Source organism: Mustela erminea, chromosome 3 (assembly GCF_009829155.1).
Source record: "Mustela erminea isolate mMusErm1 chromosome 3, mMusErm1.Pri, whole genome shotgun sequence".
Taxonomy (NCBI): domain Eukaryota; kingdom Metazoa; phylum Chordata; class Mammalia; order Carnivora; family Mustelidae; genus Mustela; species Mustela erminea.
The window spans coordinates 161,964,317-162,034,651 of record NC_045616.1 but is presented as its reverse complement, the minus strand read 5'-3'; the positions used below and the strand labels follow the sequence as shown (position 1 = coordinate 162,034,651).

General features: G+C 55.1%; 1 protein-coding gene and 1 long non-coding RNA gene across 2 annotated transcripts; one reads left to right on the top strand and one right to left on the bottom strand.

The window, feature by feature from the left end:
• Positions 1–29,618: 29,618 nt before the first annotated feature.
• LOC116585683 lies at positions 29,619–31,406 on the bottom strand. The gene is made up of 3 exons (XR_004283772.1): positions 31,309–31,406; positions 30,991–31,038; positions 29,619–30,363 (listed from the first exon to the last, which is right to left on the bottom strand). It is a non-coding gene; the product is annotated as an uncharacterized LOC116585683 (long non-coding RNA).
• Positions 31,407–54,812: 23,406 nt separating this feature from the next.
• Positions 54,813–60,248, top strand: IRX1 (iroquois homeobox 1). The gene is made up of 4 exons (XM_032337820.1): positions 54,813–55,148; positions 58,034–59,075; positions 59,450–59,522; positions 59,833–60,248. The coding sequence occupies exons 1-4, from the start codon at positions 54,873–54,875 to the stop codon at positions 59,888–59,890; spliced, it is 1,449 nt and encodes a 482-aa protein (XP_032193711.1). The 5' UTR covers positions 54,813–54,872; the 3' UTR covers positions 59,891–60,248.
• Positions 60,249–70,335: the final 10,087 nt, after the last annotated feature.

Genomic DNA, 70,335 nt, shown 5'->3' with positions numbered 1-70,335 from the left:
CCTGGCCCGGGAAAGATTCCTGTTTTGGGTTCTGAGTTCCAGCAAACTTTCCCTTCCCAGAAGGAAGTAACAGCTCCAGGGCTGCGTCACCTTTAAGAGATATCAACAGAGTTTCCTTAAATAAAACTCTGGAATATTCCGGGAGCATGAGGACGGCGAGGCCTGGAGGCCGCAGCCATGACTGTTGCTCTGGAAAATGGAGAAGGTGCCTGTGTGTCACAGATTGCTTCACGACCTTGCATGTGCCACCTGAGCGCGTGACTGCCCAGCACGGGACCGGCACCTGCGGTCTTCGGTCTTACCCTGGTGTAGTGCACGGCGGATCGCAGGCCCTCAGAGAGGGACCGTCTATGGACCGAGGGTCACACCCAGCCTCTGACCACGGCAATGCTGTGAGAAATACAAAACCATCAGAAAATAAGTTAATGGTGCTTTAGCATGAATTTCCATTTCCAAAAGCTTCTTTAATGACTTCTACATGGAGCGATTTTATTTACACATAAAAGATTTACTGATTCTCATCCCATCCTGAAAAACATGGGAATGTGAAATATACACATGAAATGCCAACATATTTAATTCGCAGAGAACAGATCACCACGGCGTGTGTGCGGTGCCCGACGTGGCCTGGGAACAGAGGTGCTGGGAACAGTGCAAGCAGGCCACCGCTTCTGGGTGACAGGGACCCAACCGCCCTGCAAGGGGTGGGGGGCACGACCCACATGGACCTACCCCACTGCCTCGGGGAGGGCAGCAGCCCCATCAAGGGGGGAAGCTCCCGTTTCCTGAAAAACTAAAGGATATTCGATAGGAATCCATTATCTGTGTTAGGATTTTCACAAAAGGAAGGTTGGCCCCAACCTTTCAATTAAGCACTGTTGGATATGTGGGCCGACTGGGGGCAGGTTCTAGGAACCCCTCGATCTCACCCACCTCTCCTTCTGAGACGCTGCCCTCCAAGCGCTGGAGGTAGGTTGGGAAATCTCTGGGAATTAAACATACTATGAACACACACACATGAAGATATGGACACTCGTACTCATGCACGTGAGTACACACACAGGTGCAGACCTGTGTACACACACACACATTGGCACACATGTACATGCACATACATGTGTGGACACTCATGCATGTGCACACTCACACAATCAGACACGGCCCACGCATGCACACACTCACATGCATGAACACACATGCATGCGTACACACATATATTCACACAGTCTACACATGTGACACTCACACTTGCACACATGGCCGCATGGATATGCATGCATAATCACATGTGCACACGCATTCACACATAGCCCTCATACACGCACACTCATGGATGCATGTACACACACGACTGCTTACATGTGTGCATATGTATTCACATGCATGTGTACACACTCTCACACATTTCACACGTGTACACACGCACATACTTACACACACTATCACATGTATATGCATGCGTAGTCACACATGCACACACATTCACTCACAGCCCTCATGCACGCACACTCATGGATGCATGTACACACACGACTGCTTACATGTGTGCATATGTATTCACATGCATGTGTACATACTCCCACATATTTCACACGTGTACACACGCACACACTTACATTGTCACATGTATATGCATGCGTAGTCACGCGTGCACACACATTCACTCACAGCCCTCATGCACGCACACTCATGATGCAGGTACATGCAGGACTGTATACGTATGTTCATGTGTACTCACATGCATGTGTACACACTCTCACACATTCCACACGCATGCATGGGCACACACATACACGTGTGCACACTTACACATAGCACACACTCTCGCACACTCACAAACACACACAGGAGGAAGAAGTCTGCCATACATCAGCCTCCTCCATGACACCCCCCAAATGAAAAACCCTCAAAATTTAATCACAAAGTTCAGGGAGGAATTTATTTACTTTCTTGACTTTTAAAAAAGTAACTATTTCAGGGCTCCTGGGGGGCTCAGTGGGTTAAAGCCTCTGCCTTCGGCTCAGGTCATGATCCCAGGGTCCTGGGATCGAGCCCCACGTCAGGGTCTCTGCTCCGCGGGGAGCCTGTTTCCCCCTCTCTCTCTGCCTGCCTCTCTGTCTACTTGTGATCTCTGTCTGTCATGGAGCACGGGGTGTGGTGCAAAAATAATGAATACTGTTATGCTGGAAATAAAAATAAATAAATAAATAAAAGATTAACAAAAAAAAAGGAAAAAAAAAGTAACAATTTCAATCCAAGTTGGGTTCAGCTGTTTCTAATCCTACAAGCACTGATTATTTGGCAGCTCCGTGTGTGAAGCTGGGGACACTTCGGGGGGCCCCCACTCCCCACAGCGAGCTCTCGGTCAGCCCAGGGAACAGTGTCCATGATGGGGCGTGTGTGACTGTGCTGTCCCCCCCGAAGGCCTTGGTAACTCGGTGTAACCCTCATGGTCCCCGAGGCCTATTACAACTATTTGAGGACAGTGGCCATTCCCAAAGGCTGGTGGGGGAAGGGCCACATCCGTCCGTGTGTAAAATCAAAGTCATGAGCCTGGTTCACAACCCAGAGAAATCTCGGGGCGTGCAAGTTCTCACGGGTGCTCTAGAGGCCAACTGCTGCCGTACCAATAAGCAGGGTCACTGTGGCTTCTCTGCTTTGGGAGCTCAGCACCAAGTGTCCCGTGCTTGGACGGACCAAGGAGTCACATAAAGCACCTCCTATCCAGGTACAGGGGATCCAGCCATCCGACCCAGTAACGAGCCCCTGGTGCCTGGAGGTAAGGCGGAGACTCTGGAAGTACATGCCCGCGTGGGGTGCTGGCGTTCTTGGTAGGTGGCCCCAGATCACCCCAGGACCAGGTACCACTTGCAGCAAGAGCCAGGTCCCGCTTACACGTGTGTGTGTGCACGCGTTCGCGTGCAGGTGGACACACAGAACCGACATCCTGCTGAGTCTGCAGGAGCCCTCCTGGAAGACCGTGAGAGGCCCAGAAAGCACGGGTCCTCCAGGTGAAGAGCAGCAGGACACCTCCTATTTACCTGAGACCAGGTGAGGGAGCGTCCTCCAGGTCGGACCAAAGCCAGAAAGGTCGGAGGAACCCAGGCAGCACGGAGGGTGCTAAGCCCTGGCCCGAGCACATGGCCCCACAGCAGGAGAACAAAGACTTGGGGGCACAGAGCCTGCGTGCCCGTTGCCCGAGCGGCTGGTCCCCAAAACACAGACCTGGGCGGGCAGGCCTCCAGAGCGACTGTGGTAGGAACCGGGTCGGGGGAGAAACAGGGATTAACCGGTAGAGGAGGAGGCGGGAAACGGGGTGGGGGGGTGTCTCTCCCGATAGCCCAGCCTCCCGGGGAGAGCCCTGCAGGTCGGTCCCCCCCCCGCCTCCTTCCTCACCCTCCCCGCGGGTCACTCCTGCTCCCATCTCTGCTTCCTCGCCTTCCGCCACCAAAAATAAATTTCAGAGGATTTTAAAGGCCCAAGAACGGACACTTTAAATCCTACTCCAGACATGGGACTCACCGTGCAGAGACGGCAATTGGAAGAGACGGGTGGCTGAGAACAGAGTCTTTCTGAGAGAGAAGAAACACAAAGTAAGTAGAGGGTAAAGGAAGTGATGGCCCAGAGTCCAGCAAGTTCCACAGGCAGGAGGCGCCCCAAAGATCCCCGGGCTTGCCCGAGGCGCCATGTCCCTCTGCCGCACACGTCTGCCGGCCGAGAGGGGAGGCCGGCCCCTGAGCACACCCAGCTCTGCCCCTCAGCTGGGCTCAGCCACAGGCACTGCGCCCCAGGGCGAGGCCACCACAGCCCTGCCTGCTTCTGCCGGCCCCCCACCGCCCGCCATGACCTCCACGGCGGGGCATTAGTGCAGCCGGGTGGGAATCCACCGCGGACGCGGGACGTGAGAGCAGGCTGCGGAGGCCCGGCCAGATGCAGGACACCCAGGGGGTGTTGGGCATCCCTTGCAAGTCTTCTTGTGTGTGCTGTTCCCGGAACGAGACGGTGAAGTCCCCGTGCCTGGTACTGTGCCTGTGACCTCACCTAGAGACCGTGTCTGTGCACATGCAGTTCAGAGCCCGTTGAGGCCATCTTTTTGGGGGAGGCCCCCCTACTCCAGGGCTCAGTTCACTCTAGTCAAAAGGGATACAAGGAAGTCTTAAAAAAGTACTGACTTGGTTGACCTTCTGGCAGATCCGCAGTCCCCCGGACCGTTGGCACCCGTCCGTGTGAGGGTCCGTTTGGACTCCACGGGACTCCTCGTGCGCCCCCAGGCGCGGGCAGTGTCCGCCTACTTTTGTTGCAACAGCCGGCCCTCTGCCCGCCCTGGTCTCCTCCTCTGGCCCCGCTGCCAGGCACTTCCCCTCCCCCACTTGCGTCAAGTGTTTTTTCCTTTTCTTTACTCCTGCCGTGGACCCAAGAACCAGCCCCGCTCCTCTTTCCCTTGAAACAGGGTCATCCCTGCTCCCGTGGACGCCCCCCCCCCAAGCCATGGATCTACTTTCTGCCTGGGCCGAAGGCCCCTGCACACCTTCAGCTCCTCTGCCCCCTCGCTGTGTGGGTGCGCTGCCCCAAGCTCCGCGTTAGCAGAGCACTTGCTGGGCGTCTCCCGCAAGAGCGGGCCCTTGCCTTCGACGCCCACAGAATGAGTCCTGACATCCCCTGTCCCCTCAGACACACCCAGGCGCACTCAGTGCCCCCTGCCCCCTCTGAACGCAGCTCTCCACTCCACGCAAAGACACCCCTACGCCCCATCCCGGCTCTAGCTCATCACCCCTGCCCCTTGTTGGTCTAAATCCCCTTCAGCACACCCACGGCTGCCACCTGGCTGGCTCCTTGGACGGCGCGCAGAGGGGACCATGAGCATCCGCAGGGCGTCCTCTGCGCCTGCCCCACATTCACCCCGTCACCACAGAGTGCGTCCCTCTGCCCGGGGCTACTCCCACTCCCAGCCACGATGACCCTGGCTGCGACCACCCCTCATCACCCACCTGACCCCGTGTCCCAGGCTTGGTCCCTGGCGCCCCTGGAAGCCCCCATTTCATGGTTAATGGTGCACACACTGTGCCTCCTTGAGCCCTACTCCACTCTCCCTGCACAGGCCTTACTGCCGATTGGCCCCACAGCCTGCTAGGAGCTCACCATTGTCTTGACTTAAAACCACCTGGGAAGCGACCTCAGCGAGACAAGCCGTATCCGTCACGACAGGCTGGACGCACCCCGGGACCTGGACACTCATGATCGGTCTCTGCCCTTCCTGGCTCGGGCTGTACACGTGTCCTCAACCTGACCCATACCCCCTCCCTTGGAAACCGTGTTTCCGGCGCCCCCGCCTGCCTCCCTGACCCCCTCCTTCGAGCTGCTCCGGTCCGGAGGGTGACTATCGCCGTTGACATGTAATCCTATCCAAGCACATATTCTGCTCCCAATAGTTCATGGTGGTGCGCGGTTGGCTCTCCCGACTCTGCAGGCTGTGCTGTCTCTCGTCCTCACCACGGGGCCTGGCACGGCACCCGCCGGACAATCTCGGGCCCAGGGAGGTGCCCGGGACCACGGACAGGCTTCCTTCTCCCCGTGTCCTTGTCTCACCAGGATCCTTCATCTCACGCCGCGAGGCTGGGCATTCATTTATACACTCAGGACACCCACGCCTTTTGCTCCAGACACGTCACACGTTCACAATGAAGAAAGAAAAGAACGGGAAAAGGAAAGCATTCTACTAGGACCAGGTTGAGGGTGGACCCCTGCCTAGGAAATGCGTTCTGGGCTGTTTCCATGTTTCTCCGTCTGCTCCCCGCTGGGCGGTCCCTCCAGCCAGGTAGCTCAGCCGCACCTGCTGCGCAGACACAGGGACAGCTGTCTAGGCAGAGCGTCCACAGTGGGTGTGGAGGGCCACAGCCGAGGTTCTAGTGAGCCTGTGCACAGAGGCCCAGGGGAGCCCGGGTGGGGCTGCGGTTTGAGTGTGGGGCCCCGGTAGTGAAGGAGCTCCCACCCACCGGGGACGACCTCCCAGTGCTCAGCGCACGAGTGCTTGGGCATATCTCGGCTGTAAGCCATCAATGTCTTTCCCGGTAGGATTTTTGCCAACACAGGCACAGGTGATGGCTATGCTGAATTTTTCTATAAACCGTATTATTGAATATACACCTCGGGTTTTGTCTCCTTCTTTCCCATTCACGGCAGTAGAGCACAGTGAAAGATCATCAGGTCCTTGGGGAAAGGCCAAGCCAAGTTTGTAAAAATGTGACAGTCTGACTAATGTGAAACACACCAGCTCCCATTTTCGTAAAGCGTGTGCCTGAGGGTGAGCTCTAGAGCCCAGCCCATGTGAGCTGGCTCTGGCCCTTGCTCCCTGTAAGGCCTGGGTCAGGTCCCTACACCTTCCCGACCTCAGCATTCCCAACTGCAGATGGAAGTTACCGCCGCCACACGCTACTCTGGTGATAATTTAACGAAATATGTGCAGTTGCGACGTTCTTAGGATTCTGCCCAGCCCATGCCAAGTCATCAACACCTAATATTTTTAGCCGGAGATTATTAGTACCTAAGGTTTTCAACCAGAAGTTCTATATGCATTGGATTATCAACACATTTGTGTGTAGAAGCAACAGGTGTAGACCAAGTCAATGATTGCATTCTTGGGGAAATAATGCTTCTAATCAAATTTTGTATTTCTAAAAAATTTTATGTGTATGTTGTGCATTATTTCTGGAAGCCTCGTAGTCTGACCCGGAAGCCGCATACTCCGTCCAATCTCTCGAGACAAGGAAGCTGGGACAGAGGGCGGGAGTGACTCTGAGCGCCAGAGTCTGGGTGGGAATCACGGATGATCGTCTTCCCTCGTCAGAGTTCTCTAGAGAGATCAAACTAATAGTTAATACAGCATGAATGGTATTGACGCAGACCGGTAGGTCTATATTATATATAGAAGTTAAAATGTTGGCTATAAGGAGTTGGCCCATATGACTACGGAAATTGAGACCTTCCATGATCTGCAAGCTGGAGACCCAGGAAAGCTGACGGCGCACCAGGGAGAACTGGGAGGCAGAGGGGGTCAGTCCCGGTCTGAGGGCAGGAGAAGACCGCCCACTCCAGCTCGGCAGTCGGGAAGAGAAAACAAAGTCTCCCTACCTCTGCCTCTTTGCTCTAGTCAGACCCTCTGGGAATAGGGTGCCGCACACTCACTAGGGAAAGGTGATCGGCTTTAATCAGGCTACAGATGGAAATGTAGTGGCATCTGAAACACCCCCACAGACACAGCCAGAATCATGCTGAGCCAACTGTCTGGGCACCCCGTGACCCAGTCAAGCTGGCATGTCCCATTAGCGTCACACTGCTGTGACATCTGAGGGCGGTGGATACAAGTTTCCTGGCAACGATTTTATTCTCAATTGTCTTCATACGTGTTACTAAAGCAACCTCTAGGTCATCCTGAATTCTGCATGAGTCAGCAGAAAACACCACTACACACGCGCTCACACGTGCATGCGTGCACACACACACACACACACACACACACACACGGGCTCCCAAAACGCTGTGCAAGATGTTACAGGCTTCCATTCTCTTCCACATCCCAGAACGACCTTGATCGGGCCGGCAGCCACAAACCTATGGGAAGATGTGACTTGTTTCTCTCATTACCCGAGCCCCCTCATGCTGTAACCTTGATCTTATTAAGCAAAACATAAGGAGCTGATCCCACAGTTGACGGGCGAGTCGCTGTCTGTGGAGTGCTTACTCATGTGAGGTAGATTAGTTCCCGCAAAGCATTACTCGTTAATTTACCCCATTGTAAAATGTCATTGACTACATGGGGCCTTTTAATGTCTTGGATTTCCAAGCGAACTATTAGCAGCCCTTGAACCCCGCCTTTCCTGGATCTGGAGAAAACCGACTGTAGCCTCACGCCCAGTGAGCAGCCTCTCGCCGTCTGATGGTATGCGCACCATACATGATTCAAGAATGTCCCTGGACGGGCATCGGCTCCCAGCTTCTGTGACAGGAGAGGAAATGGCACGTCATCACCGTGAACACGAGCTGTCCTCCAAACCTTCGCCCCAGTAAATGTGGGCACCATCTAGACTTACTGACTTTTCCGTATTAGTATCACTGGATAATATCAACACGCTCATCTCTCCACTGTGACTACTTCTAGAGCCATTTGAGATTGGAATGAGAATTTTGGAAGCTAAAATTTTCCTTTCTTTACTTTTTTTTTTTCTTTTTTTAACTGAAAATAACATGTCTTTCATCATGGAATATGATTCAAGAGTTTAGTTTGGGACTCTTCCCTCATGACTCAAACTCTAGAAAATTCTCTGCACCAAATTCACCCATTTGACTGAGACGGATCCTTCAATGGCGAGGTAATTTGGATCTCACAGGGTCAGAGCGCCGCACTGCTGCGTGTGGTTGAGGTTTTGCAGGATGTGGTGCGCATACAAGTTTGCTAAGCACATTCCTTCTCTCTCTTCACTTCTTTAAAGAGTCCCAACTTTCCTTTTCCTAAAACTTTTTCTACACAATGTAACAGTGATCTCTTGTCCAGAATCCCATGACTCTCCTCCATGTAGAGGCAAAGAGAAACCCCGTGGTTCTACCATGCTTCCTGACGCCCCATGACCCCACCATTTCCCACAACCCAGCCTCATCGTGGCTTCCCCATCTTACAAGATGCCCGTAATCTACCCTTCAAAACGTTGCCAGATTACACCCCAGCCACAAAACAGAAGGTGCTGATTCTCATCCTAACACTCACAGTGATCCTGCCATCTGCCACGCAGCAGACTTCTACACAGTGGACCCTCCAGACCTGCCCCCCCAGTCCCCCACCAATCCAGGCTCTGAGTCTTACCCCCACACTGGTCCTAACCTGCTACCTGGAAGGTTACCATGACCTGAGTGGAGAGTTCTACATCGGTTCCCAAGGTTCCCAAGCCCCTACTCCTTCAGGTGTTTGTGTCCCAAATGAACCACACACACACACACACAATCACAGGTATACACACATCACTGTGAGGCAGAGCAGAGTTTGAACAACTCCTCCTTGGTGCAATACAAGTAGAACAGACCTTCCTCTCAGGAGCAGCCAATCATGTTCAGGGCGGCAGGTATGAGCAAACAAATCGACGATGTGGGGCATTCACCACTTAGGACAGCACCTCCAGGTTTCATTAGTGATGGTGACATGCAGATGGGAACTGTGGGAAGAGTGTGGCCTGGTGTTCTGCCCCTTCAAATTCAAGAATGTGGGGTGTCGGCTGCACTGAGGACAGAGACGCCCGTCTTCCCTGTGTGTTTTCATTGACTGTACAATGCGCAGTCATGCAAACAGCTGGTTTTGAGTGACACTGTCAGAATGGTTCTACTAGATGGTTTGAGGCAGTGATTTATAATGAAGGCATGAACCTACAAGCACAGTTGGTGCGGTTGCATTTGAACATCTGGTATTGACGTAAGATAGAGTATACAATAACCGTGTTATAAGAAGCACATATCTCCATAGGATACACTTCACATGGAGATGAAATATGTGCTCTATCATAGCGGAAGTGTGAAATCTGGTTTCCCCAGAACTCGAAACACCTCCCGTGAGCTCGGCCCACTCCCATTATAAAAAGTCAAGAAGGGGCGCCTGGGTGGCTCAGTGGGTTAAGCCGCTGCCTTCGGCTCAGGTCATGATCTCAGGGTCCTGGGATCGAGTCCCGCATCAGGCTCTCTGCTCAGCAGGGAGCCTGCTTCCCTCTCTCTCTATCTGCCTCTCCATCTACTTGTGATTCCTCTCTGTCAAATAAATAAATAAAAAACCTTTAAAAAAAAAAAAAAAGTCAAGAAGCCAGCCAGTGCTCGGCACTGTCGACAAGGAGCTCCCAAGAGCCTGCAGCCGACTCTGAGCAGGGAAAGACCCCCGTCTTAATTGCTGCGGCAGAACTAATCCATGTGGCTAAATTGGTGGTCTGCTCCGTTCACAAAGAGACTTCTGATGACTTAAAGGGTCAGGTGTCTGTTACGTACATCTCCGCTATTCAGAGCAAGGTTCGGCTGCGGTTGTATGATTGGAGGAGCTGACCCAGAAGGAGGGACTTTCTGACTCATCCACACCCAGATCCTTCTGCGTCGACTGCTTACAGTGCAGAACAAAGCATGTCCCTCAATCAATCACCCACATTTTGTGCACTGTATCTTCTCTCTATGATTGCAGCCCAGTCAGGATTTCCCCAGTGGGGGAGCTGTGGTCGAGCAAGGTGGGCAAGGCCCACCTTGTCGTGGGCTACACCGAGATAACGTGCTGCATGGACGTCACTTCCTGGTCTTCATGCCCTCACCAACAGCTCTACAGTCATTAATGTGTTTTCTCCTTGACTGCAGTTGACTTCATATCCAGACGTCAACATTTCTGCGTTTCTCCAGATAAGTAACCACCCTCTGCTGCTGTATCAAGAAAGTTCTTGCTGCAAAAAGTCAGCACCATTTTGTGCCTCTGAAAATGGGGTCCTTTGTAAGGACCCCACGTCCAAGCCGTGTTGAATGGTACTAGGTTACAGTCCCCTGAATGGGGATCTAAATAATGCATGCATGGTTTTTCGTGTCGCAGATACATTTTATGCAGATTAACTCGGGAGATACAGGAGGAACAGGAGTAAAGCCTTGATGCAAAGGAAGGCTACCATACATAAACCACTTGCAATTTGGGTCATAATTGCTTGAACATGAATGGATAAAGATGTGGCTCTTATATACCATGGAATATTACTCAGCCATTGGAAAGGATGAAATCTTGCCATTTTCAAGGCTGTGGATGGAACTGGAGGGCATGATGCTGACTGAAATAGGTCAATCAGAGAACGATAATTATCAAATGGTTTCACCCATATGTGGAATATGAGAAGCAGCACAGAGGACCATGGGAGAAGGGAGGGACCACTGAGTGGGACGTCATCAGAGAGGGAGACAAACCATGAGAGACTCGTGACTCTAGGAAACACACTGGGGGTTGCTGGAGGGGAGGTGGGGGGGAGGGGGAACCTGGGGAAGGGGCGTTACGGAGGGCACGTAATGGCGTGAGCACTGGGTGTTCTATGCAACTAATGCATCGCTGAACACTACGTCAAAAACCAATGACGTACTGTACGTTGGCTAATTGAATTGAAAAAAGAAAAAAATTGCATGAATATGTACTCAATTATTTAATAATTATTAAAGTATGAATATGTCCAGGGTCCAATACGAGAGCCTTCGTGTTTTGGGCATGTTTCACAGGAGTTACCCATCCGGGCTGGTCTCCTGACAATAGCACACAGAGCAATGGTTTGGGCCGCTGTGTTCTTTCCCTGGAGACTGCAAGGCGGAGCACAGAAATACCACACAGACTGACCTCGGACACATCTTCATGTGCACACTATTTTTTTTTTAAAGATTTTATTTATTAATTTGATAGAGAGAAATTACAAGTAAATGGAGAGGCAGGCAGAGAGAGAGAGAGAGGGAAGCAGGCTCCCTGCTGAGCAGAGAACCCGATGCGGGACTTGATCCCAGGACTCTGAGATCATGACCTGAGCCGAAGGCAGCGGCTTAACCCACTGAGCCACCCAGGCGCCCCATGTGCACACTATTAAATAAGGTTCTGGGAGATCACATGTCTTGGTAGCCCTGAGAGCGTCATCTGGCCATAGCAGGACATAGCAATGGTGATGCCTGACCATGTGACTCCCCAAAGAAATTCCAGATTATGTTACATTTGCAATTTTTAAGGAAATAGAAGAGTATTAGTCAATGTGGGATGAATTTCATCCATTGGGCTCATTTTTGTTGGTGCTTTGATACGTAGGTCAATATAGGATTTCTCTAGAAAATGCAATCCACGTGGAGCCCCTCCTTGCCTGCCTGGGTGGAGGAGGCATTACCATAGTTAAAGCCATGTCAGGGGAGACCAGTCCTGGAGTGAGAGCTCCTGGTTTGTAGGGCGGCTTGTCAAGCTGAGTTGCGCGCAGTAGCCTGGCCGAGTCCCAGTGGTCACTCAGAAAACAAAGCTGTGCAGGTCAGAGAAGGAAATAGCTAAGCAGCAGCCTGTCCCCCCCACACCCGCCGGTTACTGCCGTACCCAGACTCCTCTCCCCGCCGGTTACTGCCGTACCCAGACTCCTCTCCCCGCCGGTTACTGCCGTACCCAGACTCCTCTCCCCGCCGACCAAACGGCTTCTTTTCCCTCCTCCTCCTTCAACACACCCTGAGCAGGCCAAGGGCTAGATTTCAAAGCCCCCAGCAGTTGTGGAAGAGAGAGACTCATTGATTGATGATATCGGAAGTGTAGAAAGATCGTTAAGGACCCCTGCTCTGTCAGCCTGAGTTCACAGCTTTGAGAGTTTTAATTAGTGTCTCGGTTTTCAATATTATTTAAGGCAAAAACTAGAAAAAATAAAAGTAAGGTGAAGGAAGAAGGGAAGGAACAAAAGAACACAGCACCTTCTGCAATAGTGAGCTAAAGAATGAGAGGGGCTGGGAGGGCGCCGGGGCAGCTGACTGTGTGGCGCCCTGGGCCTCGGCTTCTGCTGCTGGGCCCCTCGGAGCCGCTTCGGTTCGCCCCTCGCCCGCCTCCTCCTCCTCTGCTGCCCCTCCCCGGCTCCCTATTCTCACCGCCAGTTTCTCTCTCTTTCAAAAAAATAATGAATAAAAGCTTTACAAATAAAATAAAATAAATAAAATGGAAAGAAGGAGCTGGGAAGCCCCAGGAGAAGACGATGGCAGAGGTCAGCAGCCGGGCCCGAGCCCGAGGAGGCGCCGGCCGTCCCGCTGTGCGGGGAGCCCCTTGGTTGGCCGCACTCTTACTTCCACAGGGATCATAACAGAGTCTCTACCGAACTCATGACATCCGGGACATGTGTGGTTTAGCCGTCCCAGCTGCACGCACCCCACCTCCGATTTCTCCAGGTGCTGCCCGTGAGGAATGGTGGCTGCCAGTTTGGACTGGCTGAACACGTAGTGGCACCTCATTTTGCAGGTGATTATTAACATTGGGCTGAACCACAAAAACAGACAAACAAACAAACAAAAAGCACAACTAATTGGCCCTACTTGAGACCTTAAAAAAATGACCATTTTCCATGATTCAAATGAATACAGATTTGGATGCCTTCATTAGTAAAGAAATAAACAGCTTCCTCAAGCATGCATCATTTTCCCTTGTGAAAATTAGCCACTTGTGAGCTGAAGTCGGTGACCCAGAGCCTGAAGCACTTACGACTTTGTGATAAAACCATTTCTCCAAACACAGTCTGCAAAAGCCAACGGGACTGAGGAGACCAGAAGTCAGTGGGTGTCAGAAAAGGCAGGGAGTATAGAAATGAAGTCTGGAATAAACTGGGTGAGAAGTACATTCCTTTTGATTGTTGTCTCTAGCTTTTTAATGTTCTCAGAAAACGGCTGTATCTTTCAGAGTCTCTCAAGGATTTTTAGATAAAAAGAGAGGTTTTATCTTTGCATGTCTATAAGCAGTGAAAAACTCCGGAGACCAAAACCTACAGGCAATTCAAATAAACTAAATCCGATCAAGGTAATATCAATGCCAGAATTAGAAGAAAACCCAGAGAGAATATCAATAACAACATTAGAACAGCAGGTTTCAACTGGAATCAATAGGCAGAATAAACAGAAAAAATTAAGTCACAAAGTGTTAGTAGATAAAAGCTCCCCACTCATTAAAATTCTGTTTGTCTTTGTGTCTTTTTGTCAATGTACCTATATATCTATGCAAGTGTATCAAAGTTCGTAGTGTGAACGAAGGATGAAATAATCTAATTAATTTCCGGTGTCATTCCACATATTTCTTTCAAGTTGGAACTGCAATATTAATAATGGTTTGCAGCTTAATAAAATAGCTTTATGTCCGATTAACTCATATATCGGCTTGTTAGAAAAGCCACTTTCTATCAAATAGCTAAACTTCAAAAGAGTTTTGCTTTGATCAGGGAAAAAAAAAATCAGGTTCTTTCCATTTGTACTGAATAACCTCGCTCAGTTTTACAGAAAGACAGTTGTCTGCGCCTGCCATTCACTCACAGAAAATATTCTAACGGGCAAAAATGTTTTAACAAGTCAGTACCTACTGCGGGAGCTGGTGGTCGAGGGCGAACGTGCCTTGTGCTTCGGCGGCTAAGGGAAGGCGGCTTCCCGGAGGCGAGGCACAGGGCAGGAGCCCCCGGAAGCAGCTGCTGGAACCCTCCCTGAGCACCGGCAGGCAGTGGCCCGAGTGGTGGAATCCCAGGAATGCCACCAACCGAAATTCCAACAAACTACCTTCTTCTTCTTTTTCTTTTTGAAGTCTCAAGTCCTGCTCACTGACAAACGGGCAAACTTTGTGGGCTGGCGAAGGCTTGTGAAACAATTTTACTTTGTTGCCATGACCCAGAAGTTGTTCTCCCGTGGCCTGTGAGAGAGTGCGGTCCGCACGGGTCCCACCGCCGGCTCCAGCCTCCTGCCGCTCTCCGTCCTGGTCACCCCTGCTCCTGGCCGGTGCCCGTGCACCCGGCTTGATGCTAGAGCACTGGATTATTCAGTAAGGGTTCAGCCAATGACCCTAGAAGGTCAATACTAAAGATCTTGGGGTTTCCTAGGGTTGTTCCTCTTAGCATCACAGCCAAAATAGAAGTTAACAACCAACCAAGGCATTTAATTAACACTTTATTTATTCATTTGGTGTCTTTTCCCAAAAGAGACTCTGAACACACGAGCTTTTCTGGTGAACAAATCTAAGTGGTGAGGGGTCCTAGGGAAGGCGGATATGGGGAGAGCCCCCCGGAGCTGGGGCGAGGTGAGGGAGACGGCCCCTGGTTCTTGCCTGCGCGACAGCTCCGTCTAGAACCCTCACATCTGTGCTCACAGGGACATCACAGGGAAGGAGACTGTGCAGGCCTGGCAGCTGCGCATTTATCTGGACAAGGTTCCGTCTTGCCATGGACTTCAGTGGGGACAGAACGGGGCGTGAGGAAGTTATGCCCACAGGCTGGGGTTTGGGCGAGGGGGTGATCTGGGTTAGCCCCTTGGAAAGCAGGCGGCACACCCAGTGTGTGTCCCCAGGCTTGCTTCCTGCTGTGCCCAGCCCCGAGTCCGGCACCCAGGAGGTGACAAATCCATGCTTTCTGGAAGAGTCACCAGGGTAAACAGAGAGGTGTGCGGGATTATCTCTGCAGAGCTTCTAACAATTGGCAGTTAACTCTGTGCACGTGCATGATGTCCCACCTTCTAGAGTGCCGAGGTTGGAGCTAGTGCTACTGTTCTCATGTGGGGCGGGAACCACGGCAGGGATGTGAGGCCGGACTCTCTAGTGGCGCTCAGGACCCTGCCTGCGCTCAAGAACCCCTCCCACTCGGAAGGGGGCTGGAGACCACCTTCAAGGCCCAGGGAGAACAGATTACAACAGGCATGATGGTTTCTAGAGAGGATGTCCTGGGAGACACAGACCCTCAGACAGAGCCATATCTGTGCTTCAGGCACAAACACGCCCGCGCCTTCCTCCCACAGCACATGCTTCGCTCCTCAGCCTCAGGTCGTGCCCCTGCAAATGTCAAGGGGTCCAGACTGAACGAGGTTGGATGGCAAGAAATCATCCCCAACTCCCGAGAGGGAACAGCGGCAACACGCCACGAGTTACATAAGTTCCCAAGAGTCGAAGGAAAAGCCGATCATGAAAATACTTATCTAAAACATGATTCTGGAAAAGGCTGAAGTGTCGGGAAATCCCACGAGGAGTGAGGGGGAGGGGGCCCCGCGGAGCCGGGGCTGGGATGTACTTGTACTCGTGGTCTTGTGATTGCGTCACACAAAGCTGAACCTCAGGGCCCATTGGAGGGTCCTCCCTAGAGGACTGTCGGTGTAGACACCTTCCCACAGCATCTGCGAGGCTCAGAGTCCAGTCCCCGGCCGCCGCGCTGCTGTGAGCACCTGCTTCCAGCTGTGTCTGGCCAGCCGGGTGTGGGAGTCAGGCCGCCTCTGGCTGCTCTTTTCTAAGTTTCAGCTTTGTTCTGAGAACATTATCACAGCCGCTCAGCCAAGGTGCCCCTGTCTCAGAATTTTCTCCCCTTAGTTCCCCCCCGCCGATGTTTCTGGAGAAAAAAACGTAAACTTTAGTTACAGTCCTTGAAAATCATCTCTGAAATAGTTTGTAAGATGATCCCTGAAGGCACAGAAGGAAAGTTGGAAATAAAAACAGAGAAATTCAACTTTCTTATAGGGATGGAAATTTGTGCATTTAATTTTTAAAAATTTCTACATATGGTGACTCAATTTTTTTTTTTTTAAACTCATGGGCTGAATGAGTAGGAAAAGGACCGATGACACCATGAGTCTACACAGAGGTTCTCAGCCCGTGATGACTGGGGTGTCCAGGAAAATGTCAGGGACGTCTTGAATGTCACAGTCAAGGATGCCATGGCCCTCTGTGGGTTGAGTCCAGGGGCACTGCAGAAGGTGGTCTGTACCTGGGACCGCCCCTCACAGATGGGATTGAAAGCCCGACATTTTCATAGTGCTGAGCACAGACTAAAATTCAAGACCTCTTGATCTTGAAGGGAAGGGCTCCAGGACTGTGGTGTCCATGAGACCCCAACCAGCACCACCCACTCCCTCAGCCATGGTCTGTGGCCCGTCCCTCCCTAGTTTGGGTCTCTGATCCTGCCACTGAGCCCCTGCTTGCAGGTTCCTCCACGGCACCGACTCTGATGCACACCCTCCAGGTGTGCCTGGTCAAGAAGGAGCGCCCGGCTCCATCCCTGGACAGAGTGGGCATCTGGCCTTGTCCACAGCCACTCAGTGACCTACCTTTGGAAAGTGCTGTTGGTCCCCCAGTTCCAGCAAAGGGTGTGCGTGAGCAGGGTGGTCAACAGCCGCTTTGGAACTGAACTCTGTGTGAGGATCTTTCTGAGTTGGATGAATCCAAGATCATATCCTCCAACGTCCTCATTTTACAAACGAGGGGACGGAGGGCCAGAGAGATGAGCTGTTTCCAGACCACAAATATGGGGGCCACAGCCCCGGGGAGAATGTGCACATCCAAATCCTTTCTTCCTCAGGAATAGGAACGGATACAATATCCCTTGTGAATCTATCTCACAGCAGACTTCTACCTCACCGGTATAAAACCTTTTGCCTCAGTGTGGATGCCTTAGAGAGACATCTGTTGACTTCCACAGTCCGTAAGACAGAATTCTGATCCATTTCCCCCATGTGACACACACACACACACACACACACACACACACCCCACCTCATAACTTTGGTGGGAAGCAGGGGATTGGTAAACCCTCTTTGAGTCTTTGAAACAGACTTTACAACTTTCCATGAAAATCATTTCCCGTCTTTGGTGCCCGTCCTTCTCCCCAGTGGTGTTCCGTGTGAAGCTACGTATTCCAGAGCCTGAGATCAGCAACAGCCTTGGCAGATCTGTGTTATCTCCAGCCACATTCAAGTGATCTAACCCAGGGTGGCTGAGCTCACTTCCAAAGAAAACGGAACAGGGTCGGGTGCAGCCCGTCTGAGTCACACTCCACATATGACCAAAATTAACCAGAAGATGTGCCATCAAAGGGAAAATGGTGGCTGGCGCCTGGGTGGCTCAGTTGGTTGGGCGTCTGCCTTCATTTCAGGTCATGATCTCCGGGTCCTGGGATCGAGTCCCACGTGGGGGATCCCTGCTCAGTGGGGAGGCTGCTTCTCTCTCTCCCTCTGCCCCTCCCCCTGCTTGTGCATGCTCTCTGTCAAATAAATAAATAAAATCATAAAAGAAAGGAAAACGGCCACATTTTTCTAAACACGGGTTTCCCGGTACTGTAGCAAAGAGGAGATACAGAGCCTGGGTTCCCGAGGCCTCATCTTCTGTGGGACGGTGTGACGACAGAGCTGGGGTCCTGGCAGCGATGGGGCGTCCACAGCCCGGCATGTCAGTGAGGAGAGCAGACCTACTCAGGGAAGGCTCCCCGTGAGTGTGGATCACCTGCCACCGGCTTCCCTGGAGGCTGCTCAGAGGGACTCGAGGACGTCCTGGGCTAACAAAGAACCTGGGTGACGTCTGAGGCCATCACCGTCTTCCTGTTTTAGTGCGTGTGGAGAAAACAGCTGCTCCCAGACCTGGGCACCCTGTGTTGCCTTCTACAAGGGCAGGTGGACCAGCCAGCTTTGCACTGGAAGGGATGGAACCAAAAATGTCGTCACAGGATCTCTGAATTGGATCTCTCTCCGAAAGCCTATTTGCATTTAGGGTGTGTCTTGCAACATACTTTATCCATAATAACATGGTGGGGAACATACTGAGATGTTTAAAAATACGCAATAAACATGCATGTGTGTGTATCTCTTCTAAACCACACACAGTGATTTCACGAAGACTTACTTTATGATGAGGGCTGAGAACGTCCATCAATTTCTCTGATGGGTCAAAGCATTTGGCTATTACTTGTGGGACAGTCCTCTGAGTAATGGGTCACATTTCACTCGGCGGGAGAGGTCAGATTCTGGAGAAGCCCAAGCGCCGTTCAGTGGAACACATGGGCAACAGGACGGGGCATTCCCCGGGAATCCGGCGAACGCATCCCTCTCCCCCATCGCCTCTGAGAGGGTTATGAGGTTAGAGGGTAAGACAACTCACCCACAGCCCCCGCATGTGTTTCAGCACGTGCACGGAAACACCGCGCATTCCGTATGAACAGTCCTAACCACCTACCGCGGCATGAAGATGCTCCTTGGGAGTTCAGGCTCCGCACACCCTGTGCTGCTCCCACGGGCCCTGCCCTGGGCCCCACGCTGCGCTCGCAGGCATCAGCCGTCAAGTCCACGCCCCTCCACCCCATTTTTCCCCAGGCCGTGTCACTTCAGCTGTCATGCTCTCCAACCTGCGTTAAAACCTCTCTGCTAAGCTGCTGTGGAAGCACCTCGGGAGTGCAACCCAGGTTCCAAGGAGAGAGTCCTGAAGAACTCCAGAGGGGCTGCACCCACCACCTTCCCTGGACAAGACGGCAGGTCAGCCGGAGCGCCACACCCCCACGGAGCCCAACCTGCGGGGGGCGGGGCGGGGGCAGGACCCAGACCGACGTCTCCCCGCCTCCTGCTGCTCCACAGTGGGCAAAGCCCCCCATGCGGGGAACTCTCTGCCCTTTGCCCAGAAATCAGGCTGAGGGGCTCGTGGCCATGAACACGTGCCTCTACTTGGCTCACTGGACCCACGTATCACCACGACCATAGCAGGTGTCCCCAGGGGCAGTTGGGCTCTAAGAGAAACCTGCATTTCTTGGAAGGGAGGACCAGCCAAGGACAGGGACACAAAAGGATGTGCACAGAGACAACCATTGCCTCAGCAGTTTGGTCCGTTGTGCGAGCATGGCAGGCAGGTGACCAGTGAGCTGTCCACCCCCAGAGGCTTCTGAGGCCTTTGGGGTCCCTGGAAAGTTCAACCTGATCAGGACTCTGCTGGGTCCACAGCTCTTCCCACCCCGCAAGGAGGCTCATTTACTGTCTGTCTTTGGTCTTCCTCAGATGAAGGGTGAGGCTAGAGATGGAGGTTGCACTCACACAGGTAAGAAAGCGTAACAGCAATGCTTTTCCCCATCTGCCTCTTCCCTCCAAATGCAGTTGCCTGGAAGGCAGGCTCAGGGTCCCTCTGCCCTGCATCCGGGTCTGGTCGAGTGCCTGGCACACAGTGGGGGCTCAGCGAGTGCCCAAGGAGGGCAGGTGGGAGGGGGCATCAGGAAGATGTGGGAGCCTCAAGTCTGCTGATAAGTGCCAATAAATATGCAAATGACGAATCTGGAAATGCGCTTCTACTTTCCGATTCAATTCCAGTAACCCAGGGGGTAAATCTCTATAAATTATAGTGGAGTGTGACTTGTAAATAACATTTTTCTGACATCCCTAAAGCATTGCTGTTTCTTTGGAGTTTATAAATTGTGGATGTAAATGAGTTTATATAACCATTTCGTAGTTAATAAAAATAATACGCAGAGCAGGCCTGGGAATCCGGTGCTTCCGAGTATATCAATGTGCGGGGTGTGGATACGGATGTGCTGGGTTGTAATTTGGTCGAGCCCAGGCCTTGCGAGCTGCGCACGTGAGGTCTGTAGGGACTGGGAGATCTTCTCTCACTGGTTCGTTCAAGGTGGAGACAGAGTCAAAGCTCCCAGGTGCGGGGCACGGTGCTCGGGTAGGAGCACCCAAACCCTCAAGACCCAGCCGGACTCTGAGATGACCACACCCAGGGGAGTTAGACCTGCTCCCACCGGGAAAGGAGATGGGGCATGTGATGGGCCTCGTTCAGGCCCCAGCAGGGAGCAGGCACACCCCCAAGGGCGAGGGGCCGGAGAGGAGACTGGGATGCGACGGGTGGCTCCCTAGCAGTCACGGCGGGGGCACAGGCCAGCCCTAGCAGTCACGGCGGGGGCACAGGCCAGCCCTAGCAGTCACGGCGGGGGCACAGGCCAGCCCTAGCAGTCACGGCCGGGGCACAGGCCAGCCCTAGCAGTCACGGCGAGGGCACAGGCCAGCCCTAGCAGTCACGGCGGGGGCACAGGCCAGCCCTGGAATAACTTTGTACCGTTAGGAGATCAGATGCTCTCGGTGACGGAGGCTCAGCACAGGCGCGGGTTCGATCTAGGGGCGCCGCGCCGTTGGGGACATCGGGGAGGAAAGCCAGCTGGAGTGTCACGGTACCCTCAGATGTAGGAAGGGCTCCGAGAAGAGAGAGGAAGATAAAGCACAGGGCTTTTCCTCTTTGCAGACCTTCCCTGCATGTCTGCTGAAGCAAACGTGAGCTTTTTCGTGCGTGCATGGGGGGGTCTGACGGGACGAGTCACCAAGCAAGCAGCATCGCTGGTGGTGCCGTCCGTGCACCGGGCTTACGTCTCTGTGCGAGGCTCCTTCAGAAAGCTTGGAAGCACATGCTGTTCCAAGCAGCACTCCAGAAAAGGCCTGTGCGGACACTGCCGATCAATGCCTAAGGATGCCCTTGACTCAAGGTCAAAGCTTCGGGTCAGAGCGGTCCCAGCTTGAGTCATCTCATGCCAGAGGCGTTTTTGCCTTAACACCTCATGCTCCTGCATCTAATGCAGAGAAGGGAAAAAAAGGTTTCAGGTAGAAGCAAGCTCTGATCTCTTCCAGGACGCAGGTAGACACGGAATAAGGTCTGGCAGGCACACATCACACGCGCGCACGCACACACTGACACACACACAGGGACCTCTCCCAGGTCACTCCCTCCTATGAGTGTGTTACACACATCGTAGCTGCGCTACTAACAACCAGACCTGGCGGGGTTCTAAGAACGATCCGTTGTGACCAGGTAACGTTTGCCGCAGGAGCACAAACAGCACACGACTCCAGAGCGAAGGAGGAAACCACGATAAAATTCCACATGCTCACTGGAGGTTGTCTTTTTTAAGAAGGTCTTAGCAAGTTAGGAGAGACGTTCTTTATACATCCAAATACCTACTAAGTACCTACGTCGGTGTCTCCAGGTGTCTGTGTGTGTGTGTGTGCGTGCGCGCGTACGTGTAGTTGTGTGATCAGTGTGTCTCCTTATATGTGCATCTCTGACACTATAACCACAGAAAACATCCAATTTGATGCAGAAACACAGCCAGGGGCAAGGGCAGCCCACCATCCCTGCTGCCCCTATAAGCACCACCCCAGAGAACCTACTCCCCTCTAACCCCGGGACTGACCTGTTGACAGCTGTTGATTCTGTGAAGTACCTTACCCTTTTACTCTTAAAAATGTCCTGATGTATGTCACTTATGGAACTATGGGATCATCCTACCTAAGGCATGAAGTAAAATAAATTTATATCAGAAAGAAATACTTCAAGCATATTTATTTCTGATTTCTGGTAGCTTATCAAGAAAAATCAAATACAAAATGATTAGAATTCATAAGAACATTCAGTATTTAAATACGTGGGTAAAGGTATCGTTTTCTTCTCTAGGTCACCTAAATTCACTTAAAGAATTACTTTACAGTTTCTAGAAGAATAAAAACAGAAGATACTCGAGGAAGTTCTGCAGCCTTCAGTACCTAGCAGACACCGGTCTCGAGCCTCGGCCGCAGCGAGCCGTGTGCTGTCACGGCTCTGGATGCCGAGGTTCTCATGGTCCCACTTCCCGGAGGAGACACTGAGGCTCAGACAGGTCGGTTCAGGCTCGACTTCGCTGCCACCCCCATAGAGGCCAACACCGCCTCTGCCCTGCAGGAGGGACCTGAGGCCCAGAGATGTCTCATGGGACGGGGGTGGGGGGTTGGGGGGAGGATGGCAGCCAGGAAGTTCGTCCCCAGGGCCGCCCACCCACCAACCACCCAAACTCGGGAAACCATCTGGGGCTGCCTCACCGGCCGCAGGAGACGGAGCGACTCCACGTGCCCCCTCCCGTCTGGCCATGCGGCACCTGCAAGGCTGTGGGCCCAGGCGTCTGCAGCTCCTCATCCAAGGCTCTGGGGAGAAGCTCACTTCAGCGCTGCCTTGTCACTGGTGGCGTGCTGCGCTGCGGCGGAGGAACGGAGGTCCCCGCTTCCTGGCTGGCTGTCCCCGGGAACCACTACGGGCTCCATTTCAGCAGCGGACTCTCGTTCAGACACAGTCCTTCAGGCTCTGGATTCCCTGACTTCCTGATCTGCAAGCGGCTGCAGAAAGCTCAGACCGTTAGGGGGCTCGAGGCACGAGATCAGGCCGCCCTCTTCCAGCGTCTTTGGTGCCACAGAACATTCCAGTCATGGGAGAGAGATGCGCTGCTTCACAGTCCTGGGAGAAACCTTGGGGCGTGGTGGAAGTCTTGAGCACCGTCTGAGAATTCTGCCTGCTGCACACATGAGGGGGTGATTTCCTAAATAAATAAAGCCTGAGAGTTGTCACTAAATGTTGTCTTAGAAAGGCTGCGTATCAAAAGAGAAAGTGGACTCAATCACGGCAGTTTTGAAGGCGTCCGAGTGGGACAGCATGTCTGCCGTGGACGGTCTATGCTGTTCACTGACGTGGGGAAGGACCCACCGCGTCTAAAAGCCTACACGCTTCCTTGTGCGTGGACATCCCTGGCCCGGGCTCCCTGAAATGGGTGCGGTTTGGAAAGCAGCCTGGAGGCCGTGCTGCGCAATGAGCCAGACGCGAAGAGGGGAGAATGGCTCAGGGTCCTGGAGGCCGCCCCCAGGATTGGCTGCGGGGGGACACCCGGGTCAGCAAGGCCCCAAACCTGCAAGCGTGGTCAGAGGCACCAGGCCTGGGCAGCCCATCTCCAGACGGGTCACAGACATGGAGAAGCAGGCGAAGACACCAGCCCAGGCCGCCTGCCCCCGTTCTCCCTGGAACAGCGTCCTAAGTTCCCACAACATGCCAACAGCACGCCTGTGTCCCCACCCAGCCCTGCTCTGCCCAGCTGGCCGGTCTCCTTCCCGCTGTAAGGAGAGGACCCACGTCCCCGGGGCCTAGAAGGACTGCAGGGGCCCGCTGCTGAGGAGGCTGTCCCCGAGCGGCTCTGGCTAGCCTGACCCACTCCAGACACCGTGGGCTGGCCAGCGTGGCCTCTGCCACATGAGGTCATCGTGGTCCTCCTGGAGTTGAATGCCGAATGGTTAGTATGTAACCATGTATGTGTCTGTGGAAAAGCTTTGACTGTCATTGGGACTTTAAGAAACGATGACCAGCCCTTCTTATCCCCAGCAGGGGGAATACAGACATAAATGTATTTACTTTATATATATTTTCTCCAGATTAATATGTGTGTGTACTATGTGTGTGTGTATACACACACACGCACGCACATCATTTATTAATGTGGAGAAGTCAGAAGCTGCTGTCTTCTGTAGTAGCAAGACGCTGTCATGATGTCATCTTCAGAGCATCCTCATCACTCCCTCTCTGGCCCACGGACCAAACCCCAGCCCCTCCAGGGGCCCGGACGGAGGCTGACAGGTGAGAAGGGCGGCAGCCGGGGGTGAGGCAGGAACCCAGATCTCCCCCTGGACACGAAGGAAGACCCCCCTGGAGGACTGGAACCCTGTCCAGGACCAGCCTCCCTGTAAGAAGGAGAATTTGAGCCGCCGGGAACATGAAAAGAAGACCATTCGGAGTCTGAGCACTTAGAAACCACAGAGTATTTGCTTTCTATGTGAACTGCCTGAAGGAATAATTCGGTTCACCCCAGGCCAGATTGAGGGGACCGTGTTCTCCGGCAGCCTTAGACGACTTGCCTCTGGTTTGCAAACCACACTGTGAAAATTGGCTCTGGCTTCCCTGGGTGCGGAATAACTTTCGATCAAACTTAATTAAAGTACGACCAGTCATATTTATCTTGTGTTTTCTCTCAGGCAGTGTTTTTCTTCTAATTGGGACTTGAGGGTAACCCCAGCCAAGGCGCCTTGGGCTACGGAGACTGGCCGCCCTGGGCAACCTGACAGGCGGCTGGCTCTCCCAGGAGGAGACGCAGGCCCTGCTGCGGGTTCATCCACAGAGGCCCCACAAAATCATTTCCATCCCGGCCGTGGAAATAATTTCCAGTTTGAGGTGGATCTGCAGAAGGACTCTGGTGTTTTCCAACGGCCCCAGGAGCCGTAACTCAAGACAGCGGTGTCTTGGGGAACGCGGTGCAGCAGATGCCCCCGGATCCCGTCGCTGTGATCCTGGCTCCCTGCATCCCCAGGAATCTGTGTGAACCTGTGTGCTCGGGAGCCCCAAACGGGGTGGGGTGGGAAAGGGCAGCCCCCCTGCTCCGGGAAGATGCTGTTCCGCGGCCGGCATTTCTGCCCGATCCCAGTGTGCTTTAGAGGGAAAGAGACTAGCGCTGACAAGTGCGTCATCCTGACGAAGCCTTTCAGGGACTATGCGTGACCTGAGCGCCAGCCATCGGGGCTCCGCGCATCACATGGGGGCTGACGTCCAAACGAGACACTTAAATCATACACTCGGCATCCCCCATTTCCTGCGCTAGGACAAGACGTTCTGTAAAGTCCCCCAAACGCTCACATCTGATGCCGCTTCCTGGGAGCAGCGCCCCTTATGCTCCCGGCAGGCACGGAGCATCGAGGGACAGGGGCTGGCGTGTGGCCCTGCACCCTTCCCATACGCAGTCGCGGTCACCGCAGCGGGCAACTCCTCCCTTGACTTTCCAAGATAAATGACCATCCACCGTGTACACGGGGTTTTCTGTCCACAGCTGTTTTCATTTTATTTTGTGTCTGGGATCTCACCAACGCCATGTAATTTTCACATTTTTCCAAATTGAGCTGTTTGAGTTTTGACTTTGACTCTGTTTGCCACATCACCGGAGTCCAGGCTCCCTTAAAAGGGCAGCGCTTTCAAGTTTTGAAAGACAGGTTTACTTGAAAAGGAGTGCTGCAACTTATTTTCAGGTTTCCAAGCTTTTTGGGTATTCCAGCCAGCTCTTCATCCTTCATACCCGGCATTTTCCATGTGACTTGAGGATAAATGGCCCTAATAAATCCCATTATTCTGAAGAACAATAAAAATAACAGGTTGGTGACACTGGAGCCATGATAAATACCATTTTTTATTTTGCCTTGTCATTATTATCTCTTCCCTCCTGCTCGGCGGCTGATAGCCTGTCTCCCAGCAAAGCCAGCCGGGAATCTGGGCCCTGCCGGAGGAGACAGACAGGCCGGGAGTCTGTCTTCAGGAAGTTGGCAAGTGCAGAGGCAACTGGTCTTTGCAGTCCTGGACAGTCTTCGGAACGTTCCAGCCAGGGGAGTCCCCGAACCGCAGCCACAGAGCTGCTACCAGTCCCTCTGCTCTCCTCGGTGGAATGATCTGGAACCCTGGATGACTGTGTCCCCTTCTCGTGGACTGAATTATTGGAACTCAAGCCCAAACACAAGGAGCTGGTGCGACAGGCTAGAAGGACACATGAAGGCTACAGGGACAAAGGACTAGCTTTAGGCGCTCACACAAGTTCTGGAAAGCCGTCGAGAAGGCAGCTTCTTAAACTTGCGGAGCCAAAATCAGATGTGCCGAACGGCACAAAGTCTCCGTGGAAGTCTTGTTTGTATTTATCTAGGTACCAGGTAAGGTATTTATCTGGAATTAACTTCCTGAAAACAGAACAAAAGGATCCAGCCGAGGAGAAGGTGTTATTAGCAAAAGGCCCCGTGATTGATTCCACTGGACCCCTCTGGCCACAGCCCTGGTGGACAATGGACCGTGGCGGGTGTGAGGTTTGGGGAGAAAACCTGCAAACGAAGATGACAAGCCCCAGACCAGCCTCGGCGAGCCAAAGGAGGGGTGCCACCCCCACTGGGAGCTGCCAGCATCTCACGGCCTGTGGCCCAACGTTCTCCCGGAATTTTCGGTATTAATTGTCTTATTTCATCTGCATTTCCTCCTGTCATTCCTGTTTCCAAAGGAACCTGCTGCTTCCGTGTCTGATCTGAAGGCAGGATGGGTTTAGTCTTTCCTAAAGAAAGTTTTCCCTTTTCATTTAGGCCAGCACATTCTTGTTCCTGTCTAGCAGGCCTGGGAATGCGTGGGCATCCACTGGGTATAATAGCAAAAGTAGCAATGTTCTCGAGCCGTCGTGCGGTAGATGTCCTCCTGCGGTCCTGGCACACGTCCTTCTCACACCAGCCCGACAGCGCAGGACTCTGCATTAAGCCCATTTCACAGGTGAGGCAGATGGCGCAGGGCCAGGATGAGGACCGTGGCGAAGTAAGCTCCCATGGGGGGAAGCCGGGTACAGTCTGGCTCCAGGGGCCACAGGTTCCTGGCTCTGCAGTGTGTCCCCCGTGCCGCGGAGTGGTCCAGTGGGGGCTGGCACATCACTGGGAAAGTGGCCAGGAAACTTCCTGTTGCCTTGAAAACATTTTTTTTTTAAAGATTTTATTTGAGAGAGTGAAGGAGAGAGAGTGTGTGTGTGTGTGTGTGTGTGTGAGAGAGGGAGAGAGAAAACAAAAGCAGAGCAGAGGCACAGGGACAAGCAGGCTCCCCACTGAGCAGGGAGCCCCACGTGGGGCTCGATCCCAGGACCCCAAGTCCTTGACCTGTGCCAAAGGCAGATGCTTCACCGACTGAGCCAGCCAGGCGCCCCCCAGCTTTATGAACATTTAACTAAAATTTGTGCCATTCCTTAATTGGAATGTGTCTATAATAAGGTCTATTTTAGACCTTATGTAATAAGGCCTATAGCGTGTCTTTAATAAGGGTCCGTCAGCACTCAGCGGAAGAGAAAGACAACGGCATAGCCAGCTACGCCTGGGGGGTCATCAATCCGTCCAGCTAGATCCTGGTACAGCGTCGAACCAACTCCTCTCTGTGTACATGTCTGACCAGCCCATTTCCTTGAGTACAGCATTTAAAATTTAAGAAGTCACCTAAACACACCCACAGAGTTCCCAGGGAATTAAAAATCCCGGAACAATTCTTACTTTGGCGTTTAGTCTCTTTGTGGTGATGGGAGAGAGTGGGAGGGCCGGGCTTCCGAACTGGGGAGGCGGACACGGGCACCCCAGGAAGACCTTCATGGAAGCATTAGCTTGGACTCAGGAAAGGAGCAAACCCACACTGGTTAGGACTGTGGAGGGCACAGGGGATCCTGGTTGAGGGGCATCTGTCAGCTTCAGCCTGACGGTGACCAGCATCACAGATACGCATGTCTACATTTGCACACGACCTCAAGAGGGCCTCATGAGTGGCTCACACTAACCTCTATCATCTGGAGATTCTTTTTTTTTTTTTTTTTTAAGATTTTATGTATTTATTTGACAGACAGAGATCACAAGTAGGCAGAGAGGCAGGCAGAGAGAGAGGAGGAAGCAGGCTCCCCACTGAGCAGAGAGCCTGATGCGGGGCTCCATCCCAGGACCCTGGGATCATGATCTGAGCCGAAGGCAGAGGCTTTAACCCACTGAGCCACCCACGCGCCCCTCATCTTGAGATTCTTAATAATTTCTGAACAAAAGGCCCTGCAATGTCATTTTCCAGAGAGTCCTGCCAATGATGTAGCCAGCCCTGTCCAGCCCAGACGTGGTCTATAAAGAATGTTTGCGGTTGTCATTTGGCTAGAAAAGTAGATGCTGTTATTGGGGGAGGGGGATAGAGACTTCGGGTGATTACGTATACAACCCCAGAACGCTTCTGAAGAAAGACTCCCACGTAACACTGTCCACACAAGCTGCGGTCCAGAGGCAAATGCGGCCCGGAGAGCATGTGGCTGGCAGAACACGTGGCCGTCTCACTCACGACACACGTGGCTGACGGGCTGTCCGTCCCGGGGTGAACCTGTGTCCTGACGGCACCCTTGCCTTTGCTGAAGCTAACTACCACCTTCTGAAAGTAAACCATCAAGTTGTAATAAAGAGTCTGCTTTAAAAAAAATCGTAATAAATAAATTAAAAAAAGAAACGTCAAAAGTCATGTTTCTAGTAAATGTGAAAAGGCAGTGAAACCCACAAACCCATGATGTGAGTCTGGGCATGGTGTTAAGGACATTGAATGCTTTGCGTCCCCAAGGCCGGCGATCCTTGCACTGGGACCACAGTGTGACATGTGTGCTGGCCAAAGCGGACGTCCCGAGCGACTCCACGAGGCAGGTCGCCGCAGAGAAGAGAGGAGACGGGGCCTTCTGTACCCTTTCTGGGCAAGGACAAAGGCTCTAGGCGAACTTCCATGACGTGCGATCAAGTGAGGAGAGCCTGGAGCCAAGCGCCCTCAGCCGGCTGGGCGGAACGCGGGATTGAGGTTTAGTAGTGACCCTCCCTATGTCCAGTCCTGTGTTCTCCAAAGGACTCCGGCCAGAGGTGCCTCAGAGGAAAGAGTCTGGTGTGATCCTTACAAGGATAAAAGGCCCATCACCCAACTACCCCAGGCCGTTGGGCGATGGGTGTGAAGGAAGACATGTGATGTGATGAGCACTGGGTCTTCTACGCAATCGATGAATTCTTGAACTCTATATCTGAAACTAAGTATGTTGGCTAATTGAATTTTAATTAAAAAAAATGATAAAAGCCCCAAAGGAAGGGTCATTCTGCAAACAAGGGTGATCAGGGGAGCTGTGACAAGTGTGAATTCTAACAGTTTAGAAGAAGTGGAGCAACATGTCACCAACTTTAATTCTCAACATGGGAGGCTGGAAAGACATAGGCTGTTGGAGGAGCTACCAGGAGACATAAGAATCCGAGGGAGACACTGGGCTGATGGGCTGGCAAACCCCACTTAGACCTTGGTGGAGTTGATGAAGGAGCTCAAAGGTCCCACCCAGGGACAATTCTGCAGCTCCAGGCTTAGCTGCAAAGTCATCGGAGCAGGAGAAACCCCACACGGCAGCAACCCCACAGAGCTCATTCATGCTTGGAAAACGAAACGCCCTCCTAGACCATGCCAAGAAAAATGAAACAGACAAAGACCTTGATGGCTAGCAGCCTCCTATCTCACGGATCCCTGACTGTCCAGACGTACCCACTGCTGTGTTTCTGCTGAGATTTCCCAAGCTGAGTGTGTCCACTGGTAGCACAAGCAATAAGAGAAGAAAAAACACTGGTGTTAGGGGAGCATCCAAAGGCACAATGGGTAACCAGTTTCCGTGTAGTATTACACTAATTTCTCAGAACTGGAAAGAAGGTTATTTTTTATTTCCATTAAAAAAAATAAAGTTATGATTCAGAGGAGATATACACAATCTGCCCAAATTCAGGAAGGTATGCAATGACAAAGGGGAATTTGGGTCTGATCCACCCTGGAACGTCCCAGCAGAATCCTCCCCCACCTCCCCAGCCCTTCCTCTGCTGAGCCACACATCCAGTTCACCACCTTGTTCCCGGCTGAGGTGGCCCTCAGAGCGCCTTACAGCCCGCAGGATGGTGGGCAAATTCCTCAGCCCTGCACGGGCGTCCTGCACCATCCAGAACCTCTGCTCCCACTACACTGGCTTCACGGCTCCCAGGACCAAAGCTGCTGGCCGATCCCCATGCTCCTTCCGCTTCCCAGGTCCTCTGAATCTCTGCACGTGGCTGTCCAACTTGTCCTTTACGGTCGCTGGCATGCCAGACTGCACACCATCCCACCAGAACAGCTCATAAGCCCATGTCCCGACAGACTCCAGATAAGGTGAGACAGCAGAGCCCAGGGGCAGCTCACAGCGCTGGCACCTCTCATGTGGCTCTTGCTGTGTTCTGTGCTCTGAGCTCCTGGGCGCAGTCTACATGCCCAGAAGCAGCTGTGTCTGACTCCGGGCGGGCATCTCCGAAGGCCAGGTGCGATGACGTTCCGGACCTGAGAGAGCCTGCGTTTGGTCACATCCCCGACTCTTCAGTTCCTCCCGCCGGCCGCACACAGTGCCCCCGCCGTGTGAGACCCTGACCGAGCCACAGGCTCTCAGTTCGCTCCTCGTCAACCACCATCTACAGTCAAGAATGACAAGGGACAGTGTGTCTGAGTCTGGGAGGGAACATACCCACACAACGTAACGGGCAGCGGGACTTCTCCTTATGGTCCCGCGGCTTGGGTGCTGGCTGATGGGAAAGCCAGCTCCCTGCACTTCAGAAACGGGCACTTTTCTGCCCCAGTGGCTCCGAGAATGTTTCAGTCTACATCCTATTGCGGTTAAATGAGGATGTTTTTTAGTGAAGCTTTGTTTTCCGGGTTTGAAGCTGAGCTCGCCTCCCCTGGTTCACAATTCAGCGGTGGGAGAAGGAGCTGAGGACGGAACCAAGCGAAGAAGACCGCGTGCCTGGGAGTCGCGTGCATCGCAGCCGCGTAGGACAGAACAGAACAGAAGGCAGGCGTGTCCATCACGCGGCGCGGGATGCCCGGGGAGGCTGACGCGCAGGGAGCGGCAGGAGTGTAGGAGCAGGGGCGGGGCTCCTGGCTGCACCTGCTTGTACAGTTCAAATTAAAACCTGAAACCCAGCAAATCCCACTTCACAATGGCCCTCAGTGCTGCAGCCCGTGAATTAAAGGCCTCCATTGTTTGGAGGGATTATTTCCTTGCCTCTACCCGCTTCAAAGAAACGCGAATCTTCACTCACTTTTCTATTGATCCTTGTTGGTCTGATTAACTTTGTTGTGGATTCCTACTGAAACAAAGACAAACAGATACATTTTAAGCACTTTTATGTACGGCTTTGTCTCAGGTCAGGATTTTTATTGTCCTTCCACTTCCTTGTTCTGAAGATTACTAGGCAGTTGGGGGAAAAGAAGGGAATTACCATAAATTCTATTCACTAAATACCCACACTTTCAGGCAAATTATCTCAATTGTAAAATACTTTGGCACACGGAGTAATTATATGCAATTAGAGCCCCACTGTTCGCTTCCCGTCCCTTGTCGACTTCTAGCAGAGAACCTGCGTCGGGAGGAAGAGACGATCAGGGCGCACTAGACATCAAAGACGTCGCTCAACACTGACCAAACAGAGCCAAACCGGGATCCTGCTCCTGGACACTTCAGATCTCAGAGGAACTGATTTAATCCTCTCCCCTGTCTAACGAACTCTGAGGACTCTGAAGAGCATTTCCTTGAAGACAATGTTCTCAGGCTCTCTGTAAACACAACAAGGCCGTGTCTCCCGGCCTGCTCGGCCCTCTGCTCCATGACTCAGACACCTGGGGCTGAGATCAGCGCGTTTCACTGTGGGCCACACCGCGTGCTTCTTCCCTGCTCACGGTCTCCCCCGTGGGCTGCTGCTGAACCTGCATTTAAACCTTGGACTGGAGTGGCCACCTTGCCGGACCCCCTCCCTCCGACCTCCCACCGCACCTCCCTCCAACAGGTGCTGCACTGGGACCTCCCTCGGGCAGACCCCCGCCCCCAGGCCCGAAGCCAGAGTTCTGGGAAGGCGACATCAGTTTATGGGATGTAAGAGGCTCATTATCTCCTGAGCATTCATTTGCAATCCGCCAACCAGACAAGCAAAGAACCCACACTTCCCCAGAAAGATTTTTTTTTTAAGATTTTATTTAGTTTATGGCAGAGAAAGATCACAAGTAGGCAGAGAGGCAGGCAGAGAGGAAGAAGCAGGCTCCCCGCGGAGCAGAGAGCTTGATGCGGGTCTCAATCCCAGGACCCTGAGATCATGACCTGAGCCGAAGGCAGAGGCCTTAACCCACTGAGCCCCGCAGGCAGCCCCCGAGAAAGATTTTAAGGACTTGTCCACACTTGGCAGGATACAGGGGATGACCAGCTGCCTCCTTTTCCCAGGAAGGAGGGAGCTCTCCAGACTCAAGACATCCCATGGGAAAACATGGAAAGTCCTGAGCAACCAGACAGTCTGTCTCCCTCACGGTTGTCGTGGCTCACTTGTCCGTGACCCAGTACGACAGGGACCCTTGTGGGCCTGTGCATCTCCAACCGTAACTCTCACACCTGAGGGCAGTTCCCCCAAACCCTGCCCACACTGGCTCATCCCACTCTCCTCCAAGAAGGCCACGTGCTGGAAAAGGTCTTGTGTCCTGCGCTCGCACCACGTAGCTCTCCCTACGTCAATTAATAGGATTTTCCTGGTTACCACTTCATCATCAACTCCAAGATCAAATTTCGCCGAACAGGCATTAGCCAGTCCTCCAACTGGCAGTGGGAGAGAAACTGATCCGTTGTCTGGGCCCACATTTCAAAGGAGAAATTTAGTTCCCATAAATAGCTTTTTCTGCAGCATCTAGGCTTCTGATGCGGCAAGAGGAGAGGCCAACGTGGCTGACTCCCACATCAAGGTGGTTCTGCTGTGTCGCAAGAGGGGCTGAGGCACACACGGACACTGCCTCACCTGCACCCCCGTTCCTCCTGTCGCACTGGTCCAGGACGTCAATTTTGGTTCTTAATGCCGTTTCCTCTGGGCCTCTTGGCTGCCGGCCTCTGAGGGGCTCCTGCCTCCTCGGTCCTCCAAGGAGCAACGTGGGGATATCCGGTGCCCTTTCCCATCCCACGGGACTGGCTTCAGGACAAGCTTGAACCCTAATGGAGGGCTGAGAATTTGCACCAGAGACCCGGAGGCGAGACTAGAAGCCCCTGCCTGGTGTTTTTGTAACGACAAATCGGAATAGGAAATCGCCAGGCCTCCAAACGCTGAAATAAAACACCTTTACGCATCTTCTCACTGGAGGCCAAACCCGATGGTTTATTTGTGAGAGATCCTTTATCTTAGGGTTTATCACATTTCTGATGAGAAAATAAAAAAATAAAAAGTAGAACAACCTGGGTTTGAGCCTCCCCCTGATCGTTTGCCTGTAACCTCGCAGCTCAGGAAGAAACCCCTTTCCTCACCCACTCAGCCGGCAGCATTCTGTGTCCCTCCCACTGTGGTCCGGATGAGTTAAATGAGGTAGAACATCTCAAAAAAAAGTAAAGCACTAGTGATAATTGAATGATAATAGCATACAGTAACTTTTCCCATTCATTTATTTTCCCCTTTCTCAGTGCCCAGAGGAAACCATCACCAAAACTGTTGTCAGTGGTACTAAGTAGCAGGTTCCTTGAGAAATGGTACCTTCTGTTGAACATGTCAGGTTAGCATGGGCTGTGTTTTAATTTCAGACAGAGCTCCGAGTATTTCTTGACCTTATCGAGATGCAGGATGGACGGACCTCTGAAGGCAGGTAAGCCTCTGGTGGGAGGTCATGCCCACTGGGCAACATCGGCTCCTTTAGACCGTAGATGCTGACCCTTCTTCCCCTGAAGACCTGAAGCTCTGGAGATACTCCCCCGAAGAAGGGAACGCCGCGGGGCCATACTTGGGGTCACTGACAAGCCAGCTGGAGAAGAGCATGACCAGTTGTTGCTTGGCGTCCGGAAAGAAGCAGGCCCCCATTTGACGCAGATGGTCCTCCCCAGCCAGTCTCCTGGGAGTGAGCCCAGACAACACTGTCCACTGGAACATTCTGTGATGATAGATTATTTTTCTTTTTATAATTTTCTATATTTTCTTAAACATGCCTACATTATTCTTACCGAGAAGGGGGAAAAAATCAATGGCAGTAATTCGTTAAGCCCATCACTGTGTCGTCCAGAAAATGGGCTTTTAGAACATTAAGTGGTGCCCGGGGAGTCTAACAGACAGCTCTGGGCACTGCCTCTTTCAAGACATTAGGCTATCACTTAGGTGCATTCTGGGCTGAGTAAATTAATTGACTATTGGCTCACTGTGTGAATCCCTTCTGGGTAGTCTGAACCTCGCTCACTGTCACAGCTCTACACTGTGTCCCCTGGAAAGTCTGGTTCCAAGAGAGGCTGGTTCCAAGAGTGGCTTCAACCCTGACACCCTTCTATTAAGCATGACCGTGGCTTCACAAACCAAGTACGGGGACCCAGTGGCAGGACGTGATGGACGTTGAGAGTATCTCCCTCTCACCTTGTAGCAGGGCACACCTCTGGAAGCTCTGGAAGGTGGAGTGAGCTGGTCCCTCCTGGCGGGTTCTGTCCTGCCCGCCGGGGCTGTCTGATGCCCCGGGGCTGGGGATGCACCCCGTGGCGTCCCAGAGCACAGCTCATTCCTTCCCCGCGGGCGGGTTGGGCAATGGCTTCAAAATTGATCCAGTGCAAACTTGTGATGACTAACTTAGTGAATCATGTCGAATTTTAAATTTTATTTCATTTTATTTTCTATCGGCTGCTGGGTAATTGAAGGGGAGACGATGCCCAACTGACATCCTGCCCGAGGCACCCGCCCGTCTTGCCACAGCCTCGCCTCCAAGACAGGTGTCAAGAAGGAGTGCCGAAGGGGTACCCTCTACCCTGTCAAAACCTCCAACGTCCTCGGGCTGTCAGCCCGCGGATGCGCCTCCGTCCCCGCAGCCACTCCTTCCCGTAGAAAGTAAACATCCCCCCACATCCATCATCGATGAAAACGAAGTTGGAGAAGAAGCGGTGACCCTCAGATCTCACTCAGAGATTCTCGTTTTGACACAACCATCACCTGATATTTTTAGAAAGTCACCAAAGTCTAAACTGCTAGCAAAATAAAACTTAAACAACCAATCATGTTTTCTCTATTTAAGTGCTTGTGGAGGAGGTTGCCCATTTTCAAAACAAATAAGTGAATGATGAGTCATCGGCTATATCCCACCAACGGATGAGTCCCGTGTTGGTCAGAAGGGGACTCTTGGACCCCTTAAGCCAGGAGGTGTCCCTAGTGTCACACAGCCACACCTGTGTGGGTTTCCACGAGCTCTGCTCGTCCATATCTGGAAACAGACTTCACGTCAGAATTCATAAGACTGTATTACTGCCAAGTTCAACTTGAAGAGGCAAATATCCAGAAAGTCTGTTGTATCCCCCATTTTAAGATTCCACCAGAAAGGGAGCTGGGCTTGATTGCACAGTCTGCACCTTCTGCTGGAGAAAATAGAATGGAAAATAACCCCTATTGAAGGGTTGAAGTTGTCCTGAAGCTTGGGAATTCTGTCAGGGATAGTGGTGAGTGGACGGGTCACCCACACTTCCAGGCTCACAGTGACCCACACAGGAAAGGTTTCTTTCTCGTTCACATCACATGTCCCTCATGGAGAACACGGGACCTCTGCTCACCCTCCTAACCCATGTGTCCAGCCTGAAGAAAGCTTCCTCTCTGCACCCTGAAGCACACACCAGCCCTTGAAGGTGCTCTAGACAGTGACACGTGTTCCTCTGTTCATGTTTCTCAGCTCCAGAAGTGACACAGCCCCATCCAGCCTTAAGTAAAAGGCCCATCCTGTTCCTAGAGGTAGAGTCTGGAAACGTGAGAGCAGACATAAGGGCCAGCGTGGGGAGGAATATGCCCAGCTCCGGCCACGGCTGGAACACACAGCTGCTCAGGACGACTCATTCCTGGCTCGATGCCCCAACTTTCTCTGCATCTGGCATGGCCATGGAACCAAACCTGTCATGGGGCCATGTGGAAAGCTCTGCCAGGGGACTCCAGAACAGGATCACTCTCTCAGATGTAAGTAAATTCCTCTCCCTCGGTCTGTATTTCTCCCTGTTGGAATGTGTTTGGGTAAGAGTGTGATGCTTGGAGCAGCGGCAGCTAGATTGAAGCCGTTTGGCAACCCCAAGCAGCCACAGGGGACAGAGCAGGGCACTAGGAGGAACCTCTGCACGGACGACAGCACGGATCGGCCTCACCAAACCCCAAACTGCACCCCCTCAGGCTTCTTCCGTGGGATGAGAGTGACATTTCGGCTTAAGCCTGAATGAGTCCAGTATGTTGTTGCTGGTCAGTGAAGGGTTACAATCACATTTCTGCCAATCACTAAAGAGCAGATGACTACCGACGTCGCAACAGAGATCTAGTATTCAGTGAAGGGGCCGAGAAGAACTGAGTCCACTGGAATCGGAGGCCCTGTCTGGACGGCAAAGACTTGGACAGCCTGGTACGGGTCGGCACAGGGAGGTGTCAGCGGCACCCCGGGCAGGGCAGAGCGCTCTGCCATTTCACCTTCCACTGGAGAACAGCCCTGACTTGGCCCCCAGTGTCTGTGCCAGGTCCTGGCTGGGGAGAGCTGGCTGAACGGGGCGGCTCTGGTCGCCGCCGTCAGGGCAGAATGTTCTCCTTTCTCCACGGGGACAGGGGTCGGAGAAGGCGCCGTGGGACTGGGGGTCGGTGAAGGCGCCGTGGGACTGGGGGTCGGAGAAGGCGCCGTGGGACTGGGGGTCGGAGAAGGCGCCGTGGGACTGGGGGTCGGAGAAGGCGCCGTGGGACTGGGGGTCGGAGAAGGCGCCGTGGGACTGGGGGTCGGAGAAGGCGCCGTGGGACTGGGGGTCGGTGAAGGCGCCGTGGGACTGGGGGTCGGAGAAGGCGCCGTGGGACTGGGGGTCGGTGAAGGCGCCGTGGGACTGGGGGTCGGAGAAGGTGCAGTGGGACTGGGGGTCGGAGAAGGGTGTCTTTGGGCCACGGGGACAGAGCCTTCCTGACAACAGGACGACGTGAGTGAAGGCAGAGTTGGGAGACGGAGGGCGGTCCCGAGCCCTTCGCGGGGTCCGACGTAGCAAGCACCAGCCGTGCACTCCTAGTTCCATGTGCCAAGCTCCGCAAGGTGTCAATGGACACAACGGACATGTGTCACCGTCTGTCACCCTGTGGGCTCTGGCTCTGATTGGAGTCTAGTGCATCCCACAGCACCCAGCTTGGCCAGGGGCTGTGACTAGCTTGGACACACTTCCACGTTCCCGCGTGAGAGCAGCCCGAGGAGCTCACGGCATCGCTGACCGCGGAAGCGTGAAGAAGAGGTCCCTCCGTGGTGACAGCAAGTACGGGGACGTTAAAGCTCCACTTTCCTCTCTTGTCCCTGGGGGGAGCCTTAACGAGACTACGTGAAAATCTGGTGGTTTCACCCTCTTTACTAGGATCACTTGTGACTCTCACACGTTGGTGTCGGGTCTCAGAGTGTGCTGTCCTGGAGCACCGGTTGGATGTTCTTGACGGGGCCCCGGGCCACAGCTCTTTCCTACGGCCTCTCCTGTACTGTCCTCCTGCCGTCATCCAGAAACCCGGGCTTCATGCCAATCTCTCCTTGCCGCCCCCAGCCCAAGGACGACCCCAAGCTGCGGGCCCCGCGGGTCTCCACAGGCCAGAGCTTCCTGTCCACGCAGGCCATTCATGGTGGGTTTGTGTCAGATTCCCTCCGCCGAGACGCCAAGCACTGGCTGCCAGGCCCTGTCATGGGTTGAACGGTGGTTCCCAAAGGTGTGTCTGCATCTTAATCCACAGAGTCCGTGAACGTGACCTCATCTGGGAAGAAGGTCTTTGCAGTTGCAACCAGACAAGGGATCTTGGTATGAGGAGCAGTCTGCGTCCTCTGGATGGGCCCTAAATCCAGTGACAAGGGTTTTTGCGAAAAATGGAGGTGAAGAGACCCCAACACAGAGCAGGCCGGGAGATCATGAGGAGTGGTTAGAATGATGGACGCACAAGCCCTAGGAAAACCAGGGGCCGCCGGAAGCTGGGAGAGGCAGGACAGGTCCTCCCCCGGGGTGTCTGGAGGGAGCAAGACCCTGGGGTCTCTTGTTGCGAGCTTCTGGAGCTGTGAGAAAATGGGCTTTTGTCATTGCATGCTGCCCCAGTGTGTGGGGTTGTCAGTGTCGAGGGTGCCCCGAGGACAGCCTGGGGGCCCTGCCCAGCAGGTGCCGCGATCTCCGAAGGGGAGACACGTGTGAGGAGGACGGGGCCGGCGGCTCCTTCAGCTGCAGACGCCCTCCCTCCCCAGGCCTCTGGCGGGGGTAGAGCTGGGGCCAAGCCCTCGCTGTCCACTCCAGGGCTGCCCGGGACACTCAGAACTCACAGAACTAGTCCTTTCTCTGACAACCTGTGCTGGGTAACCCCGGGTGACCTCTCCATGCGAGGAACCAGACGTGCTGAATCTTATCTCAGGGCATCGGGCACCCAGAAGTCCTCGACACCAACAAACAGCTTGTTCCCACCTCATGTTCCTGCCCACACAGCCCCTGAACGCTGGATCGCGGCCCGGTCCCACGTCTGGCTCGTGGTCGCCACTTAATAAATTCTTGCGCGTCATACTCTTCCAATCTGTTATGCAACCCTACTTAAGGGAGAACCTGGTGCCCTCGGCATCTTCTGGGTGAAGCTGGGGCCAAGAATCCACAGCAGTAAGTCCCTGAGGTTTTAGGTTTTCAGGACACATAAAGGTGATTAAAAAAAAAAATCACTCTTCACATCATTTTCAGTGTTCTACAAAGCCCTCGTTCGGTTTATAAATGACCAGCTGAGGGCAGGTGTCCACCGGGGTCTCCCACATGGTCAGGACATGGCCCACACGGGCCCTGCCTCCTCAGTTACAGAATCCACAGCCGAGATTCTACGCCGCAGTGTCCCTCACCTTGTTCAGTTGCTAGTCCACAGCAAATGGGAGAGCTCTCAACAGAAGCCACGCCATCTTCCTGCGGGGTTATTATTATTTTTTTTAAAGATTTTATTTATTTATTTGACAAAGATCACAAGTAGACAGAGAGGCAGGCAGAGAGAGAGAGGAGGAAGCAGGGTCCCTGCTGAGCAGAGAGCCTGATGCGGGGCTTGATCCCAGGACCTTGAGATCATGACCTGAGCTGAAGACAGAAGCTTTAACCCACTGAGCCCCCCAGGTGCCCCTCCTGTGGGGTTATTTGATGATGATCCCCATGAGCAAAATATTAGGTAACTACTGAACCTCAGAGGAGAATTCCAGAACACTTCATGAATCCCCAAGTAAGATTCAGGAGAACATAAGCCAACCAAGAAGAAACTTGGATTAAAGCAATAAACACTTCATCATCCTTGGGGTTTTAGTATCAAGGTGTATGTTCCAGGATGTCCTTGAATTATTCGGTGTGTAACTTCCAAGGTCACGGTGGGCTCAGATGACCCGTCTCGTGCGAAGGCTGAAGTCAGGGTCGCGGTGGGCTCAGCCTGGACAGAGGGAGAGCCTGGGAAAAAGATGGCAAGTGTGTGGGTCCGGCCATTTCCACCAGCTGCCTGGCCCGGGCGCTTCTGAAGACCATTCCTTCTCTTCCTAACTCACCACTTTATTGTCTCTGTTCCCCAAGCCTTCGCTGGTCTCCCTAAAGGAGGAACTGCAAGCGGACAGTGGAGTCAAGTCATAAGACAAACACACGGACCATGCCAGGCCCCATAACGACGCTTCTCAAGTCAACCGCATGGATGTAATAGCGTTGTGCTTCAAATCTGACCTTTCAAAGCTGTGGTCTTGGGTTATGAAGACCATTAATTCCACCCCACATTTGCTGGTCACTCAGCAGGTGTAGACAGACATGCAATGGAGGACACCTGTCCTGAAAAAGAAAAAAAAAAAAAAAAGAATGCCCTTTGACTGGCTTTTATGAATTCACCATCCAAACGCGTCCATCACCAACAGACCCCCGAGCCAGTTCCTGAGCGAAGAGCCCGTCTGCTCCTTTGAGGACAGACGGAAGAGCACAAGGAAGGATGGAGCTCTGAAACAGCGAAACAAAGAAACCACGGCGTGGACGTTCAATGCTAATTCGACCATTTATATTTTAGACAGTGACTCCAGCAAACATGTGTGAAGGATTTCAAAGTTGGAATTAGACCTTAAGATCTATTGGCCACTTCTGAAATGAGTAACAGTAAAACAGTAGGTTTTCCAAAACAACATGCTGGTCACCGACATGCTCTAAAATGATCCGTCTGTGGTCTGTCCGTCCACAGGGTCTCTCCATCCCCAGGAGCCCACCGTGGGGCAGACACAGAGCAGGCTGCAGGGACAGGGACTCTGGGCACCTAGATCTTCCTGCCACCTTCTGCTCTCAGGGTCCTGGCGCTGCCCCTGCTCTGTATCCACACAGCAGAGCACCCCGGAGTGGGCACTGACCACCAGGCGGCCACCCCTGCTGGACACAATCCCTCCCAGCCTCCAGTGGGCCAGCACATTCAGCCCATACTCACTTGCTATGTTGGATCCTGGGCACCTCAGTGCTCCCCCCACACCCCAGGGGGCCTGGCCCTGGTGACCAAAGCCACAGCAGGCATCCTGGGGGGCTCAGACTCACACAGGCTGCAAGGGCACTCTGCCTGCCCCGCCTTCTTCCGTGCAAAGGGCAGCTACCCAGCGGTGCCTTCATGCTTCTGCCTGTCCCGCCCCATGACCGGCATGGACCCCAGCAGAGACAAAGAAACCCAGCAGAGGGTGTGGCAGATGCCCCCCTCCCTCCGGGCCTGGGGCTTCCACAGAGGGAGCCTGCTTCCCAACCCTGGGACGCTCCCCTGACAGCTCTTGGGCCGGCTGCATGTCACAGCTGCCAAGGAGACACAGACACGGTCCCCAGCAGAAACCTTAACGGACAGATGTGCACGTGCACCTACCCTGGAGAAAACCTCATGAGGGGAGAGAGGCACAGCCAAGCCCGCTCCCGCAGCACCACACAGACTCATGACTAATTAGAAACCATCAAAATGCCCTTTAATTGAAAGATAATTAAATAAAATAGAGCACATTCATGCTCTGGGATTCTAAGCAACAGTTTTTAGAACACAGCGAGGATCTCTGTGTGCTGACATGAAAACAGAGGCCAAGGGGCATTAAGGAAAATAGAGTTGCAAACAACCTTCCTCGGGGCAGGGGTTCACCTGTGCAAACATCTACAAACTACACACAATCACGTGTGCGCTTGTACATGTATCCATCGTGAGTGCGCCGGCCACACATGTTAATGCAGGGAAGGGGATCGGATAAAGGAACCATGTGAACGGCCTCAGGGTTACCCGTGGGAGTGGAAGGATGCACTACACTCACGTGCGAGGCACACTTGACCAGGGGTATTTTAGTTTTATTTGAAAATTTTAATGAAAAAATTATACATGTTACTGCTACCAATAAAATTAAAAATCCATTAAGATGCATCCTAGTAAGAAAGCACGGCAAAAGAGGAAGACAGAGCCCTCAGCGGCATGCGGGTCGGAAGCTTCCGGAAGGACAGGGCGTCTGGAGAATCACGGCTTCCTGATGGAGGCTGAGGCTGGATCGGAAAAGGGACTGGGAGCCACACAACCTGCCACCTTGCACACAATGTGGGCAGCGGGACCTCCAGGGTCACCAGCAGCCGATGATCATCACTGGGCCAGGGTGTGACGGCAGAAGGTCACTGGCAACAGAACGAAATGCAACCAGACTGAAGGCAGGAGATCTTTCAAGACGCCGTGCCCACAATCCAGTCAGCTGACGATGCGGACGTGAAGTGCCTGTGGGTAGGGTCACCGTTTAATTTCTTGTCCAACCTGGATCCTGGAGAAGATGGAATCTGAGAGCCAAAGAGGCCCTGAGCGTGCCCACATGTGGGGAGGCGGTGTACGGACTCCTCGCTAGCGGAGCCGGGGGGGAAGGAGAGGTGCAGCGGGACCTCTGCAAAGTCACAGGTCACGGGCACCTCCCTGAGGACAGGAACCCAACCACCTTTTCTGTTCCTCATCTACTGTAGCATCGCGGAGCTGCCCTGGTGCCAGGAGCGTCCCGCGTGTTCTGCCCACCATCACGGGGCCTACGGATGTCGAACAAGACAGAAGTGAAGGTGGACCGCTGACGGAGGCAGAGGCCGGTGGCCGGGGTCCGGCTGCTTCATGGAGTCCCAGGGGCACAAAGAGCCACTTGGCGTATCTGTAGCTTCCGGTGGAGAAGGGTCACACGTAGATGGATATCTGGGTCTGTAGCTCACGGCTGAGGTTTGGATTAGATACAGATGTGGGGGGCCCACAGTAAAAAGCCGGGGTGTGAGGGAGGTGTTCCAGGGAGGATGCGCACTGGGGTAAGCCCACGAGAGCAGCGAGGTTAGCCGGTGGGCAAAGAGACGGACACGGAGTGAACTGAGGAGGAGGCCCTTACGCAGGGCGGTGTCAGTGAAGGGGGCGTCAGAGCGAGTCAGACTTGGGGTCTGCAGAGAGCACAGTGAAGTTTGCTGGGTTCAAAAGGTCAAACCGGGTGTAGATCTAGGAGTCCTTTTTATGAAATGTGTTTTTTCAACCAAGTCCCAGTTATCTGCATACTTACTTCAAATTCACAGGTTGGACCCAGCCCCACACCTAATGAATCAAAAGATTTCTAGGCAAGGTCCACACATTTTAAGACACTTTCCAAGAGCTTCAAAGTTTTAGAATTCTAGGATTATATATGGGTTTTCCAGCTGGATTTTAAAACCAGGAATGAAAGATGGGTTTGGGAGTGAAGAGACAGTTCTGGGCTCAGACTGCGGGTTGAAACGTAGAAGCAATGACGAGCACTAATGACGAACCCAGACCAAGGCCAACTCCAATATTTCACGTAGTGCGTTCTCCCCCTTCTAAGGAAATGGCGGGCTGCATTCACACGGCCTTCTCTAGGAGACGAGGCAAGAGACCAGAGCTGCTCAACCCTCTGCAGCTTGAGCAGAACATTTCAGCCATGAAGACGAACAAGTGACGTGCTATGGAGACGGGCCTCCGCAGACCAGGGGAGCAGAGGGCATCTTGGCAGGGGAGAAAACAGATTCGAGGAGGCTGGCACAACCCCATGCATCCTGGAATAAAAGAATGAGGGACACGGATGACACACAGCCTGCAACCCTGCAGGCCGGCTAGCGAAGACGACCTTGGCCTTGAGAGCGGTGAGGCTGGGTCCGAGCGGTGAGGCTGGATTTCCGGAATGCAGGTGACAGGTCACGGTCCCTGGGTGTGGGCAGCCACGAGAAGGAGGAATTCAAACTTTCTTCCCAGAAGAATGGTGATGGGGGAGGAGGAGGAGGAGGAGGAGGGGCCACGCTCAGAGGTGTACGGACTGAAGAAGGTGGGCGGGGAGTGGGGGTGCCGGAGGGCAGGAGATCCACATTTTCTCTCAAAGCCTTGGGACACTTCCACAGTTTGCATTTCAGGTGGGAGACCCCAAGTTCTGAAGAGGTGATTTCTCCTCAAACGGCTGGCTGGATGACAAAGCAGAACAGGTACTTCCAGGGGTGAGGGACGGAGTTACAGAAAGCCGGCGGCATCCTTGCAGCAAGCAGGTGTTATGGCCACGCGATATTCCAACGGAAGGCAGGGTGGGGTGAGACGCAGAGGCTTTCCTCTGCGTGTGCCCCGCGCTCCCCACGCAGGGACAGGCGGATTTACACAGACGCACCACACGGCCAAATCACACGTCTTCTGAGAAGGCCAACCCCTCCTGAGGGAGGGAGCCTCCGGCCGGGCTGTCTGTGGACCTTCTTTTATAACCTGGTTCCACAGTGACATGACGAAGTCAGGCGGGAGCTGCCCAGAACACCGGACCTCGAACTCTCCACGAGCCAGCTGTTGAGGGAGCCGGGGTTGAAGCCTGTTCGCCCCTTTCTCGGAACACATAAAACCGAGTTCACAGGTGGGAGCACAAGAAAGTTTACTCCTAAGAGAGGATGCCGCGGGGCATGGATAGCATCTCCCAGCTCACCCTGAATGTGCTGTGCGGCGGGTGATAATCACCGAAGCAGTTTGCATAGCTCAGGATTCCGGAGTTAGCAAGGAAACCGTCCACCAGAAGCACCATTTCCCCCGCACAGAGATGGCGAACTACTCCCCCTTCACACGTCCGTCAGGAGGTTCCTGATGGGATGCAGGACTGTTTTTCTGCTTTATAATCACTGGGTTTGTCTTTCTTTAAAGATGAAACCACTGACTCAATCTTTGAGCTATGCCCTGCATGAGTCGATGCCAAAGGTAGGCTTGCAAGTAACTTGTTTTCATCTGTATTAATAATAATAACAGCAAGTACCTTTATCCGAAAGCATTCTTTTCCCCAACATTCCCATCATTCCAGATTTCTGCTTAATTGAACACCTAATACATCGCTGAGGATCGGGCACATATTCACACATTCTGTCATAAGATACATGACTGTATACGCCGGACGTGGCTAGAAGACCCATCAGATCTGAGCAGAGAACCATGTGATCGTAGGCCACGTTTCACAACTGGAGGTTTACGCCTCATCAAACCACCGGAAGACAACAGAATCCAAACCCTGACAGTCGCGTGCTTCTGTGATTCTTCAGCGTTAGAGCGAAGGAAAACCCTTTGTTCAGATAAAATCTCATCTGTAAGCACAGACGTCAACGAGGGAAGCAGAGCTTTCTGCCTAGTGAACAAGGAGCCAGGGCCCCGAGTCCCCCCACAGGGCCCCCTCTTACCTGCCCAGGCATCCCCCATGGGGCCCCCGTCACCTGCCCGAGGTGATCCTGAGCAGAGTCCCTGCAGGAGGCTGGACGCTGGCCTCTTCCTTGTGCTCGCACAGAGGGGCTCTCCCGGTGCCCGGAAGGCCCGAGGGGTCCGGCACATGCTGATGGCCCGCAGGCCCTCTCTCTCCCTCCCTCTGGGACCTCGGTGGGCTCCCACAGTCCCCTCCACCTCTGCGATGTCGCCCTGTAGCTCCGACCCAGCTCCCTCTTGCCATTCCACGAACACACCTGACCTGCCCCTGCTCGGAGACCTGTGCCATCCCCTCCTTGCCCAGAGAGCGAAGTCTGCGCTCTCCGCCCCTGGGCACCGCCGACGCTGCTCCTCTGTGTCCTTCCGCCTCCCTGGGACCACCCACCTCCCCGGCGTGCTTCCAGAGCCCTGTCCCGCCAGCGCAGGGACAGACTTTGCTCATCCTCTTGACCTCTCCCAATCTAAGTCACCTTTCAAAGGCCGTTCAAGGGACAGGCCACTGGGCCCTCTCTTTGGTTGGTCCAAAATCTGGGCCCCTCATGTCAGTCCTGGCCCAGTACATGGGTGGGAACTGCAGGGCTTTTTGGACAGAAGGGCCAAGATAAAGAATTTTTAATCAAGCATCATTATGGGTTGAACTGTGTCTGTCCCAAGATCCACACACCGAGGTTCTAGCCCAGTTGCCTCAGAATGGGGCCCCGGGTGGAAACAGGGTTGTCGCAGATGCAGCTACTAAGATGAGTCTTACTGGAGTGTGTGGGCCTTCACCCAATGTACCTGTGTCCGTGTGGAGAAAAGGGAGTTTTGGGACACAGATAAACTCCCGTTGAGAAGGTCCTGTGAAGACGGAGGCAGAGCCTCTGTGGTGATGCGTCCACAAGCCAAGGAAGGGTGGGCATTACCAGAATGTTCTGGAAGGTAGGAGAGAGGCCTAGGGCAAGTTTTCCCTCTATCTCTGTAGGAACCAGCCCTACTAACACCTCCACCTTGGGCTTCTAACCCCCGGGACGGGTGACTATAAGTTTCTGTTGTTTAGGCCAGCTAGTCTGGGTCGCAGTGCTTGCAAACGAGGACGGGGACAGAGTGGCCAGTCCGTTGGCTGAGAAGCCTCAGAGGCAGACCCAGGCGGCAACTGCCATACAGAAGAACAGAAACTGCAAAACGTCAGGAGCCCCAAGGAACTGAACTCAGGCGGGGAGGCTGAGGGGCTGCGGCTGGCGGGCCATCCAGGGAGCACCGTGGTCTGGCTCTGGGAGAGCCGGCAACCCTGGCACTGCACTCGGAGCTGCGGCCCCAGGCAAAGCTGAGGTCCCAGAGGTGAGGGGAGGGAGGGGCCTGCAGGAGAAGGAAGGGGCAGCCCCCCCCCCCCCCCCCGCCCTGCAGCTCAGCCCTCCCCGCACCTGCTGCAGGGTCTAATGGAGAGGAAGCGCACGGGCAACGGCTCAAAGCCGAAATGGGGTCTGCAGGGCCCAGCGTGACGGGATGGGGAGGGAAGGGTGGCCGCGGAGAGACCACATAAGCAGCTGGCACAGCCCTCTTCACTCGCACCGCTGCCTCGGGTGGAAATTAGGTGCTCACGAGCTTCGCCCGCTTCGCGGACCTCAGACACTGACTTTAGATGTTTAGACAACTGTCTGGTTTGTGTTTCCTTCACCCGTACCACGAGAAATCGTCCACTTTTTACACGGCCCCCCACAAATGTTTGCTAAGTAGGGAATGAATGGGGGGAAAAAGGGGAAAAAGAAGGAAGGAAGGAAGGAAGGAGAGAGGGAAGCAGGGGGGGGAGGCAGGAGGGGGGAGGGGGCAGGAGGGAGGCAGGTGGCCTCACATCCAACCTGCCTGGCCTCCTTGGAAGGACAGGCTGGAGCCGGAGAGACGCTGGGAGTGTGGGCGCCGGGGAAAGATCGCGGGAAGACAGAGGCAGGCCAGGCATCCGCCTGCCGAACAGAGAGGCCTTGGACAACACAACCTTGCGGACCCCTGGCCCCTGGACTCCCAGCCTCCAGGACCCTGAGAACATGCATCTCCCTGGTTGAGATGCCCCTGTCGGTGGGACTCTGCGAGGACAGCTGTACGCGACCTAAGTTCACCGACCGTCACTGTCGGTTACCGACCAGCCTGCGTCCCGTTGGGAGCTGTGGTTAGTTGCCAATCACTGAGCTCACTCCCAGGAGACTAGAGGCCAGCCAGGCTGTGTGGGGCTAGAGGGGAGAGGGAGACACAGAACACGGGTGAGTGGCTTGGAGGGTGTGTCTTGGGAGCTTTCACCAGCGTGAAGTCATCAGGAGCCGCTCTGCAACTGGGCGGCTTGAGGACGCCCTACAGGAGCTCCGAGGTCGGAGGAAAACACGTCCTGAACTTGGTCCTAATGTCATGTTCTTTGGGTCAAAGTAGCTTCTGGAAGTGTTCCTGGGAGGGAGCCTGCACGCCCCCCCACTTCCTGGTACACATACAAATATCCACACACTCATACAAATATCCACACACTCAGAGATGGCGCAAGAGTGCGGCCAGAAGGCCCGAGGCCGCTCTACCTAGTCTTCCGGCACGGGGAAGGAGGGAGGTAGCTGGTCTGACCCCAGCCAAGAACCCCGGACACCACGGCTCTGGAGACAGTCTTGGGGACAGGAGTGTGGAAGGGGAATGAAAGCAGACCAGGGACCCTCAGTCGAGTAACCTTTCAAGTCCCCCCAGCCCCCGCCTTAGGCCCATTTCATACCTGGATTTTGTTTTTCCACAAGAATGCTCCTGGAAAACGCTGCTAGACCCAAATATCTTCCAAACCTCAGAGAAACCTTCCCCTGAGCTCCCAAAGTGTCCTGTTGGGCGCGTTTGTTGCACAGATGCCCCTTCACTGGACCGATTTTAACCTACGCTCCAGTGACTCCTGGGGCACACGGTCTGTGAAACCCGGAATGCACAACACTTTCTGCCCAGGACGTTGTGTGAGTGGGTATTTTCCAACTGCTATTTCTAAAAGGTATTTCCAGTAGGTAGATTGAATCTTTTATAATATAAGTGATTGAGGGCTGCTAGGAAGTCATGGGAGGTAGAATCCTATCTGGTCGAAATTTCAAACAGTTCTCCAAGAGTCAAACATAAATATGCCATTTAGTGTTCTCACCTTTTTCCATCCCACACATATCATTCCCTTTGAGGGTTTTACTAGCAAATCGTCTTTGGATTTGCTCAGATCTGAGAAATGTATTCTCATTCCTGAGTTATTATCTCATGTCCTTTCTGGTTGTTACTGTCAGTTGTTACTCAGTAGAATATGTGAAGTAAATTCATAAACAGTTTAAAATATGCATTGATCTGATTCTTTGGAAGAAAGGCTCCTGTAGCCATAACTGAATGGGATTAAGTTTACTTGATAACTCAACCACCATAAGAACTCGGATTGCAAGACAAGAGGCTTGGCTACCATAAACATCCGGGATTCTGAAAAGAAACAAAAAGCTAATCACTCTTATCAACACGTTGTACTTCTCTCAGAAGCTCATTCCTTCTTTAGGTGGAAAGGATACTCACGATATTTAATATTTATGTGGCCATAGTGCATTAATGCCCAAATGTGCATTTAAGTAACTTATTTGATTAATGAAATATTAATGAAAATGACAGTGGAATTGAGTCCGCTGGGTTTAAGGTGTTCCTAGTTTCTATTTTCTCTCACTGACGGGGAAAGGCTTCCCGCCCCCACCCTTACCCAATATGGGCATTTTCTGTTAAAATTCCATCATGCCAGGATAGAAGGCTCTGTCCGTCATGCAGGTTAGCAGAGGAAAAGAAACTGTCTCCTTCTACAGCAACCTAACCACAGAAGACACAGAAATCATGTCAGAATCCCAGCAGGTCACCCTCCTCTGCGGCCCCTGGTTATGAACCTTGCATTAGCTGCCTCCGTCAATCCTTAGCATCACCGGGAGACAAGTCAACTTCAGAGCCTCCCGGAAAGGATGGCATGGCTTGGAGTCATTTGCTCTTGCTTTTGGGAAACAAGAGGAAGTGCAATTCTTCCACAGTTTAGGAATGAAGGGTTAAGGTCAAAGAATGGGCCTTCGTAGCTTCCAATCCCAGAAGATCGATAAGCCCAGAAAATCTTCCTGCCACTACTGTGGATGCCTCAGGGACCCAGAGGAGCAAGGCAGGAGTTTTCCTGAAGGCTGTGCCGCTTCGCTGCAAATACTAATAAAATGAGTCCTCTAGTAGACAGCTGTCATCTTGCACCAGAAAAAAAGAGACTGCCTACCACAAGCGGAATGCAGTAAGTTTAAAAATAGACTTACACGGCAAAAGTTAGAGGATGCTAATTTCCAAAGGGACCTGTGCACAGAACAGAACGGAACCTCTGTGCACCTTCTCTGCACCCATAAATCTCAGAGATTTCCTTGGAGTAGTACCTCAACAGTTAACGGTTCCACACTCAAGGAGTTAAAATACAAACCTTAACACATGACTGCTTTTAAGCTGTAATGTCCTTAGAACAGAAGTTCTTATCAGAGGTCTGCACCGCACTTGGCAAACAAGACGTTGTACCTTTTAAACAAATAATTCATTAAGTAATTAAATTCAAGTGAGATTACTCTAATTAAATACACACTGCTGTTGAATCATAATTTCTATGTGGTCTAGTTAAAGATGAACAATCTCTTATTCCTGACAAAAAAGAAAGCTTTAAAAGAATTCCCCGGTGGCTGGAGGGATAGATTTACAGGCGCTCCATAGGGGTCATTTCAAGAAGGAAAAGACAGCCCGCGCAAGGGCCGGGGCGGGGGCGGGTCTCCTGCCCAGAGATCCGGGCGATCCGGGCTGTGCGCCCTGGGTCCGGTGACAGGACTCTCGCACCGGCAGGAAGCCACAGCGCCCTGCTCCGCGGCCCGGTTTTCCGCGCGCCCGGCCCGCGCACCAGGCCCGGAGCGGGACACGCGCCAGAGGTCCGCGCCGCCGCAGCAAGGACCTCAGGACTTGGGCAAGGACGGAACCTCACTTGGTCCCCCAAGCCGCGCTCGCCTGTCTCCCTCTGAGGCCTGAGGACCCGCAGCCACCGCGGCGCTCACGGGGGCGCCGCCGAAGTCCCCGCCGGCTTTGATCTGCGCCTCTGGGCTGCGGAGAGCCGCCGGCCGGCTGCGTGGCGGCCCCGCATTGCTGTGTCAGACACGCGTTTCCCCGCGTTCCGGGGCGGGCAGCTACATCTGTACTGCGAGGATGTACATCGCCTTGCTCCGGGATGGCGCTGATTCGGGACGGGGAACTACACACACAAGCTAATTAAAAGCTGCATAATGGGGCCCTACAGGAACGCGGTAGAAAAACAAATAAATACGCGTGCAGCTGGCGCGGCCATGGTACCTCTGCCCCCGAGCAACCGTCTGGTGACATCAAATTATAAGCCCTGGAAACCCTCACGCCGTCGCTGATGATCACATTGGAGGCATAATGGAAATGATTTGGTTAATTAAGGGGAGGTTTATAAAATATTTACGTGTGTGCACACGCATGTAATTCACTTCCTCCTACACTCGGGGACGGCGACATCGCGGCACGCCAGCCGGGGAGGCTGCGGTCCATTTTTCTACCCTGCCATGGTGGGAACCCCTGCCGGTTCCGGGCGCAGCGCTCCCAGGGCCGCTCTTCTCCGGCCAGCCGCAGTCCGGGGAACCAAGCCCCACTCCTCCCCGCACCTGCTCTGCTTTGCCCGGTGGCGGGCCCTGCCTGGAGAGCTTCAGACCATCCCGAGTCCCTGGTCCCTCGCTTCAGGACGTTTTGCTCCAGGGATGTTCCTGGGGTCTCTTGGCTTTGCCTCCTGCTGGCCTCACTCTGGTCCCTCCGGGGCAGCCAGGCTCTCTTCTTGGCTTGAACCCAAGGGCAACTGGGTGCAGTCCTGCGCTCCTCCAGGCTTCTAGGCCATCCGCTGGGGACTGTTTGACTCTTGCCTCACTGTCTGTCTCCGAGGAGCACGGTGGCTTCCTGGGTCCTGCTGGAGAAAGGTGCAAAGTCTAATGGGTATTTAACAAGACTCATAAATCAGGAGGCCCGCATCAGGGCGGAGGGCGGGGCCAGGGTCGGGCGGGGCCAGGTCAGGCCACCAAGCCCTAGCACTAAGCTGCTGCCCTGCATGCCTGCCCCACAGTCTGCACAGGAAGGAATGGCCATTTTGAAAAGCAGAGGAAGAGGCCTTGAGGCTGCCACTGCATCCCTGACCCTGGTCTCTGACATCCGTTGAGTCCTTGGCGCCAAAGGCAGGTCCCCATGATGGCTTCGGGAGAGGGGCAGTTTCCCAGCAGCTGCATCCTCTTCTTCTGGGACCCTGGGAGGCGGAGCCTCAAAATCAGTGGAGAATTCTTTTGGACGAAATAAAATTGTAAACGGGGATGCTGTTTGGTTTGTTTACTTTTATTCTCTCATAAATATACAGTGGGTAGGTGGGTAGGGAGCATGGTGGATGCTAACCATCGCCACGGGTGGGGGAGAAAAAAGGGACGTGATCTTTTTCGGACCTGGGGGAACAATTCCCTCCTATTTAGAAAACTAACCCCCCCATCTGTCCCACCAAAGGACAACCAGCAGGTAAACTTTTCATCAGGCCTTGAAACCTGCCTAAAAGTCAAGTTGGTCCAAAATCCTATTTTTGCCAACTCTCCCTTCTCCAGCACACACCGAGTTCTCAGGGCCTTTCTCTCCTCCCCACCAGAGTCCCCTGCCTCCCTCCAAAACCACTCCTGCACTATACTCCGGTGCACGACCGGTCCACGGGTGCACCCAGAGGCCCAGGTCCTAGCTGGGGATGCGGAGGGTCCAGGCTTTCCAATCACAAAGTCTTGACCAACCGCCACTGCCCAGCTCTTCCGGGTTGTGCCAATGACCTGCTCCAACTCCCGGGGTCCCTGCACGGGCTTCCTTGCACTCCCTCCCCAACCTGAGCCCCTATGCAGGCCCCTTGGAGCTCAGATTCGGCTGGCCTCACAGCGACCCCTAGGTCTGGCTTTGTACGGTTGATTCCACTGTCCTGCCTCCGGCTCAGTGGTTGGCCAGTCACAAGGAAAGGGGAGGGGCTCCTCCAGCCCCACCCCTGGTCCTGGCCTCGGGACCAGTTACTGGCGGGCCGGAACCACCCCTGCCAGGTGGGGATAGTGGCTGAGGGTCTGTGAAGGTGGTTTCTCCCTGTTTGTGGATCCAGAGTGGCGGGGCTGTGGGTGGGTAGAACCCCACAGATGGTCCCCAGGCAGTGCCACTGAGCCCCAAAAGGACCCTATATGGCCCCCCTATTCTCCCCTGCCTCTCTGCTGTCAGAGGGATGGCCAGGGCCTGGGAAGGGCTGAGCAAGTGAGCTGGGCTATCTTCTTTGTGGAAAGTTCTGGAATCCCCTTAAGCAGATGTTCAAGTGAGGCCCAAGGTCCAGGCTCAGGCACAGCTGAGGGGCCTTTCCTCCTCAGCCCCACTATTTGATGCTGACAAGGATTAGAGGGGTGGTGGGATGATACTTTCCATGGAGACGCTGAGCCAAGAAGTTTGGGACCCTTCTCTTTTCCTCCTGGTCTCCAATGGGATGGTTTGGAGGCAATCCCTACCCCAACCCCCTGCTGCTTTTTTTTTTTTTTTGTCAGATTGTTTCCTAGTTTTCTTCATGCAATTTTTTGGGTAAAGCTCAAGGAGAATGAAGGAAAGAGATGAGCCAGGGGTACAGTCGGGCTCTGCTGGGATCCAGCCCTGGCCTTGGGCAGAGAATGAGCACAGTCAGCACTAAGGCACCTTTCTAGGGCTTCGCAGAGGAAGTCTACAGGCCTTTTTAGAGTCAGTTCTCCCACTACTGGGGAATCCCCAGACATGGTTTCCAGGAGGGCCCTTCCCACTCACCTCCCTGTCTTCTAGAACCTTCTATCTTTTCATAATGCAGATGGAGGTGAGACAGGCAGGGCACAGCATGTGTCTGTGGGGTTGTTCTGGACAAAATCTGCTGCCCACATCTGGTTCTGCGGGCTCTGGCCCCCCTGGAGTGAGCTGCCATGAGCTGCAGGGGGAGAGGGCGGAGGAGGACCCATCTGTGGGGCTGAATCCCTACAGGGACAAGGGTCTCTGGCCTAACATTCTGCTTGCCCTCCATGTCACGGAAGAGGGTTTATTGAATCTGTATTTACCTGTCACCCTGAAATGTGACACTGAGGTTTGCTGAACCGAACAGTGCTGGGGCTGGCCCCGGGCTCTGTTTGAGATGTAGGAAAGAGGGCTTTGGCACGCAGGGAGGTGGTGGGCTGGGGAGCAGGAGGAAGCTCTGGTTTATTGACTGCCAGGCCTGGGAGTGGCTCGTACTGAGCTCTAGCACCCCAGAATCTGCTTCCAAGCAGGAAAAGTCCCCAGATGTTGCAGGAGGTTTCTAGTCTGAGCAAGGGCTAGTTCGTGGAGGTTGGGTGGAGGGCAGTAGGAGAAGGAGTGAAGGGGCAGCACGGACAGGCAGAAAACCTGACTGAGCGGATAAATAAAAGTCTGATTACAGATCTGTTAATTAGTAATTACCATTATGGGTGTCATTGTTGCTAATTATAGACAGCGGTTCTCTGTCTGTCCTCAGGCCCCCAAACGGGGAAATGAGAGCCTTCCTGATGGTGCAAGAGTCACTGGGCCTCCAGGATCCAGGGGCCTGGAGAGGGAACTAGGGGATGGGGTCCAGGTCAAGGTCCAGCAACACAGCCTGCTGAGGACCTGGCCCCGAGGCCAGCCTCAACTCCGCACACTGGAACTGGCCCACACCAAGGCTGACACTGCAGCGCGTGGGTGAGATTCCTGCCCGGTCCAGTGTGCCAGCCCCTCACAGCAGGGAGTACCGGGGGGGGGGTGCTGGCCGCTTATTCGGAGATGGGGAAAAGTGGCCCCAGGAACCTGGGCCGGTACCCCCGGCACATTCCCTACCCGGTCCGCGGGGATCTGGCCGGCGAGTGGAAAGGCAGAAGCGGCCTGCCCCACCGAAGTCCGGTGCACAGGGAGGCGAGGAGGACCGTGCACCAGTCTGAGCCCTAGCGGGGACCTGGACCTCCTCCTGGAGCTCGGGGTTCAGCGCAGTGTCCGCTCGCTCTCCCCGCCGGCTGAGGATGGAGAAGAGGGACGCCGTGTCCCTGGGCCGGTCGCAGCGTCGCCTCGGGCGGGCGCTCTCCACACAAGTTTCCTCCCTGCGTGTGCACACGTAGCCGACAGACGAGGGGCCCCGAGCCACGCTTCGTTCCTCCCGTCGCCGGGGTGGGGGCGGAGCGTTTCCCTCGCGCGGCGGCGGTGATTTTCCAGCAAAGAAAAGGTCCCCACCCTCACCTCCAAGAATCCGTCACTGTGGACTGCCTCTGCTTTGCCACTGAAGTGGCTTCTCAGCGGCCCTTTCTCGAAGTTTTCCCAATTAGGGAGCGCGCAGAGCTGGGCGGCCACCCGCTTCTCCGAGCGCAGCGAGCCCAGTCACGGCCAGGGGACCCGGGAATACCTCGTGGGGGCCGCGGGGCCGCCACGCCCGCGTCCGGGGGTCACGCCACGCCGGCTTCTGCAGCGCTCCGAGCGCGCGAGGGGCCACTTCGGCCAGAGATGTCTGGGGGTGGCCAAGGCAGCGCCGGCCTCGGAGGAGAGGCCCTTCCCGGCGGGCTGTCACCGCCCCAGCGCCGGCACCGCGGCCCCAACGGCGGAAGAGCAGGCGCCGAGACGCTTTCCTGAACCCGCAGACACTCCTCGGCTCCGAGGCGGCAAAGCCCGGGTCCGACAGCCGCCGCCGGTGCGGACCGCCGTCAGACGGCCGCGGGAGCCCGGCGGCGGGGAGCCCGTGGCCGCGAGGCCCGCACCCGCCGCCCGGCCCGCTCGCGCGCCCACAGCGGGCGGAGGTGGCCCGGCCGGCGCGGAGCACCACGTGCGAGTCGGGAGGGGCGGGAGCGGCCGGCGAGGGCGGGCGGGAGGCAGGGAGGGGGCGGGCGGGCAGCCGGGGGGCGGGGCCAGCGCTCGAGGGGATGCCAATCAAAGCATCAACTTCAAATTGTGTCTGAAAGCCCCGCCGCCGAGCGGAGGGCGGCCGCCGCAGTCGGCGCGGGATCGCGGAGCCGGGCGCAGCCGGGAGCCGGGCGCCAGCGAGCACCGGGCCGAGCAGCAGCCAGCGGCCCCCGCCTCCGGGCCGGCCCGAGCGCGCCCGGCCGGCCGCCCGCTCCCCCCCACACCCCCGCCGCCGCGACCCCCGCCGCGCCGCCGCGACCCCCGCCCCCGCCCCTTTAATCCTCGCCCGGCGCCGCCGCCGCCGATCCGCGGACATGTCCTTCCCGCAGCTGGGCTACCCGCAGTACCTGAGCGCCGCGGGGCCCGGCGCCTACGGAGGCGAGCGCCCGGGAGTGCTGGCCGCGGCCGCCGCCGCCGCCGCCGCCGCCTCGTCGGGCCGCCCGGGGACGGCGGAGCTGGGCGCGGGCGCGGGCGCGGCCGCCGTCACCTCGGTGCTGGGCATGTACGCGGCGGCCGGCCCGTACGCGGGCGCGCCCAACTACAGCGCCTTCCTGCCCTACGCCGCCGACCTCAGCCTCTTCTCGCAGATGGTGAGTGCGCCGGGCCTGCCGCCGGCCCTCGCCTCGGCCGCCTCCCCCGGCGGCCCCGGAGCCCCGGGCGCGGGTGGCCGGGCGGCGCGGCGCGCGGGAGCGGGGGCGGGCGGGGCCGGCCCGGCGGGGGAGCGCGGGAGACCCGGCCCGCGGGTCCCGGGCGGCCGGGGGAGGCGGCGGGATCGCCGGGCGGCGGGCGGGCGACGGCCCCTGCGGCTCGGCCGGGGGTCGGCGGGAGGCCTGGGCCGCGAGCGGGGTCTCGGCGGGAGTCGGGGAGGCCGAAGCAGCAGGCCCGGGGCGCGCGGCTCCAGCCGGAGGTTGGGGCCAAAGTCGCTCGCGCCCCCGGCTCGGCGGTGGCGGTGGCGGCGGGGCGGGCGGGCGGGGTTCCGGCAGCTCGGCCGGGTTCTGCAGGACGCCCAGGACTGGCCGGCGCACCCCGCTCGCGCGACCTCTCCGGCTTTGGGGCCGGGCGGGGGAGACCCCGCTCCCTCCCGTTTTGGTGGACCTCCTCCAGTTGTGTCCGACTTTGCAGAGGGAACCCTGCAAAGCCTGGAAGAGTTGATCAAAATAAACCTAACAATGGCGAGACCAGACGGGCGGGATGGGGTGTCTTAATGGAGTGCGTGCAAATTTGAGATGCGGGGGGGACTGGAAATAATTTTGGCGTGTGGAACGGTGTTTGCTTTGACTTTCGTAAGTTGCCAAAGTTTTCATTTCTTTTGCACCGAATGAAAAGCACTTTTCTTTCCGCGTTACATAATGGAGGATTAAAGAAAACAGTCCCTGGGCTTAAAATAAATGCTGTCCTCCTAGTCTCCCGTCCCAGTGGGTGTCAGATGGGGGAGGGAGCTGCGAATTTAATTCTCCGCGGGGCATTCGCCATTCTGTCGGCCCAAAGGATCCATTTTCCTTGGTCTGACTGCAAGGTCGCGCTTAAACTTCGGGATACTGCTGAATTGCGCGCGGGGCGCTGGGGGCCAGGGAGGCAGCCCCCCTTGCGCTGGGGCCGGAGGGATAACGCAGTTTGCAGGCACCCCCCCTTGTCTCCCCACTCTCTCCAGAAGAGGCAGGAAATAAATACCCGCCAATTGTAAGCGAGAAAAGCGGCTGGTGTGTTTTTCTGTAACTTTTTCTTGTAGTTTTGGAAAGAAAAGGCTATTTCTCTGAAAGCGGCCCCAGCTGCCTTTGAGATCGCTTGCTATCGAAAAAGATCAGCTCCCATTTTGTTCTGGCGGCTGGGGATGCCAGGGAAGCGATGAGAGATTTACAAGGTATCCTTTCAAAAAGAATTCGGGGTAGAGAAGAGGCCGAAATGTCGTCCTTACAGTTACAACCAAAATAATTGGAAAAGTGCAAAGTACATTTTGCAAAGATTGGGCAAAAACGAAATCTGGCCAGGGCAACCTTTTCTCAGTGGCATCCACCACTAAACTAATTAGTCAAATAAATATTCTGCTCTTTACAACTTCTCAGTCTGGAAACCCCCTCTGCTAATGTAAAAACTGGACCATGTTTATTTGGAGAATTTTAAATTTTAACAGAGATTTTGAATACAGATGTGTGCTCTTTGGGAACAAGTCCCCCTCCCAAGCGAGTATTTGTAGGAGAGAAATGGAGCTGCGTGGTGGGACTCTGCACCCATTGTATGCGGCGGGGAAGGGAGATACTAGATCTTTCTTTCTTAAGGGGAAACAATATAGAAATAACCCCCAAAAGGTGTGAGTATGTGCTCGTGCTCTCCCTCTGATTCTCAGAAAGTAAGCCTAAATGCAAACTCTGGATTCTAGGCCTGGGCTTCCAAGCCGTTAAGATTGGGGATTTGGAAATCAAAAGATAAAATTGTGAGTGAATGTCTGTCTGGGCAATTTATGGTAATAATGAGGCCTAATGAGGTTGTTAGAAAGATAAAATGTTATTTACCAAAAAACCTGATGGGATAATTTGACTTACTGTGTTTTACTACGGATGATAAAAAGAATATTGATCACAAATAAATCACAGCTTCTAAATGCCTGAGAACAGTTCGAGCTTCCTCTTGCCACATCACAGAGATAAAGTGAGAACAGGCCTAGGAGAGCGGTTCCCTTTCTCACTCCTGAGCCCTCCTGTTAATATTTTACCAGTTAAGCCCTCCTTTTGTATTTAAAAAAAAAAAAATGGTGTTTTTGTTGTTGTTGTTGATGATGGCCAGGATTAAAATTTTAAATTACCTGTCACCGTGGCCGACCTTTAAGTGTGGGGAACCATTAAATGCAGATTAATTTGGGAGCTAAAAAGAGTGTGCTTTCATTTTAAATTGCTGGTGGATTTGGACCCAAAGAAAACCGGAGATGGTTTATTTTGCTTGACCCCCCTCAGGGTCGAAGGGAGGGGCTTTAGGCTTTAGGTTCAGTACGTTTGGAGAAACTGTTTTATCAGCGCAGTTAAAAGGTTTTCCCTTCTCGTTAGCGTGAGATAAACTTGGAAATTAGGGCTGTTGAAGTTGTTGTGAGTGGTGGGGGTGAGGGGACTGAGGGACGCCCCGGGAGAGTCTGTGGGGCCACGGCTCCCGCTGTGGTCTTCTGGAAATGCATGGATTCTGGAACTTCTCTTGAGTAATGAAATAAAATAAAATAAAGATAAAAATAAAAGCAAAACCAAATCAAAACAAAAAACCACCTCTTCACGATGGGTGGAAGTTCAGTTTCTAGAGGCCGCTGATGGTTCTGACCCGTCACTTCCTCCCTGGGTGGTGCACTGGGGGCCTTCCTGTTCTCCAGCAGACAAGAGCCGCTCTTCCCCAATTTCCCAGTTTTGGGGACTCATCGCGCTCTCTCTCTCTGTTTCTTCTCCTCCCACACCCCTGATCTCTCTCTCTCCTCCCTCGGTGGGCTGTGTGGTTGCAGGGCTCACAGTATGAACTCAAAGACAACCCTGGGGTGCACCCTGCCACCTTCGCAGCCCACACGGCGCCAGCCTACTACCCCTACGGCCAGTTCCAGTACGGGGATCCCGGGCGGCCCAAGAACGCCACGCGCGAGAGCACCAGCACGCTCAAGGCCTGGCTCAACGAGCACCGCAAGAACCCCTACCCCACCAAGGGTGAGAAGATCATGCTGGCCATCATCACCAAGATGACCCTCACGCAGGTGTCCACCTGGTTCGCCAACGCGCGCCGCCGCCTCAAGAAGGAGAACAAGGTGACGTGGGGGGCGCGCAGCAAGGACCAGGAGGACGGAGCCCTTTTCGGAAGCGACACAGAGGGCGACCCCGAGAAGGCCGAGGACGAGGAGGAGATAGACCTGGAGAGCATTGACATCGACAAAATCGACGAGCATGACGGCGACCAGAGCAATGAGGACGATGAGGACAAGGCCGAGGCCCCTCGCGCGCCGGCGGCACCGACGGCCCTTGCTCGAGACCAGGGCTCGCCGCTAGCAGCTGCCGACGCGCTCAAGTCCCAGGACTCGCCCCTGGGCCTGGTCAAAGAGGTCCCGGAGCCTGGCAGCACGCGCCTGCTGAGTCCCGGCGGCGGGTCCGGTGGCCTGCAGGGCGCCCCGCACAGCAAGCCCAAGATCTGGTCCTTGGCCGAGACCGCCACGAGCCCCGACGGCGCGCCCAAGGCCTCGCCGCCTCCTCCCTCCGGCCATCCCGGCGCGCACGGGGCCCCCGCGGGCGCGCCGCTGCAACACCCCGCCTTCCTGCCCAGCCACGGACTGTACACCTGCCACATCGGCAAGTTCTCCAACTGGACCAACGGCGCGTTCCTCGCGCAGGGCTCCCTGCTCAACATGCGCTCCTTCCTGGGCGTCGGCGCGCCCCACGCCGCGCCGCACGGCCCGCACCTGCCCGCGCCGCCGCCGCCGCCGCCGCAGCCCCCAGTCCCTGTTGCTACAGGGGTGCTCCACGGTGACAAGGCCTCTGCTCGCAGCAGCCCCGCGCTCCCAGGTATGGCGCCCCCGGGGTGTCTGCCTCGCCCCGGGCCAGGAATCCGGAACCCAGGCGTAGCATGGGCGGGGGGCGGGGGGCAGGGAGCGCGCCGGCTCCGGAGGGGAGAGGCGGTGGCAGCCCAGCCCGGGGATGAGCAGTCATCTCGGCCTGGATTAGGGCACTGAGGCCGAGGCCCTGGGCCCTGTGGGGAGAGCTGAGTTCTACCTGCAGGCCTGCCTAGTGAGGGGTGGGGGGTTTTCCAAGACCCTGTCCTCGTTGTGAGAGGGAGGGAGTGGGTGGGGGAGAGGCTCGCGAACTTCGGCAGCAACCCCCCCGCCCCTAACACTCACACGCCCGTCTCTTAACGCTCTGCTTCTCCCTCTCCCTCGCAGAGAGAGACCTCGTCCCCAGGCCGGACTCGCCGGCACAGCAGTTAAAATCTCCCTTCCAGCCCGTGCGCGACAAGTGAGTGCGGTTTGCTTGTGCCCTCCGTGTGGTCGGGGCCGGCGCGGAGCGGGGATGCGGGGAGAAGGGTGCGGGGGCGGGGGAGCTGAGCAGCGCCGGGCGGCAGCGTCCCACGGTCGTTGCGGAAGGGGCGCTGTCCGCCAGCGCGGGGCGCGGGGCCCGCTGGCCGCACCGGGTTTCTCCCGACCCGGGAGCCGCGCGGGGCAGGCGGCCACGCCCCCAGGCGCTCGGCCGGCAGAACCGGTGCCGCCGGCTGCGGCGTCCGTCACTGACTTCTCGTGCTTCTTGTCTCGTTGTGTTTCCCCCGCAGCTCGCTGGCCCCGCAGGAGGGAACGCCGCGGATCCTAGCAGCCCTCCCGTCCGCCTGATTCAGGGTCTTCTTTTACTTTTGCGGGGGGAGGGGGGAGGAGTTGGGGAGGGAGGGATGCGGGAGGAATGAGGACAAATATTTCAGACTGGTGTAAAGACAAATACGGCCACGACGTCAACGACTCCCATCCATCGCTTTCTGCAGAAAGGGGCTCGTGCGGGCAGCCTGGCCTCTGCGCCCAGCTCTGGTGGCGGTCACCAGGCTCTGGCGCACTCTCCGCTCGGTAAACGCCCCACGTGCTTGTGTCTTTTTTCCCCCCTTCTTTCTGTATATAGAGTGATTTCAGATTGTAAATAGCGCGTCAGCGAACTTGTCTAAATCATATATTTTTGTCTAATAAACTAAATGAAATGATGCCCACTGCTCCCGCTGCTGTGTGTGGCTGGGTGTGTGCAGGGGTGTCCGGAATCCTGCAGTGCTGGCAGGGCCCAGATGCCCCTGGGTTAGGGAACAGAGGCTCCTTGGGGAGTTTCTACGGGAAGACTCTGGTGTTTCTCAGTCTTTCGGTGTTTGTTGAATTTGTTAGTATCAGTAGGGCAGTTTCTTGTAGGCAGTTTCTTTCCAACCCTTAGACATTTATCTGGGGGCACGCCGTTCTCCGGAGGTAAATGAATTGGAGTTTCAGCAGTTTATACACCGATTTCTTGAAGTGGGCAACAATGGGGGGGGGGAAATGAAAAGAATTTCTAATTATGTCCCCAAAGGAGAACTTTGGATTTGAAATCAATTACAACTAGTTGTCTCAACAGTGCATCCTGGTGTCGGGTTGTTTTGTGGGTAGAGGGAGGGCAAAATGGAGTCTGAAAATTTGTCTCTGAATGCATTTTTTTAGTTACGTGGTGAAATCAAACGCGGAGAGAGATCGGAAGGCTCTTTTAAAGGGACCTGATAGGCGGCTGAGACGCAGCTCGGGAGTTCTCTGGGCTTGTGAGCCAGGGAACTGCCCTAGCCTTGCGGGATGAGAAAGAGGAGTGGGGGCTCTGGTCTCCCAGGGGCCCCCATTTAAACTCATGAGCCCTGGACCGGGCACACCCAGAGAGCGCAGGAAAAATAATCCTCTGGTGGCAGGGTCTGGGAGGTAGCTGGGAAGAAGGTAGGACAATGCAGGGTGTGGAGCTGGCCTGGGATGCTCTTGGGTGGGAAATGGCCCAGGACCCTGGGGAACTGCCAAGGTCAGGGTTTGGGCCTCTGGGCGCTCAGAGCAGCCCTGGCCGCGCCAAGACAGCCTGCATTTCAAGCAGGGCACAGAGGACTTTATGCTGATTAGTGAACACTGAGAATACAAAATTCACAGAACTGTCACTGAGGATGTGAATGAATTGGAGAGAAACCTAGTCCTTGATACAGGGCAGGACCTCCCTGACCCCCACCCAGGCTGGCTCTCCCGTCCAAGCTATCTGGGGCTGCTGGTGGCGGCGAGGGGCGCCTCCCTGAAGGGGACAGTCTGGCCGCTGTCCTTGCCCTGGCTCCTCTATGGCTGGGAGCGGGCGGCTCGCGCGGGGGCCGTGGAGATGCCACCCCATGGGGGCCTGACTGCTCTTCCGCGGATGCCTGCGTCGTCCTCCAGCAGCTCCCCCCCCCCCCAGCCCCGCACGTCGTCCCCTGCCCTTTAGGGGAGGGGGTCCTCCCGGCCCTGAGGCTGGAGGAGGCGTAGGGAGAGGTAGCGAGAGAAGGCGCGAAGCCGCGGGAGAGCGTGCGCAGGCGGCACGAGGGGGTGCGGGGCAGGCGGGAGGGGCGCGTGGGGAGCCGGGTGCAGGGCGGGCACCCGCGGGCACGCTGGGGCTGCGGCCGCGGTGGAGCCGCTTCCAGTCGGAAGGACGTGCTCGGCGCGCCCTCTATGGGCTGGAAGCGGAATGGGGTCCTGACCGTGGCCTGGATGTGGCTCCTGGGCCAGCTGAGGCGCAAGATCTGGGGTGCTGGGCCTGGGAGTCGCCTTCGCGGGAGTCTCGATTCGAGGTGGTCGGGCTTTCTCTGTGATCTTGGATGCCACCAGGTGTTTGTAATTTGGGGGTGCGGTGGCGGGCCTGCTGGTTGGCCTGCTGGCACGTGTGGGGGTGGGAGTGGGTGCAGGTCCTCTGTAGGGTGCTTTCACTGGCAGGTCAAGTTGGGGATTTGGAGAGGACTACCTGCTCGACCCTTGGCACCGGGGCTTTAGGGGCCACTGCACCTTCAGCTCCCCACTCCAGAGGTCCGGGCCTGGATCCTCGCACCTCCCCCGACCGCTGGGGACAGATAGATCCTGTGTACTTGGCCTGCGTGTGTTGTGACCAGGAGTGTCTTGTTCCTGTGGTGAGGGACCACATTCCGTTCCTGGAGCACAGATTGGCTGCTCCCGCGTCGGCGCGGTGGGACCTTCCTGGGTAACTGCTGGAAGCGTCAGGTGGGATCCAGGTGGGTGGCAGAGTGCCCTGCCCCCGCAGCATCCAGGGTGTCACTTCCAGGAATCAAATAGGCCAGGGCGTGCAGGCACCGGCTGTTTGCACACCCGGTATCTCTGCTCTTCCCTTGCTTCCTGTCCAATACATTTGGGACCCCTGAACCCGGCTGCCCTGGAGGCTGGGCGGGCATGTGCTTACAGCTGAGTCCCACACCTGGGAGCCCAGTGGTCGGGAAGTCCTGAAGGGTCTGTGTGTCCCCCCGCCGACTGAAGTTTCCCACGCAAAGAAATCAGATCGCCATCCTCAGAATTGTTTTTCTCGAGTGAAGAGGTAGAGATAAATTTTTAATCGAGCTTTGAAAAATCATTTTGTTCTTTGTGCATGTTGTGTAACCTCCCTTCCTCCCGTCACAGCCGCCTGAGTGTGCGTGCGAGGGAGGCTCCTCAGGCGGAGCACCTGCTGGGCACTCTATTTCGGCTCCTGAAATACCTGGGAGTAGACATAGAAACCTCTTTTTCTTCTACAGCCAAAGCAGAAGTTCTTCTGGAACTTTCTGCCTGTGCAAAGGTGCTCTCATACTCTATGCATGCTTAGGGACGGTTTCAGATGGTGGTGGTAGTTCTGTGACTGGCAAGGAGGAGATCGAAGCCGAAAAGGGGTCGGAACGAGGGATGGACATGAGATTCGTATTTGTGACTGGGCGCCCCCTGCTCTACTGGGGAGCTGGAAAGGGCAGCCTGAGTCTGGGGCAGAGGATTTCTGTCTACGGAGTCTTCTGGTAGGAAAGGGCAGCAAATCCTCTGTGGAAACCCTTCCCTTCCTGCTCCAGGGCAGGCCGGTGACAAGGAGGTGGTCAGAAGCTCATACCTTCCAGATTCCGCCCTCCTACAAGCATGCTGCTCGCTTGAAGACTTGCGAGGTGGGCACGGGTCCCACCGCCAACGACCTGCTGGGTGCTGGAGTCTGAAATCTCTCTGTTCCCACCACCCATCCCTCCCTCCTCCGATCAATTATATTCACCAGCACATTTATCTCGCCTGCAATATGGAGAATTCATATTCATATCTCGGTTTTAGTGGTCTGACACTGATTAATGTAAGACGCGCCATGGCTCCGAGGGGCGCGCCACCCGATGAATCATGGCCTATAAAGTTTCAGTCGTCCTTGTAGATGGGGCTCCGCGAGAGAGCCAAGAAGCCCGAGCGGGAAAGAGGAGGAGAAAGGAGAGAGAAAGGACAAGGGTGACCCCAGTGCCGGGGTCCCACGGGACAGAGACTGGCCTTCAGCCCCCAAACATGGTGGCTTTGGCTGGCCTTCACCCCTCTTCCAGACCCTTCTCCTGAGCTGGGGAGTCAGGTTCTGGTCCTCCTAGCTGTCTTCTTCCCTTTCCTTCTGGATGGCGGAAGCAGGCTGGAGGTTGCCTGGCTGCTCCCAGCCAGGGTCTGGGTAGGACTTGAACTGCCAGCTGGAGGCCAGCGATTTATGGACACTGATGCAGAAAGACTGGAGCCAGGCATGCTCTGCCGAAAGTGCCTGGGCCCAGTCTGCCATGGGGAATGGGATTTTAATCTTGCATTAGCCCAAGTTGGAGGTTGGATAGGAGGGAAGGAAGCCAAGCCCATGGTGGCTGGGTGGGGACAGCTCTGAATGGGTTTAGAGCACGTGGGCAGTAGGGGCATGGAAGGCCCTGGAGCCCCCGGAGGTCTCCTGCCACCAGAGCTGTGTTACATGGGCCACACTGCAGGGCTGAGCACTGTGAGGCCAGTCAGCTGGGCTCTCGGGTTTCCAGGGACCTGAGAGGGAAGGGGTACCCGATACGGAGCACATGTCTTGTGGCCCCATGACTTACCGGCCCCCAGGGAAGCATCCTGGGGGACAGTCCTGGCAGAGCTTGCAGCATGTGACCCCAGGTGGGGAGGGAGAGCAGGGAAAGGGCCCTGGGTCTGGAATCCAGAATGGATAGCTAGGAGATAAAGGAATCGTGCCCTGCGGGAGGTGGCAGCACTCAGCCCCTTGCAGGAGTCCCCCAAAGTCCCTGGGGGTGGAGCAATGCTCCTGGACACGTTACCTTGCCTACGAATACTCATCCTAGCCCTGGCATTGGGTGAATGGTCTCCAGTTAAAATCCTGGTAGCAATCCCACAGCCCGCTCAGCCAGGTGGGGCTCACCGAGCTTTCCAGGTCTTCCCCGGGGTGTCCACCAACCAGTGGCTCTAATTGTAACTCCAGAGCTGAAAGTCCTCCCAAGGTCGCCTGGGGGACTGCTGGCATCCTTTTGTGTGCCGGCTAAGGAAGCTGGATACGTGCCCCCACCCATAAGGACTCTGAAAATGGGCAAAACGGTCTGTCTTAGAGGGAGCCCAGAGCTGGGCAGAGGAGGTGGGCTGACCTGTCAGAACAGTGACCACAAGGCCTGCTGCCCACAATGCTTTTAGAGCCCAGGAAAATATTGTTCTAATTTATTCTCAAATGAAAAGAAATTTTTAAAAAGTAACTTTTAGGTCAAAGGAAATGTGTTCATGTATAATACCAACATATTCGTCTTTGTGCCAACAGCAGTTGTAACATTCATATTATAACATTTGTTTCCAATGGAGGAAGAGGCCCACCTCCCCCAAGTTGCAGAGCTGCCCTAGGCAGAGGAGGCCCCCGGAGCCCCCCCCACGCCCCCCCTCCCCGGAGCTGCGTAAAATTCTGGAATTATCACGAATGGGAAGTCAGAGGAGTGAGGTGTCCCCAACCCAGAAGGGGTGCACAGAGGGAGCTGCGAGCCTGGATGGCCTCTCCCCAGCGCTGGGCCTCCCAGGCCGCACCAGGGCGCCCAGGCTGGAGGCCTGAAGCGCGTGGTGGGGGGGGGGGGGCGGGGGCCAAGCCGTAGCCTGACCCCCAGGGGCAGGACTCGAGGGCCAGCCCCCTCCGTGAGCTGTTTGGCTTCTGAAGAAGCCGCGGGTGTCTCTGATCCCCTAATCCAGTTATCCAGTGACCTGCGCCCAGGGCCTGAATGCGGGGGCGCAACTGCCGCGCTGCGCCAGGGGGCCTGGTGGGGGGAACCGGCGCGGTCGCCCTCGCCAGCGCACCGCCGTTCCCGGGTCCCCAGCGGCCAGGAGTCCCGGCCGGCGGCGCAGTAACGCCGCGACAGTCCCCTAAACCGAGGAGCTGGTCCCACTCCTGCCTCACTCCTTCGGCCTGAAGCCGCCCTTCGGTGCAGGCGAGGCTCCTGGGGCTGGGGCCGCGGGGCGCCGTGGTGCGCCGGGGGCTGCGGGAAGGGACGGCTCGCCCGACTCCCCGCGGCCCCTGCAGCTCGGCGCGCCTCCCGGCCGGTCCCTTCCTGTTGGCCTGTTTGTCGCCGAGGCAGCTTCGCCTGTTGTTTGAATTTTAAGCGTATGCTTAATTGCCAGGTCCTCGGGTAGCTGCAGCGGCGTCTGAAAATATTAAATACATCTGCGAGACGGTGGGCAAGAGAAATTAAAAAGGTGTTCCCGCGCTGAATGTTAAAAAGATCTCACAATGAAGTGATTAACATTTTTATGAATAAAATTAATCACGCATTGACTCTGCCGCCCAGTACATCTGAAAGCCAAATGTGGCCCGCGCTGCCCTCTGTCTTACACCCAAGAATTTGGGGGGCCTCCTGGGCCCCCCAGCAAACATCCAGCCTCTCGGGATTTGAGAATGCTTTTCAGGAGATGAGTCAGTGAGAGATAACTTTGAAACAAGGAAAATGCAACCTCCCAAATACCACCATCCACAGCACATATGGGGAAAAATTAAAAACAATCTTTTTTTTTTCTTTCTTTCTTTTTTACCCCTATAGCAAACCCCGGTCAGAACGAGCTATAATTTTCCTTCTCGGATGTGCACATGGAATTGTGTGGACCTGGGTCCAGGAGGGTAGTGGGCCGTGAGGGGAGGTAGCGGGAGGCTGTTCCCGGGGCCGGCCTTGTGGCCAAGATGGTCAGATTGGAGGACGGGCCTTCCCCATTATTAAGATTCCCAGCCTTTCCGATGAGAACGTGCGGTTTCTCTGCCGGCCTGTCTCCCTCCTTTCTGATCTCCTGCCACCATGGTTTTGGGACGATTCCAGCCGCCGTACAAAGGGAAGCGAAGGCATCTGAAGGGTCCAGCAGCTGCGGCAGAGGAACAGCATTGCCATTTTGTTGCTGTCCCCAGCTCATGTGTGCAGCAGAAGGTGGCATCAAAGCCGCCCGGCCTCCTCACTTCCACACATGATTTCCTACCGCTGTGGCGAATCTCTCTGAGCTCCGTGAACCAATAAAACAACGGGCCCTGTTTGAGTTGATATATTAATATTTACCGAGGATTTGCAAGGTCGGGGCTAAATGTCAGCAGATTGCTGGGGCAGTCCTGTGGGGAATAATTAAACAAATCTCACAGCGGTTCAGGCTCATAACATCTTTATTAATCTTTTCTTTCCCCTACCCTTCTGAAAGAGCGCGTCGAAATCATGCTTCTGCGCTCAGACCCGGAGAAGATCCGGGGTTCGGAGTAAGTGTAACAGTGGAGCGCCGCACCCTTCCCGGCAGATGCTCGCCAGGAGGGAGGACTCCGATGTGGGGGCCTCAGCGGGCGGTGGGGACTCGCCCCTGCCCCGCTCTCAGACTAATCCGGACTGACTCGCTGAAGAGGGCAATCCTACTGTTGGGATTTGATCCACGGCCCGGTGGTGCCACCGGGGTCTCGGCTCAGCCAGGTGACCGAGGGTCGCTCGAGCGGGCCCACCCTCTCCAGCGCGACGATAGCCTGCACTTTACGACAAGTTGTCCGATTCTCCTTAATAAGCTTCGTAATTAGTGTTGGGAGCCTCATTACAAGTCATAGCCTGTAGCAGTCCTAGGCCAAACAGCCCTCTGCCGTCTGATTTATTTTTTATCAGGCAGCAGGAGCTGTCTGGAGTTTTTTTGTTTGTATAATGGGGACCTGCATCAGGCCCCCAGTGTAAAAATACCACCAGGAAATTAATTGCTTCTGTGTGGATTCACCCCAGATGTGTCCTGTGGATCAGAATGGTATATTTTTGACTTCGCTGTCCTGCGGTGAGTTGTAAAAAAATAAAATGAAAGCCAGCAATGCAAACATATTCGCATCAATATCGGTTCAGTGTGGTATGATTGAAAACATGGGCTCTCTGAGCAAGATGTGCAGGGAAAGTTCGGGTTTCTGCTAAGGCTCTTGCTCTTGCATACAGTTCTTATTTATTTGTTTATAAATGCGTGTATTTATTTACCACTCCTAAGTGGAACCACCTTGTGGCAGACACGTGGCTAGGATTTCAGCTGCTTTCCGGATGAAAGATCTGCCACTTAAAACAGCGTACACCCCAGCGAGGTGGCTGACCGTCCAGGGCCGGACACCAGGACTCCCGGCCTGGGCGGTCAGATGCTCTCACACGCCTGCAAGGCCGCTGAGAGAGGGCTGGATCTTGGCTGTAGTGTGGGCTGCACCCCAGAGGGGCCTCCGTGGCCCTGGGGGGGGTCCGCATGCTGTGCCTGCCTTGCGTGTGTCCTGTGTCGTGTGTCACTAAGCCGGCTGGACAGATCCACGTCACGTTCTTTCCACGTCCCTCCCGGGGCTCCGATACAAGCAAGTGCAGAAGCCACCCCCTCGTCAGTCCCTTGTTCCCCCCTAACTTCTGAGTAGGTTGGGAATGACTCCTCCAAATTGGAACCTTTAAGGGGTACTTTTAGACTAATTAGTCCCTGACTGAGAGTTTCTGTTGCGGGCGCTGGACGGTCTGCTGCCCTGATTCTGTGTGCATCACCGTCGCCTCGGCCAGCGTCTTCCTCCACGTCCCTTTGTTTATTTGCTTTTCCTCCAGGAGTTTCCCGAGCTCTGCTCGCCCAGTCCCTCTTTGTGAGGCTGTTTGAGGCCAGCAGTCTCTTTCCTTGCTCAGCGCTGTGTAGGGTTGCAGATTGTAAACTGAACTTCAGATTACTAAGCAGACAACACCTTATTTTTTTTGGGGGGGGGGACGCTTAATGATGACATGTAATGTAAGGACGACGGGAGTGAGATTCTTCTGAGTGTGCTGGAAACTACATCTCTTTCCTGTCCAAAGGAGCCCAGTGCGGGACTTTTCGGGGCCCCCGGAAGCATCCGGTGTTTTCCCAGCAGCAGTGAGAACGATTAGACGCGGGAGTCTGTCAGCGAAGGTTCGCAGAGCCTGTCAGGGGGAGGGTTTCCTGCTCTCCGAGGTCTCCCGGCCGGTAAACTTGAGCACCTGAGTGGACAGGGGAAGGGGGTTCCAGAAGCTTCACTTCACGGAGCAGGAGGCTGAGCCCTGGTGGGCACCTCCTCCCAGCCTCCAGATGCATGGGACAGCCGGGGTGACCACAGCCACCTTGTGGGTGAGCTCCGGGAGCACAGGCGGGGGGACCAAGAGGAGCTGTCCAGGTTGTTCAAGTGTGTGTGTGTGTACGTGAGTGTACGTGTGTGTACGCGTGTGTACGTGTGTGTACGCGTGTGTATGTGTGTACGTGTGTGCGTGTGTGCGTACGTGTGTGCGTACGTGTGTACGTGTGTACGTGTGTGCGCGTGTGTGTACGTGTGTGAGTGTGTGTACGTGTGTACGTGTGTGTACGTGTGTGGGGGGGGAGGGAGGGAGCAGGAGGGCAGGGGACACAGGAAGAAGCGCAGGGAGAGCAGGGGGAGACCCAGAACTCGGAGCCTCCTGAGAACTGAGAACCTCCTGCTCTTCCCACACACCTGTCAGCCTGCGACCTCTGCCGAGGCTGAAGGGTGCAGCAGGAGCCTTAGGGAGACGGATGGGAAAGGCGTGTTTCCCGGCAGCCCCGTCTCGCTCTCTGTTCTAGCAGGTGGGGGCAGAGCCCAGTCACCCGCATTTCAGATCACGGTTCGTCTGCCATCGACGGGGGGATCCACACTCAGAGGAACACTGGGGGGACCTCAAGCTGCACCGACTTACTTCCCACTAAGGAATCAGCCAGTGAGAGGCTCTGGGATCACCCTTCTTGGTTCATTAACACTTGAATTCCCAAACCCAGAAGGCTCTAACGCAGAACCGAGCACATCTGTCTTTAGTGGCGAGATTCGGTCACGGTCGCCAGAGAGAGGACATCCTTTGGAGAGTCTGGGCAAGCTAGGTGTCCCGTGGTCACTGCCGATGTGGCCGTGGCTTTGAGGGGCTGTGTGAGGACAGCGGGTCATCGCTGGCAGTGACCCTGTTCCTGGCCAGCAGGGCCATCTATCATCTGACAGCAGTGAGAAAGGAAAAATAAAACCGCCCCCTGTGCTCTACTCATGGTGAGAGGCTACTGTCCGGCACCTTCTACCTCTGTGTGCTCAAACCTTGAGGCCGTCCATGGTGAGGGTCTCCCCGTCCTCTGAGGGTCCCTGATTCTCGGCACATCTGGTTAACCTTGTCTCGTGCGTCACATTCCCCCTTTTTACTATTCACACGGTTGAGAACTCAGAACGTAGACGGACGGCTGCCGGGCACCTACCTAAACAGAGGCGTGAGTGCGCATTCCTGGGAGCAGCAAGCGGCGGGCGCGGCGGGACGCGGCGGGACGTGGTGGCAGCAAGCGCCTGTGGTTGTGAGAGCGGCCGGCCGTCTTCTCAAGTGTCCGCGGAGTGCGGCGGCAGGAAAGCTGCGTGCTGACCGCTGGCCTCCACCAGACGGGCCCAGGGAGGAAAGCTCCGGACACATTCCTGGAAAAGCAAAGACCTGGAGAGACCCCGGGCCTCCCTGCGTCCACTTTCCTCCTCATCCTGCGTCCACAAACAGAGGCAGAAAGGGATTTCTTAGCCCAGTTGGAAACCAGCCTTATCTTTGGGGACTGGAGTTGATTTTCTCTTGGGAGATACTTCCTCCGCTTCCTAGGACGAGTTCTGTTTGTTTTGTTTTGTTTTGTTTTAACACCAAAAATAGACCCCAGGGGTGCCTGGGTGCCTCTGGACTGATCCTGGAGTCCCGGGATCGAGTCCTGCGTCAGGCTCCCTGCTGGGGGGGGGGGTCTGCTTCTCCCGCTGACCTGCCCCCTCTTATGCTCTCTCTCTCTCAAATAAATAAATAAAATCTTCCAAA

What these genes read in the sequence shown, in the direction of transcription:
- IRX1 (XM_032337820.1), top strand. Translation starts at nt 54,873, where the DNA reads ATGTCCTTCCCGCAGCTGGGCTACCCGCAGTACCTGAGCGCCGCGGGG. An exon ending in TCAGCCTCTTCTCGCAGATG is followed by an intron (nt 55,149 to 58,033) that starts GTGAGTGCGCCG and finishes GTGTGGTTGCAG; the next exon opens with GGCTCACAGTATGAACTCAA. An exon ending in TTCCAGCCCGTGCGCGACAA is followed by an intron (nt 59,523 to 59,832) that starts GTGAGTGCGGTT and finishes TTTCCCCCGCAG; the next exon opens with CTCGCTGGCCCCGCAGGAGG.